The sequence below is a fragment of the Vicia villosa genome, linkage group LG1 (genome assembly GCF_029867415.1).
Source record: "Vicia villosa cultivar HV-30 ecotype Madison, WI linkage group LG1, Vvil1.0, whole genome shotgun sequence".
NCBI classification, from domain to species: domain Eukaryota; kingdom Viridiplantae; phylum Streptophyta; class Magnoliopsida; order Fabales; family Fabaceae; genus Vicia; species Vicia villosa.
In genome coordinates, this window is record NC_081180.1 from 98,469,282 (window position 1) to 98,528,198 (window position 58,917).

Here is a 58,917-nt window from a genome sequence, read left to right on the forward strand (position 1 = left end):
CAAATGCAGGTGCAAGATTAAAAGGATCACCTATGTGAGCATGAAGTTTTGCCGCTTCAAGAAGCTTGGACTTGGCTTCCTATATGCTTATTAATGGATAAGGACACATGGCTTGTAAAGTGTCAAGTATGAATAGTAGAGTATTGTAAGAAACATATGTGTACTATATCTTTAAATATTCAAATGGATTGACGGGTTCAATCATTATGACACCCCGATTTTCGAATATTTGGAATGTGTATTTGTACTAAGATGAAAATTCAATCGTAAGACATTTTCTTCTATGCATTTGTTTGATCGTTATACCTGTAAAGTAAATCAAGGATTATACTAAAATGGGGGGAGTTTGTTGGTGATTTTAGTATCATCAATGCATTTTGGTAGTAATGTGATTTACTATAGGCCAATGCAATTATGCGTTAAGTTTGAAACGAGTTAGGGTAGTGCGGAGTGCACGCTCGTCGAACCAAACGCGTAATTGAATATGAATAATAGAAACGGGCATAACGTTTCGTTTGAATAGTTGCACCCGTTCCCAACGGACATAACGATTCGTTTGAATAGTTGCACTCGTTCCCAACGGACATAACGATTCGTTTGAATAGTTGCACCCGTTCCAACAGACATAACTGTTTCCGAAGAGGTGTGTCTGTTCGCTTCTATTATTGGTCTCCTATATAAGGAGTCTTTTGGTCTCGATTTGGCATACGAAATTACATACTTCCTCTCTACATTCTGATCTGTTCTCCATTGTCAGAAACAGATCGTTCTTCAAGAATTATCCCCGCAAAGATTTCGTGAACCCAGACAAGAATAGGGTCGAAATACTTTGTTCGGAAAGTGAACGAACACGATTCTTGAAGATATCCAGGATTATCATACCATATATCTAACACCTTAATTGTTTGGAATGCAGAGATCCCACCCACAAAGTCCCTTGTTGTTTGGCGTTTGATGCAGAACAAAATATTTACTTATTAATGACTCTAGTGTAGGGATTATGCAATGACATCTCTTTGTTCTATTTGCAAAAAACATTCAGAAACCACACATCATCTTTTCTTCAAATGTTCCTTTGCTAAGATTCAATATAATTTTTGCTAATGAGTTATCTCCTCAATGCTCCTTAACTATAAAGGTATCTTTTATTTTTGTCATTATTGTTATTTGGAGCAGAAGGAGTTCAATCTATTTCAAGGATAAGAGGTGAAATTTGCTTCGATTTTCTCTATAATCATGAAACAGGTCCACCTTACAAGGTCCAAGACAAAACTAACCTTCAAGTCTTTTTGGGATGATTTTTCTATTTCAAAAGCTTTCAATGTTCCTATTAACCCATCTAGAACTCCCACCATTAAAGAAATTATATGGTGCCATCCTTTTTTTTACTGGCTAACGTGTAATGTTGATGGTACTTTCTCATCTAATATGACTTATGCAAGTTGTAGTGGTGTCTTTAGAGATAACACAAGTGCTTTTGTTTTGCCTTTTGTTGAACCTCTTTGTTGGGAAAGTTCTCTCTTGGACGAATTCTCTAGTACGCTTGGGTGCAGTGAGATTGCTAGAGAGAAATGTTGGAAGAAATTATGGGTGGAATCTGATTCCATTATTGTTGTCAAAGTTTTCTCTTCAATCAACCATGTGAAGGTTCCTTGGCAATTAAAGTAAAGATGGCATGCTTGCACCAAAGATTTTTTGACATGTCTTTTTTATCATTTCACACATATTTAGAGAATAAAATAGTGCAATTTTTTTTAATATAGGCCGCACACCTACAACTTTCACTTACTTAGAGAATAAAATAGTTTTGACATGTTTGATTTCTCTACTGTAAAATTAATTTTGGCTTAAAAATTGATTCTATTTAAACTAATAATTTGTAACTATTAAATATGAACCTGAGTTTTACATTAAATTTAATTATCAATCTACTTTGCATAAAAACTTTTAAGGCTTAATTATATTTTTGATCCCTCTATTTTTTCTTATTTACAAAATTAGTCCCTCTATTTTAAATTTAAATAGTTTTAGTCCCCCTATTTTATATTTAAACAGTTTTGGTTCCCCTTTCATAATTTTGCACTTAAAATTAACGATATTTTCATTTTTAAATAACAAATTACTTATAAAACATGATAAATCATTGTATATAAACCTATTATTGAACTTTGTATATAAAAATATAAGTTGAAAAATAAAAAATCCCATCAATTTACTTTAAAAAAATATGAGGGTGACTAAAATTGTTTAAATTTAAAATAGAGAAATCAAAACTATTTGAATTTAAAATAAAGGAATCAATTTCATGAATTAGACAAAATAGGGGATAGCCTATTTTCAAATATATCTTCTTATCTTACACTTACTTTTAATTATAACCAATTTTTTAAAAAAATTAGAGAATTTCTCTCTCAACCCCATGGCCCTGTTACGCACCACCGAACTGTCTGTTTTGCCCTCGTGCTTCCGTATATGCATCTCCGGAAGCACCCTTTTTTTTGTTTTGACGTTGTTCTGTTCCGTAGATGCATCTACGGAAGTCTTCTATAAGTAGATCTACGGAAAGGTTTGGTGTTATAACTCGCATCAGACCTTTCCCCTCTCTCATTCTCTTCATTTCAAACTCAAACACAAACACAAACTCTCCTCATACTCTCTCAACTTCAAATCTCTCTCCAGTTCAACCTCAAATCTCTTTCAAGTTCTACTACAAATTTCTCGTCAACATCAATTTCAAACAAGGTTTAGCAACATCAACGTCAACTTTAATCGGTAAGTTTTTCGAATTTTTAATTTATCTAGAGTAGTTTTGAAATTGAATTGGAATGTGATATTTAGGTGTATAAATGAACCTATAGGTTTAGCAATAGTATTTAGAGACAATGTAGGGTTTGTTTGACGTTTTAAACGGATGATCAAGCTACCAAAAATAGGTTTTGTAGTGGCTGGACTGACTTAGACGCCATTGTTGTGTTTCTGAGTTTCAATTGTTTCTATAGATCCATCTACGGAAGAGATGAATGTTGGGGCATTCCGTATATGCATCTACGGAAGCACCCAATGTTTTGAAACAAAGGTACTTCTGTAGATGCATCTACGAAAGAGTAATTTTCTGTTTTTATTTTGATGTTTATTTATAAATACGCAGTATCTAAATCGAGCTTTTTTGTATCATAATGTAGACATCACGACCCATGGCCCGGATAGAGACATTCATGGGAGGACCGCACAACACGCATCTGTCCGATGAGAACGGTCGCGTATAGTATCTCAGGTCACTGATGGAGCATCTGTTTCACCTGATTCACCTACAACATCTCATACACCCGCCTAAGCCATACCTTATCCATCACTTGCTTCACCTGGGCTTCTCCTTCACCTGCCAGAGCTTCACCATCTCCTTCCCCCTCTACTACTGCACCACGGAGGCCTCAGGATGATCCTGAGGGTTCCTCACAGATGCCACCACCCCGCAGACGTCGTGACACTACTTCTACTTCTACTCCGGATGCAGGATCTGATGTGCCACCTAAGCAGGGCCACGAGGATGAGTCGATGCCGGAGCTCACTGTGGCACTATAGGCTGAGGGGGATGAGTTGGAGTAGGCTACACACAGAGAGCGAGCGCTGAGATGCTACTTCCTATATTTGATATGCACTCATCTCTTTGTGGACACGAGCTCGACGTACACAAATGTCGTCTACCTGACGTACTTATCGGATATAGCATGTATCCACGAGTACAACTGGGGAGCGGCTGTACTGGTGTACAGTTATCATAGACTTGGAGAGGGATGTCTGTGGAAGGCAAGGACAGTTGCAGGCAGCTGTACTCTTTTGCTGGTTACAATCTTACACTTTTCTACTATTTTTTATAGTTTATTTATTGTACTTGAAAATAACCGTATTTTTTTTTGGGTTGGATACTACAACACTTCACAGACATTATTGGCTGGAGAGAGGTAGAGGAGTACACAGAGGTCATGCCACGTGCCAGTGCTTTCACCCCCTTAGAGGGAACCAAGTGTCGGATCCCTATAGACGCTCTCTTGACCACATGGCCACTGAGAACATTAGGTACTGCTGCTATGATGAGCACCGGGAGGCGGTTCCGTTTGACGAGATATGTGTGTATTCTGGATGGTTGACCGTCAGCTCGACCATTGTTGTACGCTATCTTCCGGAGCGCGTCATGCGTCAGTTTGGATATGAGCAAACGATACATCGCGATCCTCATGTTTCAGCTCCCATCGCCATGACCCGCAGACATTTAGATGAGATATTTGCAGACTTGGAGCATCACATGGTCCCTGAGGAGGCACGAGCGGCGCTAGTAGAGCACGACTGAAGCTTTGTCGAGGGGTACATCACATGGTACTATAGAGTCTCACATTCATACATGCTTCCAGCTGCAGAGGGAGGTCCTCCTAGACCAGCACACAAGGAGATACTCCGTGCGCATCAGGCTTAGTTGGACCACACTGAGGATCTTCTTCCTCTGTGTCGTCAGATAGCTGACAGGGTTTTCAGAGCCATTACAGAGGATTTATTCCCTAAGGGTACTGCTTCTAGGCGTGTGCTGGATGATATGATCAAGATGGCAGAGAGTGTATTTTTGTATCGTCGACATCGTGCCAGGACCCGTGGGACGCTTGATGCTAGGGGTAGAGTCAGTAGATCCCTTCGTGGATTCGGAGGGGATGCGCATGATGGTACGCATAAGGACGCCCAACATACTCAGTAGTTTTATTTATGAAAATGTCTTTAAATTACATTACTGGATCTGAAAATGTGTGTCTTTGAACATGAATTTTCGTCATGAAAATGACATGAATTAAAAAAAACAGACTGTTCTGTAGATGCACTTACAAAACACTATATTTCACCTACTTCCGTAGATGCATCTACAGAAGTATTATAAAAATGAAAATAAAATGGAGTTAACTGTGTTTTCTTTTATTTTATACGCTTTCGTAGATGAATCTACGGGAGAAATCTAATTTTTTTTTTAAATGTGGTTGATAGAGGGGTATAATAGAATTTATAGTATTAGTTATCAATATCGTTATTGGGCTTTTACTGGTATTTGGGTCTTTAAGTTTATTACCCTCTAGAAGTATTATATACTGTAGTCTCATTGAGACATTAGAAAATCAATCAAAGAAATCAACAAAGTTATTTTTTATCCCTATTTTCTTAGCTTTAATTTTAATGTCTTTACCTTTTATTGTTGAAACCCTAGTTCTATAGTCTTGGTAGGAATTTCTTCCTATCAATTGGTGCTTTCATCATGTACTCAAATCCTCCTATGGATTACCCTTATCTTACACCTTCATCTCATCAATGGAGCATTCCTCCTACCTATCCCACAAACCCCTCTTTCACAACTCCTACCACACCTTCATTTCCATCCTTTCCATGGGAACTTTTCTCACCCTATTACACAAACCCATATGTTCCAACACCATCACCATATTTGTATTTTAATCATGGGTATACACCTCCTCCACCTAATCCATATTCATCCTATCCTACATCTCATTATTCACCCTACTACAATAATTCCTATCAATTTCAAATTCATTCTAGCAATAGAAGAGATTGTAAGAAGCCTTTGCAAGTTTCTCTTCCTTGTTTTAAGAAAAGATCTAAGAAAAATTCTCAAAAACCTTCTGATTCACAAAAAAAAGAAAAAACAAAAGTCTCAAAAAGTGTCTCATCCTGGTTGTAAGAAACGATCTTTCCAAAACAATGGTAAAACCCTTTCTCGGTTGTTTTCTCAAAACCAAGAAAAAATGGCGTCTGATTCAAGTCTTCGCAACAAGTCGAGAAATTTCTTGAGGACTTTTGCTTCTGCGGGTCAATTGATCAGAAAAACCCAACCAGGTCATCGCGCCGCTCTCTCTGCCGCCGTCAACAGGTTCGACGATTCCTTTGTTCCTAGGTCCAACTTTTCTTCCGTAGCTGTCAAAATCAAACCCTCCTCCAATGAGAATCTTCTCCCTGTCATCGAATCAGAAATCACATGTGCTCAAGATTCTTCACCATTTGGAGCACCTTCTTCGACTTCTTCAACGCTGTTTGAGGCACTGTCGTCGTCCTCGACTTCTTCGAATCCATTTGGATTGTCGTCTTCCACGAAACCGTTTGGAGGAACTTCATCTGCTTCGACGACATCAACTCTGTTTGGTGGAACAGCATCCGTGACTGCAACAACAACATCTTTTTTCAACTCGTATGAGACCGACGCGACGGTATTGTTGTTTAATGATGTTTTAGAAAATAATGCATATAAGGTGTTTGATAAAATACCTCCCTTTGTTTCTGATGAGCCTGCGTTGGAAGATACTGGTTCCATTGTTTCTATTGAAGGAGAGATTCGTCATAACGGTTCGGTATTTGGTGTGAATAATGTTCATGTTACTGATACGGTTGCGGAGGTGGGTAACGATAGCGGTTTCGGAAGTGTTAAAACAATGTCGTAGTAGAGGAGGAAGAATTGAAGGTTAAGGATCGTGAATTAGAAAATGTTCAAAACGGTGTTGTTGTGGAGGTGACATATCAGGCAGATATTTTGGAACAAATTATTCTTGAGTTAGAGAATTCTTCTAGGATAACTGGTCAATACCCTGGGAGAGTAGAAAAAGAGCCCCCATCAACTTTCATGTGGACTTTGTTCTTGTTGGCTCAGCATTATGACAGGTGGGATCAATATGTAATCACACTTTCTAAAATTAATGAGGCTATAGAACATACACCTACTGTCATTGATTTATACTCTGCCGAGAGTCGGATACTGAAGCATGCTGGTGATTTGGCTGTTGCTGCTGCATTGGCAGATGAAGTTAGGTGTATTGCTCTCGGCGATCGTTATGATTATGTGAAGCGCATGCTTCAGGATGATCAGATGGTTTTGGCCAATAAAACTGCTGTGTTAGTCACAAAAGATGGGGTTGGCAGAGGAGTAACGAGGAGGGATTTTACTTGCCATCATAGTGGATTTCCTCAAAATAAACATTCTGAAGATGTGGGAAAGGTGCAAAGGAACCGTAAATCATCTCGCTGTGGTTTCCAAGCGTATCTGCGTATTTTGAAAAGGGCGAATTTTGATGTACCTGAATGGCGTGTTACTGGTTTTAGAAACATCCCTAATCATGAGTTGTTGAAATCTAATGAGGTGCGTTTTCTTCCATCATATTGTCCGATATCGCCTGATGATAAGAGCCACATATGTATGTTTGCCAAAGTTGGAATGTCGGTAAGACAAATGTTGAGATTAATGGAGCTAGAGAAGGGCCTCAAACTTGACTGTCTTCCTTTTATAGAGATAGATGTGAGAAACTTGTTGCAGTCTTTTAGAAATGTGGATAAAGATAATGATCCTATTGATCTGATTGCAATGTGTAAGAGATTAAAAGATGAAAATCACAACTTTAAGTATGACTTCAAGATTGATAATAATAACAGGCTTGAGTATATTGCGTGGTCCTACGGCTTATCAATTCAATCATATGAAGTTTTTGGAGATGTTGTGGTTTTTGATGGGAAACCACAATCTCAACCAGAACGCAATTTAGAGCAAGTGGCTGATATTGTTGATTTTAATGACCGAGCCGGAACAAAGCAAAAGATGCAAAGGAAAACACAGAAAGTGTGCCTCAAAACCGGTTCACCTATAGAATCCCATGCTGCCACTATACTCCCCGTTATTGTTAATTGCTCTTGGGATAAATTATGGCGTGTCCGTTACATGGTTGCGAATCAATTGTATGAGCTTTGTGAAGCTGTAGGCCCTGAACCCAGTGCGTTTGACTTAGAAAACATTGTGGGAGCTGCAAGAATTGCTGGAACGATGGTGAATGTTTTACTTCGGATTAATCCGGATGTTGATCCACAGGTCCATCCTTATGTTGCCACTGGAAATAAGAACTATAAATTTGGCATTAGAAATGAGAAGCTGCAGTGTTTTTTAGATGCTGTCAAGGAGCATCCTGTTGAGTTAAAGCTTGTAGGAGCTCACTGTCACCTTGGATCAACCATTACCAAGGTAGATATTTGCAGGGATGCAACCATTATTATGGTCAACTACATTGACGAAATCCGAGCTCAGGGTTTTAAAGTTGATTATTTAAATGTTAGTGACAATTTGTTATTCAAGCAATGGGATCCAGGAACAATATCTCTACTCTCATATTGATTTTAAAACCTTGAGGACAAGGTTCAAGTGAACCCGACGGCAATGATAAAGGGGTATAATAGAATTTATAGTATTAGTTATCAATATCGTTATTGGGCTTTTACTAGTATTTGGGTCTTTAAGTTTATTACCCTCTAGAAGTATTATATATTGTAGTCTCATTGAGACATTAGAAAATCAATCAAAGAAATCAACAAAGTTATTTTCTATCCCTATTTTCTTAGCTTTAATTTTAATGTCTTTACCTTTTATTGTTGAAACCCTAGTTCTATAGTCTTGGACTCTTGGTAGGAATTTTTTCCTATCAGTGATACTTTCGAATGTGCATTTAGGGAAGCAGAGGGCAAAAATAAAAATTTATATGGTTTGTAAGATACCTCTAGGGTGGGTTGAGAAACTTTCAAAAATTAATCAAAATCATTTTCTCGATAACAATAACAAAGCAAATGCATGCATTCAAAATCATTTTGCATGTCAAAATATTGGTATCTCAATTTTGAGTTTCATTTATGTTAAAGAAAAAAAAAACACTATATTAAGAAAAACCGAGACTAACAAAGAAAGAGCTAAGCATGGAGGAAGAAAAGGAAGCGTTGGTGGCAAAAAGCGAAAAGCACCAATCAGACTCAGACTCTGAGGTGAAGCAGGTGGAGATTCACCTCTTCCGGCAAGGCCAAGGACCGATTGCAGTATTCAAATCGGAGCTTGCCGGATGTGAACAAAACCGGTTGGATGTCCGTCGGATCCTCCACCAACACTCCCTCAAATCCATCTTCGCTTTCAACCCTCGATCTGGCCGCGCCGCCCCTATCCGCTTCAACCCTAAAACCGGAAATTCCGCCTTGCCTTACCGAAACGGCGCCGTTCTCTACATCGACAGCGAACCTAAGGTAATCAACCTCTCTATCTTCATCTCCCTCTTTCATCAATTTCAATTTTTTACTTAACCTAATTATTGTTAATTTCCCTAATTTTGATTTTGTTTAGGAGTCGTTGCTTAAACCTTTGAGCAGGATTTTGATTGGGGTGGCACTGATAACTATTATGATAATGTTAGTTTCGGGTGAAATTGCTGTTAGTACTCCAGAATGGGTTCAGAAACTGAATGTTTCTGGTGTGAATTTCCCCCCTTTGATAGTGGCTTGTGTAGTTGTTGTTTTCTCTCGCATGAGGCACAGGACTAGACGATTTCTCAAGAGGCTTGGGATCTAATTCATCCATCAATTATTCATGAGGAAGATGGCCGTGGAATTGATTGCTTACTGGTATTGCTGTGTAGTTTTTGTTTTTAACTGTGTGCTTTAAAGTTCTCAAGAAATTGATTGGATGGGTTAATTGTAGGTAAAGATTGGTTGCATAAATAGATATAGATCATACATGGGTTATATGTTGAGTGATAGAATGTTCTTATATGGTGTGTTATTGCTACTAGTATTGGTGTCGAATCAATGTTCGCATAGATAGTTTTAAATGATATTGCAACAAAAAAGTCATATTCTGAATTTATGGTACATCTTGTGCTGGTTTATCACTTAATATGTTAAGTTTCACCCACCATGAACTGATAAGCAAGCAACTGCTACATGTCTCGGTGAATTTAATGCGAGCATGTTTTAGATGAAGCTCGACATGTGTGGGTGTTAAGGAAGAACAGCTCCAAGTTGTTTGATTTGAGCAATTGAGCTGCTTTTAAGTAAGAGAATGATGATTTGATCAGAATAGGTGGTACTGAGAACAGGGTTTGATGGCTGTTACACTGTTAAAAAATGGCTATATTGGAGTAGGACACTATCAGATGATTTGATCCAACACAAATGATGTGAAGAACAATTGATGAGTAAAAGAGGTTCCTTTCAAAGTTGGCAATGACTCCATAATAAAATACATTCTAAAGATAAGTTAATCAAGAGGAGAATTTTGGATAATCTGTTAGCCATGTGTGAGTGAAGTATTGCAGGAAGAAACTAAATTCCATACATGTAAGAAAATATTATTAGCAAATTGAGTAGGTTTAATTATTGCATTTTGCATAACTGTAATAAGCGGCTGAGTTTGCATGTGTTTGGTTGTGTAACACTACAGTTGTATGTTTTACGGCACACCTTAGGCTTGTTTACCAGTTTATCTATAAAAGATAGTTTTGCAGTTTTAAAAAAAATAAAGTTTGTTAACATAAAAAAACTTAAAATCTAAAGACATTCACATTTTTTTATAAATTTAACATGCAACCCCGCACTTGAACTTAATTAAGAATTAAATATTCTCCTAAAATCAATGTTTTAAAAACCGGACCGGTTGAACCGGGAACTGACCAGGTAACCGGTCTGGTTTGATTGTTGGATCGGATATGTCATTGAACCGGTGTAAACCGGTAATAAAACAACATTATTTTAATGAAAAATTAAAATTAAAAATTGAAAATAAAATAAAAATAAAAAGAAAAATAAAAATAAAGATTTTTGGATGCGGTTAATTTTGCTGCAGATGATTTTGATATTGAAGAAGGAGATACCAACATTAAAATAATTTTTTCTTCTTTAAAATTAAATTTAGTAGACAATGAAGTTACTTTATTATAATTTATTCAATTAGATTATTTTGCGATTAAATTTTGTTTGCAAATATATACTTTGTAATTTTGTACTATTTTATCATGTGTGATACTTATGTTTAAAATTTGAATTTAAATTATGAACTTGTGAATTTATTTAGGATATGATATTTAAAAAAAATTTAAGTGTCGGTTATATTTTGTAGAGACTGAATCATCATGTTCGACATGTTTTATACCTATATAATTTTGTTATAACGACCGGTCTATTCAACCGAGTTACCCGATTTAGTCACGCGGTTCGACCAGTGACACAGTGGTTCGACCAATAAATCATTGACCCAATACTCTCACCGATTTGATATCCGATCCAGTTTTTAAAACACTGCCTAAATATCCATTACAGGTTTAAATCATAATAAGCAAAATCATTTTTAACATGATTAGTTTCACAATGTACATGATATGCCTTAGAATTTTAGTAGGACTTAGGGCAGTTTGTTTTTGTTTTTTTTTTTAAAAAAATGATTTTTTTTTAGTGTTGCATAATTTTGTGAAAAAAAACTTTACAAAGAAATTTTTTATAAAAATTTTGAATAAAAATTTTGTTTGAATAGTTATTCTTCAAATAAATTTTCATAAAAATCATTTGTGAAATACAATTTTTTTTAAAAATTACGATTTTGACTAAATTTTGATCTTCAATAATGTATGTTTATGTTATAGGATGTCAAAATAAGTGTTTCATTTTAAAAAAAAACGAATATAAAAAAACTTATAATATTTTGAAAAACGATTTTGGAAAATCTATTTTTAAAAATACAAAGAAAAAATCCATTTTTTAAAACTGAAACAAATTAGCACTTAATGAATCTTTCAAAACCGACTAAAAATGTAAAGTTGCTCAGATTTTATTAATATTACGCATGTCATAACTATAGCCAATAAGCTTGAAGTGTGGGTAATGCATAATGCCTCACAACAAATTTATAATAGATTATAATATCATCTTAGAATTTAATTTGGCTTGAGTTTAACTCAGCCTTAAAAAATCAATTTGTAAGATGAATATTGTCAAAATTTTATCAACGCCGTATATGTTATATTTTTAGGTAATGTGAGATTAAATTTTCCCCTTCATAGCCAACACAAAAAAGATAGAAGAAGAGAGTGCAAATGCTACAATTAGACGGTTAAGGGCACACCAAGATGAAGACGAAATATCCAAAAGACGAAATATTCAATAACAAATGAAGCTACTATGAACTTCTTATGTGATGTATATGATTATCTTAATAAAAAGGGGGAGAATGTGGTTATATGTGTTATGTAGGTTAATATCTTCTAAAAGTTTTGATGATGAAAATTGAACAAGAATAAATAAATCATAAATATTATCCATTAAGAAGCAAACACAAGACCAAGTGTTCAAGTTTCACTTGAAATGGCTAATCAAAGTTAAATCAACTAATCAAAAGGTACTAAAGCAGTGAAGTTGTGAAATCTCGCCAAATCGTGCGCTTAGTTTTATATTGTAGTTTGATCAGTTAATCGTAAATGAAGCAGAAGTAAGTCCTGCAATACAAAGACAATGCACGTACACACCGAAATTATTCTGAACTTTTAATCTTTTTCTTAAAACTTCTTAAAACTATTACGAGCAAGTGATTAATCTATTAAAAAACCTTATGATCAATTAGGAAAGTAAAACTCAATTTTCTAATCGGCAAGGCTTTTTATCTAATTGATTTAAGCAAAAGAATAATGTCTTTTAATCGATTAGATAACATTGTTAATCAATTAAGTGACGTAGAAGATTAAGGAGTGTTTTTCTCACTTATAAACACGCCAATTCTGTAAATTATCCACTCTCTTATCTCACTCATTATCCTTCTTTTGGTTTTATTCACTATAAGTTGCATTAATACCGAGAGAGTGAAAATCTTCATCTTAGAGTTGTGTTCTTCACTGTTGTGCTCAATTTGTTTATCTAAGAGTCCAACTCTCTACTAATCTTATAATATAAATTTATAGGTTGCAAGTAGGGGTGAGAATAGGTCAGGCCGGCCTCTGGGGCCTATGCCCTAGCCTATATAAGGCCAGGCCAGGCCAGGTTTATTTAACAAAAAGGCCAGGTTTAGGCTTTTTTAAAAGCCTGTTTAATAAAATAGGCCAGACTTAGGCTATTAAAAAAATCTTATCAAGCCTTATAGGCTGACCTATATTTTCATGTATATTAAAAACTAGTGTCTTACCCGTGCGTTCGCACGGGTATCCGTCGTTTTCGCGCATTGTGATTGAGAAAAATAAAAGATATTAGTAAAAGATTAAGTTTTGGGTAAAATTGAAAAATTTATAAAAATAATAATATTTTATTTGACAAATTATAATGAAGGAAAAGTTTTAAAATCGCAAATTCACAAATTATAATAAAGGAAAAGTTTTAAAATCACAAATTATAATGAAGGAAAAGTTTTAAAATCACAAATTATAATAAAAAAATACTTTGACCAGTTACTTCATGTTCCCGTTAATATTCATTATTTTGATAAGTAACTTCGTATTCCCGTTAATATTTCAAATTTCTTTCCGTTAATTTTCAATATTTTGATCAGTAACTTCACGTTCTTGTTAATATTCATTATTTTGATCAATAACTTTTTGTTCCCGTTGATATTCATTATTTTGATCAATAAGTTCGTGTTCCCGTTAATATTCCAAATTCGTTTTCGTTAATATTCAAAAAATTTATCAGTAACTTAATGTTTATGTTAATATTCAAAAATTTATCAGTAACTTCGTATTCCTGTTAATATTCAATATTTTGTCAGTTACTCTGTGTTCCCGTCAACATTTATTATTTTGATCAGTAACTTCGTGTTCCTGTTAATATTCAAAATTTGTTTCCGTTAATTTTTAAAATTTGGATCAGTAACTTAATGTTTTCGATACTATTCAAAATTTTGATCATTAACTTTATGCTCCCGTTAATATTTAATATTTTAATCAATAACTTCGTGCTCCCGTTAATATTCAATATTTTGATCAGTAACTCTGTGTTCCCAGTAATATTCAATATTTTGATCAATAAACTTCATTTCCCGTTAATATTAAATATTTTGACGAGTAACTTCATGTTCCCCTTAATATTTAATATTTTGATCAGTAACTTCGTGTTCTCGTTGATATTCAATATTTTGTTCAGTAACTTCATGTTCCCATTAAAATCCAATATTTTGATCAATAACTTCATGTTCCCGATAATATTTATTATTTTGGATCACTAACTTCGTGTTTCCGTTAATATTCCAAATTTGTTCCGGTTAATATTCAATAGTTTTATTAATAACGCCATGTTTCCGTTATTATTTAATATTTTTAGCAGTAACTCCATGTTCCCGTTAATATTATATACTTTGCTCTGAAATTTAATACTCACGTTAATATTCAATATTTTGATTACTAACTTCATGTTCTCGTTAATATTGAATATTTTGATTAATAACTTCATGTTCCAGTTAATATTCAATATAGTTTGATCAATAACTTTGTTTTCCCATTAATATTCAATAGTTTGATCAATAACTTCGTGTTCTCGTTAATATTCAATATTTTAATCAGTAACTTAATGCTCTCGTTAACATGCCATTTTTTATCAGTAACTTCATGTTTTCGTTAATATTCAATACATTTAACATTTTGATCAGTAATTTAATATTGCCTTTAATATTCAATATTTTGATTAGTAACTTCATGTACCCATTAATATTAAAAAAAAATCTATTAATATTCAATATTTTGATTAATAACTACATGTTCCCGTTAATACTCAATTTTTTTATCAGTAACTTCATGTTTCTATTAATATTCAATATTTTGATGATATTTTTAAAATAAAAATAAATTAATTTTAACATTGTGTAAAAATATTTGATGATAATTAAAATATTTTATAATAACAAAAATCTTAAATTGACAAATTATAATGAAGAAATATTCTATCAAATTATATAATACAATTAATAATAAATATTTAATATAATTGATTAAACTCAATTTACAAATCAAATATATTATTCCATATATAAAAATATTTGAATCAATAGTTAATTATTCCTATATATAAATATTTTTATTTTGGAATTATTTATAAAACTATTTAAATCAATTGTAAACTCATTCTCGTTATTATTCAACATTTAATTAAATGTGTTAATATCAGTCAGGGACGGATGCACGCGTTGACTATTGGAGGCACCTGCCCCCACTTAATTATGCATTTGATTTTCACTTTTTAGATAAATTTATCTTTACTCTTATTAAAAAAGAAGAATTGACCCCATTGAAAAATCTACAAACCCAACAAATTTCTTATTTTGTCCTCATCAAAATATAGCACTTTTAAGTTACTACAGGATTACTCTACCTAAAATTTTAGTATTTATTATTAAATCCATTTATATTTTGTTTTGATGTATTTTGTTTAAAACTTTATCAGATTGTATTCATAAGAAATTAGTTTTTTAAGTACACACATTTACATTTATGTTGGGGTTTTTGATATTAAAATTTGTATATTAATAATTTTAATGATAATAAAATTCATATTGAATAACCTATAAAATTATTTTATTTTTAAAAAATAATAATCCAAAATCATTTAAAAAATATACATGTTTTATTTCAATTTTATTTTATGAGACTAAAGCTTTTTGCAAAATAATTTTGTAGAGATTTCAAAGTGTAATTTTTTTATTGTAACAAAAATTCAATCTTGATAATATTATTAGAGATTAAAATCATATTTAATTCTAAATTTTAAAGGTAAATGTCAATCTAATTTTATTTTATTTCATTCTCTTTCAAAATATATTTTTAATATAATAATTTATTTTTTATTCGTATTTATGATATATATTTTTGCCCCCATTAATCAAAATTTCTGGATCCGTCTCTGATATCAGTACCATATGCGCTTACCATATAATTATCCGTGACTCATTAAAGTTTTAATGGGAATATTTCAATAATATTATATTATATATAGATAAATATATATTGATTATTGATGAACTTATCCAGTTAAAATTTTAAATTTTATAAAAGACAAACAAATTGTATAATTAATAAAAAATATCATACAATTTTGATATTATTGTTAAGAAATGTGGTTGGGCCTAACTCAACCCTACAAAACCGGCTTGTAGGGTGAGGATTGTCCCCACTTATAACCGGCTTGTAGGGTGAGGATTGTCCCCACTTATAAGCACATGTTCAGGCCCCTCACGCTCAGGACTAGACAACTGGAGTAGGACTAGACAACTGGAGTGTGGAATTAAATGGTGGGTGGCCCGATAGCGGAAACCATAATAGGTGGTCCATTGGATCTTAAACGAGGCTCTGATACCATGTTAAGAAATGTGGTTGGGCCTAACTCAACCCTACAAAACCGGCTTGTAGGGTGAGGATTGTCCCACTTATAAGCACATGTTCAAGCCATATATTATCCGATGTGAGACTCTTAACAATTATTTATTCATATATTACTTATGTTTCATTCTATTACTATTTATTCATACATTACTTATGTTTTATTATATTACTATTTATTCATACACTACTTATGTTTCATTCAATTACTTATGCTTATTAACACCCATAGTTATTTTTAAATATGTTTAAAAAAAATAGTCAATAGATCTAATATATTTATTTTATTTAATAATCTCTAAAAAATTTCATTTATATATATATATATATATATATATATATATATATATATATAACTTTCAGATTTTATATTTTAAATGATTTAGTAGTATTAGTAAGAAATATTATTATATATTTTAAATAATTTAGTAGTATTAGTAAGAAATCTTATTAAAGTGAAAATAGAAAATAGTAGTTAGTTTTTCTATACAGAGAATGACGATGACACATGTTGTATTTTAAATATTTTAAAAATATACTTTATTTTTATAATAATGATTATGCATTTTTTATCAAAAAAGTCCGTACAATATATAAAAGCAATGATATGCCTAAAACACTTTATTAAAATATGTATCTAATAAATTTTATCCTTTTGTTAAATGAGAGGTTATAAATCTTCTAAACATATGAAATTTGGTTTCAAAATTATGTTGATAAATTTATTATTTTGGAAAGTTTCTATTAAATAATTTTGAAGAAAATCAAGTGAGATAAATTATTTTTATTAATTTTTAATGATAATTTGATTCACTCAATTTTTGGTGATACAACATCAATATAATTGGAGTACTAAATATATTGGTAACGTATTTATTTTATACCATTTAAGATATTGGTAATTAATTGATATGATTTTAATGTATTGATTCTATATCAATTAAATTATTCCCAACATAATGATTTGTAACGTATGGGTCGTTAAAAAAGGTTTTATATCTAATTTTAGGTAAATCATACAAAAGTACAATATTTTCTCAAAATTATTATTTTTTACTTACAAAATTGGATAATTTTAGGTAAATCATACAAAAGTACAATATTTTCTCAAAATTATATTTTTTTAGGTAAATCATACAATATTGTAAAAACAGTATAATTTTGTAAGATATAAAAGTACAATATTTTTTCAAATCTAATAATTTAAAAGTACATATTGTAAGTACTAAAAGAATAAGAAATTAAAAGTTGCAATCACATGCATTAAATCATAAATTAAAAGTTGCAATCAATCAATGATTATAAAGGTAATTATGATATTTAACTTTTTTTATAGGTAAATGATTTATGTCTTTTCATTCTAAACTCTTTATTTACCTAAAAAAATGTATTTTTTTTTATTCTTTATTTCTATTTTCTTATACATTTCAAAATTATGTATACATTTTTAATTTGTAATATTTTATTATATTCTATCTTTATTTTTTTTGTTTTGTTCGACCTTACAATAAATAAATATCAATAATATTTTATAAAACTAACTTTATAAATTATATATATATATATATATATATATATATATATATATATATATATATATATATATATATATTGACCTAACTAAAATATTCTTTAGTTCTATGAATTAATATACAATATTATGTTATTTATATATTATAATATCTATAATTTTTATAATTACTAAGATTTAATATAAATATCACTCAAACATAAAATCAATTAATCAATGAAATTTATTTATTAAAATTTGCAATAATATACCAATTATTTCTATATCAAGAAAATAGGTCTGCTGCTTCATTATTTCAACAAATCATTCTTTAAAATCATGTTCAAATCGACCATAATGCTTGGACTATTATGGTAAATCAAAAATCAAAATAATAAATCAAAAGTTGCAATGAGATTAAATCGAAAATTAAAGTTGCAATCAATTAAAGATGATTATGATATTTAATTTTTTTTATAGGTAAATGATTTATGTCTTTTCATTTCAAAACTCTTTATTTACCTAAAAAAATATACTGTTTTTTTCTTTATTCTTTGATTCTATTTTCTTATAGATTTCAAAATTATGTATACTTTTTAATTTGTAATATTTTATTATATTATATCTTTATTTTTTGTTTTGTTCGACCTTACAATAAATAAATATCAATAATATTTTATAAAACTAACTTTATATATATTGATAAACTTATTTTCTTAATTTGACTTAACTAAAATATTCTTTAGTTCTATGAATTAATATAAAATATTATCTTATTTACATATTATAACATCTACAATTTCGATAATTACTAAGATTTAATATAAATATCACTCAAACATAAAATCAATCAATCTATGAGATTTATTTATTAACATTTGCACTTAAAATATAAAAAAATTAAAGTTCATTATATGAATTAATATAAAATATCATGTTATTTACATATTATAATATCTACAATTTTGACAAAACTTGCGCAAGCATAACCCAGTAATTTCAAGCAGATTCTCCATTGTATATTGACACCAGACAACTTGATTTCTACTTCTACTGCTCAAACTTTCAGGGCAGTCAAAGAAGAATATTTATTTCAAACGAATCGTATAGACGATGTATGCTAGTGTTTGCACTACAAAAAAAATCCAAAACACATGGATTAGGACAATATTTATATTGTTACTAAAAGAATAGAAAATAGGGATTGGAAACCTCCCATGTAAAAAACAAATCATATACTATGGAGTGACGCCAATTGGTACTTCAGAATGATACACTACAAATTCAACCTGCAAATAACATGAAACGACAATTGGTACTTCAGAATGATACACTACAAATTCAACCTGCAAATAACATGAAACGACAATTGGTACTTCAGAATGATACACTACAAATTCAACCTGCAAATGACATGAAAGATATTTTCTATCAAGAAAAGAAAGGAACAAATGTTAAATACCGGTCTGTTCATGAATAGTCGTGGGAATGGCTGGAACTGCAAAAATAGTATAAACCAAAATTTCCACGATTAGGTTTGATGAACATGATAGAGAATGTGAAAGTATGATCGGTTATATATAGTAATGATAAAACCGTTTTGGAATGTGGAAGGTGGAGGGTTTGGAAGGGTTGGAAGTTATGGATAGAAGAATATAAGGTTGGGGCTGCTGATGTGGAATATTGTGGAGACAGCCGCTGATGTGGACAGTCCCAATGATCAAGAAAAGGGAGACTTTTCTTATATGATAGATAGACTAAATACATCGACCTATATTTACATGTTTATTAGAAAAAAATCTAAATATGCAAGCCTATATATGCACATATATTAGAACAAAGACTAAATAGGTCGGCCTATATATGCATATATAGGACGACTTATAAGATTTCTTAAATAATATGGATTAATTGAAAATCATAATGAAAAATAAGCTTTTAAATAGGCAAAATAAATAAATAAACAATACATATCATTCTAATCCTATTTAAAAACTAAAAACTAAAAGAACTCAATTAAGAATTTACACAAGACAAACAGTGATAACAATTACACAGCATAAAACACCACAATGCATAAAATATCAACACCTGACTTTTTCACTGTTTACATCATATAGACTCTTATATTGACCGATTCTTTAATAGTTAAATTCTAAATTTATCACACATTACTAATCAAATAATTCCTTTTCTTAAAATCAACATCTATTTCTAAAGAAAACATGTGAGCAAATGTAATGACAATTTAATAATTATGCATGTCATACAACTGTTCTTTTATTTCAAGCTTTCCAATCGACACATGTATTAGCAAGTTATAGAAAGAACGTTAAAATTATAATTCAATTTGTATGTATAATAATTTATAATATAATTAACATAATCTTAAGAGAAGAGTGTTATTTTAGTTAAAGTTATTTTAATTTTAAATAAAAAACGAAAAAACTTAACAAAAAGTCCGCTTGTAAAATTCGCTCTGCCCCACCTCGTTCCGCTTTTTTAAGCGGGGCGGGCCAACTTAAGATACCGAGCCGAAAACCTTAGTCTGACTCGTCTAAAATGGCAGGTTAAACGGGCTGATCCGGCGAGCCTGACCCATTTTGCCACCCCTAGGAAGTGAACAGTTTCAATCACATGAACACAAAAGTATACGCACTTACTCAGAAGATCAATAACTTGACCATTACCCCCCATCTATTGTAGTTGCATTGGCTCCTAACTATGAGATTCGTGGAGTCCAAGGACATATCACTACTGACAGTTAGTTATTTGCCGATCCCACCCCTGACCAGGCCAACTACGTGCAAGGGAATCCTTATTCCAACACGTATAACTCTAGATGGAGAAATCACACAAATGTCTCCTACAAAAATAATAATGCTCTATTCGTACCTAATCTTGCACCTACAGCTCCATTAGATTTCCAAAACCAAAAAGGAGCCCCTGCTGTTCCTGCTGTCCCTAAGAAGTCAAACTTGGAACTCATAATGGAAAACTTTATCTTATTCCAGATTAGCAAAATAAAGAGTTTATGAACCAAACATTTATAGTAATGAATTAATAAAGCAGTTGGTTAACAAAGTTGATGCCATGGCCACACACAATAAAATGTTAGAGATCCATATGTCTCAAGTGACCTAACACCATGCGGCTACTGCTGCCCCAACTGAAATATTTCCAGGCTAACCACAACCAAACCCCAAAGGGCAGGCTAATGTCATAATGCTGCGAAACGACATGGAATTAGAAGGTCCTGTTGATAAGAGTTAAAAATTAGGACATGGAAAGAAGTGTAGAGAAGGAGCCAGAGAGAGTAGCTGACAAAAACAATGTGAGAGAACCGATAGCGGTAGATGATGGATAGACCTCGAAGGCTAAAGAGGTGTAAAAAGAACAACCTTATGTGCCCCTGCCTCCTCATAAGCCTTCAATCCCGTACGCCTGAAGATTTGCGAAGTCTAAGACAGAGGGACAATTTAAGAAGTTCGTGGAGCTTTTAAAGAAACTTAATATTAATATTCCTTTCTCGAAGGCGATTACCCAAATGCCTTCGTATGCTAAATTCCTCCAGGAGATCTTAACCAACAAGAGGACACTCGATGACGACAATACAATGGCTCTCATTGAAGAGTACAATGCCATTATACAAAATAAGATGCCACCCAAGTTAAAGGATCCATGGAGTTTCTCCATTCCCCGTATAATCGACAACACCCTATGCGACTTAGGAGCTAGTGTTAGTATCATGCCCGTCCCTGTCTTCGAGAGACTCAATTTAGGGGAGCTAAAACCAACAAGGATGTCCCTTCAGCTGGTTGACCGATCAATAAAATACCTGGTGGGAACACTAGAGGATATTCTAGTACGATTTAACCAACCACCTCGCCACTTGTAACCCAACCAATACGACCCAACTACGATAACATGGGCACCGAACTCTTTGGTAGCGCTGTAAACTAGGGAGAAATGATCAACTATTTGTATGATAACACTAATATTCTAGGACCACCGCATCAAGTACCTCAGACTCAAACGAATACTAGGAGACCCCAAACATCTCAAGAAAATCAAGTGAGACCTTGAAGGCAAATACGAGGCCCAACTATAGAATTGGTAGGCGTTTAGGTCAAAGGGGTCTATAAAATTACCACCAATTATGTAATTTTTAAAATAGTTTCTATTTATTATTTTTTTTGTTAAAATAAATTTATAAAAAAAAAAAATCAAAACAACGCAGTAGCCTGCATGTGTGGCGCTTGCTTCTTAATTTTTAGTGCATGCACCATCCTTTTTGACATGACATAGGACCATACACCAACATGTGTGGCGCCTCAGTGTTATTTAGAGTGCATGCGTCCACGGCCGGTCCTACGAATTTGGGTGCCTTAGGCGAATCAAAATAGTGATGCCGCTATAATTTTTTTAACAATAAATGCACAAGGATAAAAGAAATAATTGGATAAAAAACACATTTTCATTTAACATTATGCAAAAAGAATACAAGTATGGATCTTTGAATCAATATTTATACTACATCAAAACATAAACCACTATAAAGAGACTTCTTCTTCTTCTTCTTCTCAATAATTTTTGAAATACTTAGATCAAACTTTTTACTAGTTCTATAGCCACATCAATACACATGTCTTTTTTTTGTTGCAAACTTTTGCTAACTTCATTAACAACAGTTAACAATTCAAACCAAATAATCATAGCAACTAAAAATTCAAAGTTTTCAATTCCATGAGTTGCTAAAGATTAGGCTTCACTCTTAATTTTGGGATCATTATCTTGTTCAGCTAGTTGAAGTAGTGCTTCTCTTACATCTGAAGTTTGAGATTTAATTTTATATACACTATTCACATGACTTTCTCAACGTGTTTGTGACAATGATTTAATAGTTAAACTTTTCACATTGTCTCTAAGAATTTTTCAACGTTTTGTCAAATGAGAAAATACATTATAAATACGTTGTAACACTCCAAATTTTTTTTTAGCTTTAGTACAAGAATTTGCAATATCACAAAGTGTCAAGCTGAGGCTATGACAACCACATGCTCTGTATAATGCTCTAAGGTTAACATGTAATAATTTTCTTTGTACACCTTGATATTTACCTTTCATGTTTGATCCATTATCATATCCTTGTCCTCTCACATTATTAGTATCTAGACCAAGAGTTTCTAATACATTTTGTAATTCTTCAAACAATCCTTGACCTGTTGTGTCATAGACTTTAAAAAATTCTTTAAAAAACTCTTCAATTTTTATTGGACTTGTAGAAACATTCACACAGCGTATAATGAGAGTAATTTGTTCTTGATGACTTACATCAAGAGTACAATAAAAAATCACATAAAAATATTTTGCTTCTTTGATTTTTTCGACTATTGCACTTTTGACTTCATTACCTAACATGTTAATCAATTCATTTTGAATCTTATAACTAAGATAATGATAATGAATTTCATTATTCTTAATACGTCCAAAAAAAATTGTATGACAGGATTCCATTCTGCAATCATTTCAACCAGAAAAAGAAAGTTTTCATTTTTATCCACATTAATCCTCTCTTTTTTTTTTCACGAAATGCTAAATTTTGCTTAGCAGGATATCTAGTAACTAAAACTATCCTAAGTAAGATTATTAATAATATAAAATATTCTCTATATCATTATTTTAATTTTAGTTCCTCAATTAAACTTTTTAGTTGTTGAAATTATGGATATATTAATTGATTTTATTTTAGGGGAATTAATTGATTTTATTCTACTCTATATTTTATTCTTGGGAAATTACATTCTTTTATTAATTTTGACTTTGTAGTGCCCCTATAATTTTGTTAGGCAGTATTTTTCAAAAAAAAAATTCTAGCAAGTATTTTTATAATAGAAAATTCTCTTTTAATACATATAGGGGTTAAAAAAAACTTTTTTTGGTGCCCCTAAAATTATGGGGCCCTGGGCTCCCGCCCCGCGAGCCCGTGCTCAGGGCCACCCCTGCATGCGTCCATTGTATGCGACATATCCTCTATGTTACGATTTTTTTTTATTTTAAAAAAAGTAATTATTTTACAAATTAATTTAAAAATGTGGTTATTTACATTAAAAAAATCACGATGAATATTATTTATTTAATTAATATTATTTATTTAATTATGGGTGTTTGACAGTGTTTTAAAAACCGGACCAGACTGGCCGGTCGGATCGTTCGAACCGGAAATCGGCCAAATAACCGGTCTGGTTCAATAGCTGGATCGAAAATATCGTTGAATCGGGTTGAACCGGTCAAAACCGTAAAAAACCAGGAAAAGCGGCGATTTTTCTGAACGGGCGATTTAACTGTTTTTTTAATTTAATTTTTTAATTTTAAAAAATCAAAACGACGCAGTTTTGATTATTTTAATGAAAAATTAAAATAAAAGAAATAAAATAAAACAAAAAAATAAAAAGAAATATTATAGATACGGTTGATTTTGTTACAGATTATTTTGATATTGAAGAAGGAGATCCTAACATTGAAAGAATTTTTTTTTTAAAATTAAATTTAATAGACAATGAAATTATTTTGTTATAAATTATTCAATTAGATTATGTTGGGATTAAACTTTATTTGCAATTATACATTGTAATTTTGTACAATTTTACTATGTGTGATACCTATGTTTGAAATTTGAATTTAAATTATCAACTTGTGAATTTATTTATAATATGATATTTTCAAAAAAATTAAGTGTTAGTTATTTAGAGACCGAATCATTCTGATCGACAAGTTTTATACCTATATAATTTTGTTATAACAATCAGTATATTTAACCGAGTTATCCGGTTTAATCTAGTTTAGTCATGGAATTCGACCAATGACCCAGTGATTCGATCAATAAACCAGTGACCCAACACCTTCACCGATTTGATGTCCGGTCCAATTTTTAAAACACTAATTTGACATCTTTTAGCTTTTTAAAAAAACATGAACACTTTTTCTTTCCTTTCTTTTTTTTTTAAACTCGTTGATACCGATGTGGTAGGTTTTTACCCGAATAATAGCCAACGCAATTGAAATATTGAACGACACTGAGTTTGCAAGCTGAAAATTACCGACGAAAGCTGCACCAAACTCGTCACTAGCACTCGCTCTACGAGCATGGGGACGCAGGTGAGCGATGCCGACTACGTGACCTGCTTGGAAGCCAGGGTCAAGGTAGACACTACTCTCTTTCTTCTCCTTTCCAATCAATTTTCTCATGCTAAGCTTTAAAATCTTTGAATTTTGCTTCATTCAAAAAACCCTATATTCAGTGGAACTATTACACTCATTTTATGCATGATAGCATATCAATGTAGGCATTAAAGATTATGCAATATGTTACCTACCGCTTGCAATTAATGTTTTATTGTTAATTGTTTGTTTATATCTGTAATTTAATTATTGAGGGTTTAGGGTTTAGAGTTTATATATCTAATTTAATTATTTGTTCAATTGTGCTGTTTTTGTGTGTTTTTTTAACAATTACAGAATTTAATAATGAATGGTTTTTCCTACTGATCTGTGTGATTCATACTGCCAGGAATTAGAAGCTGAGAATGCAAATCTTTTATCTCGACTTGCTCATTGTCACTGCTCTCAGGTTAACTACTTTATATACTTCTTTAGTTTTTTTCGCGTTATGTTTGATTTGTCTTCTTGGCTACTGAGTATTGTGATAGCTTTCAGCTAAGAATCACTAACCGATGTAAGGAAAATGGAAGGGGTGAAAAAGGGTTTTGTCTGCATTTTTCACTCAATAAATATATGTAACTCTGTGATGCAGGAAGATCAAATATTACGCGGTCCAGATTATAAAGATGCAAAAGTGACCGAACCGAAAAAATCCAACGGGGAATCACAAAGGAAGATAAGGAAAAAGCCAGGTTTATTTTTTTCAAAATTTTCTTTAGAGGTCTAGTAGTATTAGTGACACATGCGATATAGATGTTAAAAGAGAATTCTATTTTTATTTTGAACACATGATGCCATGATAGCTTTCTCTCTCTTTCTCTAAAAATTTAAAAATTAAGCTTCACTTTCTGCTCTTCAGTAGTAACTTCATGTTGTGTTTGTTGAATTTATTTCAGTGATTTCTCAATCTATATGATTACCATGTCCATTTTTTCTGTTACGTTGGTCCTTTTTTTTCTTCGTTTTTATGTGCCTACTCTTCTGTGTACATTAGCCTCCCATTTTATACCTTCTAATGAAATTCAAAAGAGGAGGGACCATAATTTATTTTTTAATCTCATGAGATATATCTGTTTAGCAGAACCAATCAACATATTTAAATTAGCTTCTACATTGTGATACAGGCTATAACACAGGGTTTCTGAGTCATCATAGCAAGAGATATGTAGCTTTAAAAGTAATGTACTTTGGAAAAAGGTATTTAATGTCACTATTTTATCTTGTTTTGTTTTCTGCCTTGACAAATTGCCTCCTAGGCTCTGAGTTGTACTGAGTTCGAATTTAAGTTTCTCACCCCAGCCCGAGTATGTATTTCCTTATCTAGTGGTAAAGGTCTTTTATCATCGTATCTTACCTTAGCAATATTGACAGAGGTGTTGATCTATGCTGAATTGTAATTATTTTCTTTCATAAACACCAAAAAATGGAGATGGGATTGTGATATTTCGAGATCATATTATAATCTATCAATCTTAGGTTCTAATTTAAGTTTAACAAGTGTGTATATAACTTCAGAGCTTGCTTTGGATGTTACATTTGATAGATCATTAATAATCTGAAAATTCCCATGACCATTTAATTTCTCTTTTAATTGAATTAGAAGTTTCTTGTGTTTTGTGTCTTTATTCTTTTGATATTTGTTGAGTTATATGAATTCAATGTGATAGTTAAGGTTTTCTGACTACTTGCTAAATACAGGTTCTATGGTTTTTCTGCCGAGGCACAGATGGAACCATCCGTTGAGGTTTGCTTTTTCCCAAAGTCAAACATGCTAATAATTCTCAAAACTCGCATGAATTGATCATGAATACCACTAAGCATATAATTTTGCATAATCATAAAAAAAAATCTGTGCTGGATGAAGTATTCTGGTTGCAAACTGTGTGGGAAATCACTGCAACCAGTCTATGTGGATGCCTCAGTTTTATTTATCATGTATCATTTTGTTGCAGTCTGAAATTTTTAAAGCTCTCAAGACAACAAGGCTATTGGTTGGTGATAAGAAGGAGTCGCAGTATTCAAGATGTGGTAGAACAGACAAAGGAGTTTCCTCTGTTGGACAAGTAAGTTGATGGGGAAAGGGTGAAAAGATAAGAAACATAATACTCCTTCCATTCTTTGTTATAAGCAAATGTTACTTTTTAGATTCATTAAATAATTGATGTATTTGGTCTATATATATACCAAATACAATGATTATTCAATGAATCTAAAAGTCGAAATTTGCTTTTAATAAAGAATAGAGGGAGTATTAGTTCATATTTTAGCAATTACTGATACATCACATGATTATAAATGCTGATATGACAAGTTGATCCTTTTTTAACATTTTAGTGTTAATATACCCCCTTTAATAATTATTGCACTGCTGAAGACTCATGGCAAATGGCAACGCCAGAGGAGGTACTTCTGCAGAGTGCCTCAATTTAACATGTTTAGTTTACTGTTGAAAAATTGCAAACATACATTTAAACTCAATATATCTAGAGTTCTTTTGAGACAGACACACGTCTGAACTCAAATATATGCTTGCATTAGAAATCCCAACATATTAACAATGGGGCTGTTTAGTCTTTACAATTTGTTCCCTCTGTATTTGGGATTTCCCTTCAAAGAGACTTTGTTCGTCTCTCATCCACTCTATCACATGCAAGGTTCCATCATTGCTTTGGACTTTCATTTTTCCGGAAACATGAATGAAAGGCAAGTAACTTAATAGGAATCTGTTATTTCCTCTAGACCTAGTTCACTTGTATTTTTTGAATGGTTTAAATTCTTGATTCTTCTGGGGTCTGTTCATGTATATCCTTCTTCCAAATTCCACAAAAAGCTACAATTTCTTCTGAAATCTTTCATCTAGATAGAAGTTCACAACAGGATTATTACTAATGCTATATTACAAATTATAGGCCAAACATGGTTTTATCAACACATAGGTATGTGATGTGGTACTTAATGTAGGTTAGAAATAGAAGTAGACTTATGCCTACACTGTAAAGGTAGATGATCCACTTGTATACGTTTGGTTCCCATCAGAGCTTGGAGCCTTTCATTTTGATAAAGCGCAAGCTTTGGTTAGAAAAAAGGGGAATGAGTGTTTTAGACTTTCAGCAGTGTTCCTTATATGCTATTCTTTTGTGCCTTTTCTGGAACAAGATGCACAGATCTTTGATGCACAGATTTTTGAAGATCTCAGTACATGTTTCTTGTAAGAAATTCCTTAGGAAGATATACAGACAATATTGGCAAACAATATTAACTGGATAGTTAATTTGTTTTGATATGTTTTTCTGTGTCTTATATCTTTTCATTGTAGTGTTGGTTTGGAGGATATGTATACTCCACGATGCATCCTTGCACTCTTTTCCTCTAATAGATTTTCCTTTCATCTAAAAAAGCAACGAAGCCCAAAAGACAATAATAGTTTGGCATGCAATCCTAAATAATTTATACTGTCTGGAATCTATTTGTGGGATTTTCTTTTGGAAAGTTATCTACTTGTATGAAGTGGTTAGGTTATTTATTAGCATCATATGATTTGTTATTTAACTAGTTCTGATGATGAAAACATTTGGAAGCAGGTGATAGCTCTTTTTCTAAGATCAAAGCTCAAAGTATCTGGAGTAAATAATGGAAGTTCTGAAGAATTTGTTTTTGAAGAGAGACTTGGTTAGCAAAAAATTAACTTAAGCTTTTATTTGTTGCTTCTTTTTTTCGCTGTGTTCTTTGATTTAATATTATTTGCCAATATCCTGGTTTTTTTATTAGTCATATATTGGTCAGTATTTATTAAGAGGCTTTGAGAGAGAATTAAGAGATTTGTGAAATGCTCGAGTGATTTGCAGATTTTGCTCTCAGCTCATCCATCATTTATATATACTATGAAATAAATGCAATTTACATGTACAAGGAGATTAATAATAATGCTACTTCCTAGGTGCATGAATGATATTTCCTAGATACATGATTAGCTAGATTGCTACACTTCAAATATTTATAATTGCTACTAATTTCAACATTCTAATACTAATAATTGCTATTAATTCCAACACTCTCTCTTAAGCCGGAGCACATCAGTCAAATGCTCCAAGCTTGGAACACATCTACTGAGTTCTCAGTCCCCTTAGGGATTTTGTGAAGACTCTGCTAGTTGATCATTTAAGGTAACAAATACAGTGGTGACTTATGTAGAAAAAACTTTCTCATGGACAAAGTGACTATCAATTTCAATATGCTTAGTTCTCTCATGGAATATCGGATTGGAGGCAATATGTAGAGCTGCATGATTATCACAATATAGTTTTCATCAATTGAGTATCTCCAAACTTCAACTCTTGAAGAAAATGTTTAAGCCAGATAAGTTCACAAGTGGTTGTAGCCATAACTCTATATTCAACCTATGCGCTGGACCTTGCAACCACATTTTGCTTCTTGCTCTTCCAAAGGACACAATTTCCACCAATAGAAACACAATATCTTGAAGGGGGACGCCTATCAATAGGAGAACCTGTCCCAATCTGCATCATGAAATCCAACTATTTGAGTGTCTCTTGTCTTCATAAAGTAGCCCCCGTCCTAGTGCCCATTTAATTTACTTCAGAATTCGAGTCACTGCATCTCAATGATCATTATGCAGACACTGCATGAATTGACTTACTACTCCAACCGCAAAAGAAATATATGTTCTTGTTAAAGAGATAAATGAGTTTTCCGACCAATTCCAATCTCCGGTATCTTTCTAGATTAGAACAAGGCCTCCCCTCGACTACGAAGTAATTTTACATTCGGATCCATGGGACTTCAACTAGTCTACAGTGCAACATACCAGTCTCTTTAAGTATGTCTAAGACATACTTCCTCTATGAGATGATAATTCCGTTCTTTGTCTTAGCAACTTTAATTCCAAGAAAATATATAAGCTTTCCCAAGTCTCTGGTTTGAAAATGGCTACATAAGTGTGCCTTTAGCTGCGAAATTTTCTCCGGGTCATTCCATGTGATGACTATATCTTATACACAGGCCATCAAGTAAACACATTTATTTGGTGGGGTATGGGAATAGAAGACTGAATGATCTGCTTCACCGCGTTTCATTCCAAAAGCTTGAATAACTTAACATATATTTAGAAGTAATAAATTGTAGTAATAACAAAATCACTCAATAAGTAGGAATGATTTAGTTGGAAGATTCCTTATTGACACCCTCTCAAATTGAAGTGAACAGTACAATCTGAGTGAAGATATTTGCAAGTTGAGGTTGAAGTTGTGATGTGACATGAGATGAGGACGAGATATAACATGGTTGCCCAATGCTTCCAGAATTGAATGACAATCCACCTCAACATGCTCCGTCCATTCATAAAAAACTGGATTAGTAGCAATTTGAATAGCACTGGTTTTAGCAAAAGAGTGATGTCCATTCATGAAAAGCTGGATTAGTAGCAATTTGAATAGCACTGGTTTTAGCAAAAGAGTGATGTAGTTGTATGTATGTTAAGGAAAACAATGGTCGGTCAAAAGTCGCCGAAGCCGTGTAATTTCAGAACATGTCGTAGCCATAGCTTGATACTCAGATTCTGTTGAAGACTTCAAGACACGAGATTGGTTTTCACTCTTCCACAAAAAATCAACGAAGAACCAAGAAACACGCACCAAGCAGTAACTGCTCTCCGTGTGTCGGGACAACCGGTAGGGAAAAATGGGCCACGGGTAAATGTGTCTTTCAAGTAGTGAATGATGCGACATACTGCAACCAAGTGAAGATGGCAAGGAGTGTGCATAGATTAACTCACTTGTTGCCGGTATGATAGAGGAATAGACAACAAATCACCCTCATCACAATAATATTTAGGGTTAATAGTAGTTTACCCCCTGTAATATGAGCGTGTTTCGGTTTACCCCCCACCGCTGCCAAAGACAGGTTTTGACAACGTTTTTTTTGAAAGAACCGTTGCCAAAAGGTAGGGAGGGGGGAAAAGCAAAAATCGCTAACATTACAGGGGGTGAACTACTATTAACCCTAATATTTAATATTAACCTCAGGAGAAGTATCCACTAGAGTGACTGAAGTTAGACCCACCAAAGAAATCAAGTATTCAATATATAATTATGTTGATGGAGAAAAATTCCTATAAAAAATACACTTTGTATTTGATACATTTGTAAAATAGTACACGAGGTATTCCTACATCAGATCTGTACCATGTTCCTATATAATAAACGAACTAGCATAAAAGGTTACCGAAGAGTTTTGAGGGCGAGCAAGTTGGCTAAGGGAGATCAAATTAAAAAGGCAACCATGCATAAACAAAACAAATTTTAAGTTTATAGGAGTGATTGAAACATGACAGATTCCTTTGGCGGTGAATTTAGAAGTTAGAACCATCTGCAAGAGTTATGAAGTGAGGAAGTTTGGGAAAGGATATGAAAGAAAATAAGGGAACGATTATTAGCAATATGATCAAAGACACTTGAATCAATTATCCAAAAAGATTTATTGTTACCAGATTGAGATATGATGGCCGTGGAAGCATGAACATCAATGGCAGTTGATCTATGAGATGATTTTTCCGGAAACCATGAAGAGAGTAGCATGTCTTTTGAGTGTAACCTATTCTCGCAGTATGTGCTTTGAGGATGACCCAATTTCATCAAAAACTGAGTAACCAGCTAGCAACAGCCAGAGATGAAGACCAGAAAATGAAGGTAACAATGACTTTTGGACCAGAGAAGTACTATTTGGGATCTTCTTTCTTCTTTATTTACAAACAAGGACTATTAATGAGTTTTGCTGGACCAGAGGTAGAAACCCTTAATAGACAAATAAACTTGCTCTGAACCATCATTTCCTAATTTTCTCCCCAAAATTTACATAATCCAAGTCATATTTGTATTACTTTAAAAGCATCATGCTTGAGGTATACTTAAAATTTTATGTTTTGACTTTTGAGGCTGTAAAAGTGGTTTCTCAGTGATAAATATTCATCCTTTTTGGGTTAACAAATTCTACCTTCATTTATAAGGTATGTTGTAATATCAGTTGTGGAATACTACGATAACGACATCGACTACCTCATGTAGATATCAAAAGGATTACTTGCTAGGTAGATTTATTTCCATTAGTTTGGGGCCTAAGCAGGTAATAGGGCATTGATTTCTCTGACATGGCCATTGAGTTGTATATTGCTGTTGCAAAATGATGGTGGCATCAAATGGTTTTTGCTAATTATTAATTTAAATGGAATTTTTTATAGTGTTTGTTTTGCAATTTTATCATCATAAAAAAGCCAAGCTCGTGACTTTTACTATGTCCTTAATATCATTTACATTTATTTGGGTGGAACATGATGCATATTTTATTTCTTCCTTTTCTTAAATCCTGCCATGTTTTGCATAGAAGGGGAGCTTGATTATGTGAGGGTAATAAATCGAGAGCTTCCAAATGACATTCGAGTTCTGGGCTGGTGTCCTGTTCCTGTTGATTTCCATGCAAGGTCTGTATCCATTCTTTAAAGCTTTACTTTCTAATATGTCGATCAAATTATATAGAGAAGACTGATGGTAACGGGCAACACTAGATAAGGGAAATACTTAATACTTTCCCAGTTTCCTACACAGTGGTAGGGAAGCACGGGGCAACACTGGATCTTGACAAGGATATGTAAAAAATGCTTTTGGCTGCAATGGGTCACTGCTCAAGATCTAAGCTTTTTCCCTCATAAATTTTAAACAACCTAACCAGAACATATATGCTCAAGTATATTAATGTGTATATATGCTGACTGATATGGTTTTTCAAGTGGGATCACAATATTACATGTATTCTTACAGTGAGAGTAGCCAACTGTTGCTTGTGGTATCACAATTAGTTTTGGATGTTTTATCAAGTATAGACGAAGGTCCTTTTAGTGATTGAGAACTATCATATTAGAAAAAGATTGTGCGTGTGGATGGAAAGAGAGGGAGGGAGAGTCATTTGACACCAAGTGTCAATAATGAAATAATCATACTTTCAATAATTTTGTGTGGAATGTGAAGCTAACTAATTCAACTATTCAATCATATTATATTGTCTTTAGAATTTGTGTTGGGCCTAACTCAACCTTACAAAACAAACTTGTTGGGAAGAATTTCTCCCCCATTTATAAACATATGTTCATGCCATATATTATCCGATGTGAGACTCTTAACACCTTCCTTATGCCCAGCACCATTGGGCATGGTGCGTAGATATAAATGATGGGTGGTCCGATAGCTGAAACCTGATAGGAGGTGGTCCAATGAATTTTTAGGTTTAACTCAACCTTATTGTTAGGAAGATACTAAAGCCCCACATTAGCTAGACTAGACATAGAACTTGAAAATAGTTTATATAGAATGGCACCCCTCACTTTACAAGCCGGTTTTGTAAGGATGAGTTAGGTCAAAATTCTAATATGGTATCAGAGCCTATCAATCGGACCATGGGTCCCCCACCGTTAATATCCACGCACCAAGCCCAAAAGAATGTTGGGCGTAAGGGAGTGTGTTAGGAAGATCCTAAAGTCTCACATTAGTTAGACGTAGAGTTTGAAAATAGTTTATATAGAGTGACAACCTTCACCTTACAAGCTGATTTTATAAAGATGAGTTAGGCTAAATTTTAATACTTACAAAATCGACTTGTAAGGTGAGGGGTCCCTACTTATAAATATATCTTCAGGGCATATGATACTATTAACATATTATCGTAAACATATCTTCAGGGCATATGATACTATTAACATATTATCTTAATGATCATGAAAACAAAATTAATTTAGACATTCATAGAAATGTAATTTAATGATTAATATTTACAGGCACTAACATAAAGTGAGGAGATGACTTTAGATACAATAATATCCTAATGGATACTGCTAATAAAAACAATAGATACTAATAATAAAAACAATATCTCAACATCTTGTAATAAATTAAATTAATTTTTTAATTAATGAAATGAAGTTGGATATCGTAAATTATTCTATTTTGTTTACTTGTTTCTCATTTGCTTTACCAACACAGGTTCAGCTGTTTAAGCAGGGAGTATAAATATTTTTTTTGGAACGAAAACTTGAATATCCTGGTAGGAAAATCATTTTCCGTTACAGTTTCTATGAATTCTTGAACCTTGATTTGTCTTTCTTCTCTTCTCTATTTCAAATGTTGTCAAAGATTTAAGATGCCTGTGGATTGTAATACTTCTCATTGGTTGGTGTCCCACTAGGCTATGAAGACTGCTGGAACAAAACTTTTAGGAGAACACGACTTTAGAAACTTCTGTAAAATGGATGCAGCAAATGTGCACACCTACATGCGGTGCATCTCAATGTTTGAGATTTCTCCAACAGATGTGAGGTTAAGATTGGTAGACAATTTTTCTTACCCATATATGCGTGTTTTGCTGAGTGCATAGTTGGTAGCAAAATCATGTTGGAAGCCAACACTTGAAATTAGTCTGCAGTAGCTTATAACAATGTTCTAGACACCTTGTACTCTCTGAGGTTAAGATTGATTGATTTCTGTATATGCCCTAGGCGCGTGATACTTGATATTTTTTAGTTTTACAATGCTTGGGTATGATTTCTGATTCTACTTCATCCTCATGGGGCTCAAAGGAACCAAATGCTGTTGGCCTGAACTCAGGTCCAGTTGTTATAGCTAACAAATGGTGATCTTTCTTTGGTGCTTGAAATATTTGGATGATCTTTTTCCATTGTTTCTGCACAACAAGTAAAAACTAAACAAAAAACAAATAAAAATTCCTGCAGAAGAGAGACAAATGTAATGAGTCAATGACAATATAAAGGTGGAAGACATACACAAGATTTCTTTTGACAAAACAGCTAAAAAATGAGGTTATTAAGTTTGAATGAAAAATAATTCTCAATAGGTTAGGATGAATATACTCATTGTCTGTACTTCATATGTTTCAGGTAATAGCTGCATGCATGCTTAACATTTGAGTCTTCAATCTAAGATGCCTAGAAAAATGAAACTCTCCCCACTTGTTTCATTTCAGAATTTAGATTTGTTTGTTAAATTATTTGAATAACTGAATCTGCCTGATGAAAAAAATTCAATTTGCTGTTTGGTAGCTTTTAGGCTTAAAATCTGAACATGCTATCCATTTTCCTGCAGTTATGATGGTAATCAACTCTGGGTAATTAAATTCAGAGGCAGGGCTTTTCTATGGCATCAGGTTCGCTGCATGGTTGCTGTTCTTTTCTTGGTTGGCCAAGGTTTTGAATCTCCAGATGTGCGTATCTTTCTAACACCATCATATAATCATTTTAAAAATTTGTTTATCTGCTGTGTTGCCTTGTAAATTCATTCTTCCACGGTAAGAGTGTGCCATAGATACTGTCTTCTGGACTGTGAAAACGGGGTGCATTATTCGGAAACTGATGTTAAGATTATTCAAGATAAATAATAGGTGTTTTGGTCCCGTTATGCCAACTCAGTTGGCATCCAACTGCAGGGGCGCGAGTTCGAATCCGCGACATCTCACATATTCACCTTTTAAGAGGTGAAATTTCAGCCACTAGGCTATTATACCTAAAAAGTAAATAATAATAACAATAATAGGTGTTTTGCTGGCCTTATAGTGGTAACTCTCACTGAGTGGCTGTGTTTCCTGTTTGCTGCAACATGTTAATTATTGTTACTATTGTAGAACATATTACATTTTATCGTCTTGAATCTTACTGTTGTAATTGATGTGTTGTTACTCGTTTTAATTAACTGCAGTCAGACACTTCAGTTTTTTCAGATAACCATAGGAAGAGTCCTTTTCTGTTGAAAGTATTTCCAACTTGCATTCATATTTCTCTGTTTGTGTGTTTTAACAAATCCCACACTTAGGGAAAGATCCTTTTAAATGTTGAAAGATTGTATTTTCTTCTTGCCTATGAGTATGTTGCATAGCCTCTTATTTATTTTCCTTTTATTTTCTATTTCATTTTAGCACCATGCTGTGAGATTAAATCCTAAATCAGTTCATCTCTATATATTGATTTGTTATTCTGTAGGTCGAGTTAATCCATTAATGCGTTTTATACTAAAATTTCTAGGTGATTGACATACTTCTGGACACTAACAGGATTCCCAGGAAACCTCAATACGTCATGGCTTCAGAAGCTCCTTTGGTTCTTCAATCCTGTGAATTTGAAAATCTCAAGTTTATGTGTTCACCAGGTATGTCTGATTTGTAAAATTTCAAAGATGCTGTCTAATTTTCTTTCTATGCCTATTGTGGTATTTACATGGAGAAGTTTGATAACTTGAATTTATTTATGTGATTGCATACCTAGACTCAGGAAAGGCACTACGTGCACACCTGATTAATGAATGCCAAACTTACCAGCTTGAAACTGCAATCTTTCGCGAAGCTATTCTAAATTGCGTGCCTCAACTGCACAGTGCTGCAAAACACGGTTAACTCAATTAATTTCCAATCATATTGCTTAATTTAGTTTTAGTGATCTATTGTATTGATAGCAGTTCCTTGCTCAGATCAAAGCTTTCCACCAAGTCCAGGATCCAAGAAGAAAGGCTCCCATATACCTCTCTTGTCGCGACCAACTGAGCGTGAGTTCTGACACCTGAAACATTTTAAAACCTGATATTATGCTTCCTGGTCCTAGTATCCTTCATTATTTTACTGACCGGCTTCTTATTCTTGTTAAATTGAATCCAGCATCTTACGAAGAACGGCGCGCCAAACTCAGCTCATGCACATGATGGTTTGTTTCACTGGTTATCTCCATTATTTAGTCCTTTTATGGAGGTTGTATTATTCAAGGGTAGCTTTTTATTTTAATATTTTCTAGAGTTCAATTTTGATGGAGTCACTATTTTAAAACAGACAAAAGCAATTGCTCAATACAGTACTCTGTTTGTCCATGCCTCCAACATGGGGTGTCCCTTTAAACTAACTCCTCCTAACCAAGCAATCAGCATGTGGAAAAAAGTAGAATCACATAAACAACTCAAACCTTTTTCTCTGTGATGGTGGGTTAATAATGGTTGGTTCTATGCTTGTTATCATGTCTGTGGATAGGCAGGGTTACCTAACTATTCTTCTTCATGCCAAAAATATAATCAATTAGTATGAAGAATGATTGGTTAGTGGAACCCATGTCCACCCAAAAGTTTAAGTTTGGTATTCGAAGAACAATAATTATATAATACATCTATTTTTTGGTGAATGATAATTATATATTTTGGCTAACACTATTGAAATACATAAGTTTGATGATACAACACTTTGAGGAAAGTTAACAACGCTGAATAAGTGGTCACATAAGATGATAACTTCATTCCAGCTGGAGAAGTTGAAGAACAACTTTTGCGGTGAAAAAGTGATTGTTGAAGAGGAGAGAGACGAACACAATTATGTTAAGAACACTCAAGACAAGAACATGTTTTATTCAGGATCATGTGGCAGATAATCTAACCAAAGAAAATCATTACTATGTTTACGAACCATGAAAAGTATATGCATTGCAGATGTTTAAGTTTCTTATTTTAGCATTTATTAGTTTTAAAAAGTGAAATCTATCTTTTGAAAAAGACTCGAGTCATCATTTAATCATGTAATTTTAAATTTGGTTATATAAAAAATCTGTTTAGTCTTCGTTGATTTAGGAATCCAATGTTCTACAGAGTAAATACTTAGATGGACACAGCTATAACATCTGAATTTACACACAACCAATCATATTTTTTTATTAATTAAATAATAAAACTAAAATTATCTCTCTCCTCCATTATCACAACCACCCTCCATGTTGGCAATTAAAAACGAAATTAAATTTTAAATAAATTTAAATTCTCTCTTTTTATTGGTTGGGCCTAAATATATAAATTTAGGTCCGTGTCCATGCAAGAATTGCTCACTATGTGAGTCATGTTCATAGTTTCCATTTTTAATACCCAATCATATTTTTAGCAAATTAACATCACTTTTATCAAACAAAGTTTTCCACTTGTCAAGCGAAAAGATAACGGAAAAAATGTTTGGGCAGAATTTAGTCATAAAATGTCATATTATAAATACTGGACAAATGTGTGAATTCAAAATAAAATGATGAATTCAAAATAAAATAATAAGCCGATAAATGTATTATTATTGAAAAATTTCAATTCATCCTGTATATTCATTAGAGACTTTAAAAAAAATATTTTTTAGGCATTTAACTTTATTTTACAACGTATTCTTAAAGCATCCTTTTGGAATGGATCAATATAGTTACGACTCACTCTTTCTCTTTTAAATTTTCATTTCATATTTAAAAAATCACAAAAAATTTAAAATCTAAAGACTCTAATTTGTTATCTAAATCAAGTTCTAAAGGTGTGTTTGTTTAAAGAATGCAAATTATGTTCCTTTAGAATAGTATTCCCGTGATTATTATTCTTAGGATTATTATTTTTTCTTTATGTGTTTGGTATAAATTAAGGGTTTTTATGAATAATTATAAATTTGTTTAATTTAAAATTACAAAAAAAATAAAAATAAACATAAATGTGATTAGTAGTGGGAAGTTATAGTTGGTTGGTGTTATTCTCATGGGAATGTTATATTCTCACCCTTTAAGTCTTGGAATAAAAATAAAAGAATCATGTGTAAATAAGATTCCTTGAAATAAAAAGTTCTTTGGAATAATTCTTTTAAACTTGAATCAAACATGGGAATATTGAATTTTCATTGTCACATTCCTGAAAATATTTTTTCTAAGACTTACAACTTCTTACAAGTCATCAAATAAACTATTAATATGTCTAAATTGTATAATGTATTTGTCAATAACATAGTTTAATATGATCTTGAAAACTTCATATTAAAGGTCATTGTCAACATGCATCTAGAAAGTACCTTTCTGGACGACCCTTTGGATTGATCCTTCAAGAGCTACGAAGATTGCACTCTAAAATAGGGATGCCAACATGTCGGGTTCGGGTTTCACACTACCCAAATTCGTACTGGAAATCACCACCAAAATTCGAACCCAAACCTAAAGGTTCTCCGAGTGGCAAAATAACACTCACGCTCACACCTGCTGGGTTTGAGTTTTTCCACCCAAACCCGCAGCAAAAATACAAAAAATACAACAACAACATTGAAGAGTTAACATGAACCCATTTGGTCTAACTCGAATGATTTAACACTTTGAGGGAAGAGTTTTGCTGGGAGGCCATGGTTGTGAAGAATCTTAAGAAGGGAAGATTCTTGAGTTGTCGTTACTGTGTGAGGAAGAATGAAAACAAGGAGGAGAAGGAAAATAGAAAAGTGAGATATAGGTGTCAGTAGAGACGACATAGTATTATGGGTATTTATGTAATTTAATGTTTAAGCGGGTGAAATTTCGGATCCGGTTTTGAGTAATCCTAACCTGGCACCCGAATCCAGTCAACTCGAGTTTTCATCCGTTTGATTCTGTTCAAGTGCGGGTGGGCCCCGTAGATTTGGGTCTGCCTGTCATCCCTAATCTAAAAGCTTTTTTCATTTGACATGTTAATTTGTGGAACTTACTAATGAGGCACTTACTCATTTTGTATGTTTCTCATTTTGCATGTTTATTTTGACACTTACTATCGGTCCCTTAATTTTAAATATGAATTAGTTATCTTAGTTTAAACAATTTTTCTAATTCTTAACCAATTAGTTTTACATTGTTTAAAATGATAAAAAAACGGTGGATGGACAAGAACTATTAAGGCACAATATAGTATCCAAACATACATCCGTGCATAGAGAGAAATTTCACTCGTCTCGGGCCTAGCTTACACGGTTTGAGGAAGAACAAACGTCTGGCACTGAAGGATCCGAACATGATCCGGGACCTTTATCTTAGATTCATGTTTCTCGATCTCAGGGAACATCTTGTGCTCTTAGTCAACCATATGTACTTGCTCCTGCTTTGTCTCCCACACCAGAAGGATATGTTAGAGCCCATCAAACACATCATTATTTCTACTTTATATAGTTCTTGTTGCTCCTCGCATATGAGACATAGAGGTAAATATTTAATTTAATTATAATTTATTAACTTTATATATAGACTTTGTTACACATGTATAGACCGTAAATTGTTGTTAGTGTTTACTGAGAGATGACATTCAGGGACATTGTTCTTTTATCTTCCATTAGTGAGATGAACCTCGCCCTCGATAATGTTTCTTGTCTACTTGATTTGCGTATCAAAGACCAACTACAGGATCACTCTATGATTCAAATGTTTGAAGCATTCGACTTAATGGTTGGACACTTAAGAGTTTATCTTAACAAGGCCTAATCTGAGATTACTCAGACACGATGATGACATTTATGATTCAGATGGTTGGAGAGGATGTACACCAACCATTTGAGTGGAGATGTTACTTATCATGATGATGAATCACTTTGAGAGTATCATATATTGTATGCCATAAATTTTTATACTTGGCTGGGACATTAATTTTTGTGGGTAAGAGTGCAACGTACATTGATGTTGTATATATGAAATACTTCTTAGATATACAAAGTATTCATTAGTACAAATAGAGAGTTGCATCTCTAGTTTACTTGTACGCATGACTAGACGAAGCGTGTAATTTCAAAACTAAATAGTTAGTAGGAAACAAGTGTCTCCTTCAGGTAATATTCAAGTAAATTAACATTTTTATGTGATCACATGTACTATTTGGGTCCTTTGACAAATTGTACACATCTTTAGAGTTAAAGAACATTATCCTCCTTTGCCCATCCCATAAAAATAAAGGCAATTGAATATGTCATCTCTGTAGAAGTAACACCAACAAATTCAAGTAAAGGTAGTTTGTATTTGTTGGTCGTATACGTCGAATTCATTAACAATACCATATAAAATATGTTAATCAAGTTAATAGATTCTAGAAGCGCCTAAAATATATCTTGAACATATTTTCCATCACCATACATTGTATACCTAAAAACATAATGATGTTCACCTAACATATTTTATAGTGGAATAGATAATTGAAGACAAGTTAATAACGACCCTCGTGGAGAGGTCTTTGGTATGGTGGTGACTGTTCGACCCCCGTGGAAAGGTCTTTGGTGTGGTGGTGACTGTTCTTTGATGATCAAAGAAGGTACCGGTAAAAAGATTAGCAATCAAACGCTCAATTTAATATGAGGTTGATGTGGAATTTTCATGTATGTGTTGAATCATATTTGGGTGTGACTTTGACTTATACTTATATAAAAGGGATGATTATAACAGTCTTTGATTAGAATATTTTTTTCAGCTACCTGCAATTTTTTTTAATTTTTTGTCTATTCGCAAGTAACATCAAATCTGCAAAAGAAATTTGCATATAATTGAAAAAAAATTAAAAAATATAGGAGACGTTAATCCAGTTGGTGTCTTCTCTTTAATCTTTTTTTTTATTCATGGATATATTAAAATTTTTGACTTTATCCCTTTGCCCGAGAGTTTTGATATATTCATCTCACTCCTTTTTATGCTATTTCTTTCTCTCATACATGATCCATTTTATAATTATAATTCATACGGGCACGTGCCCGTCTATCCGCTTTTTATTGCGCATCCGTGAAAATATAAGCAATAATTTTTATTTAAATTTAATTTTAGAAAAACACAACATGTGAAAGTTAATAGCAAAAAGTTATGTAGGAAGTTACATGGAAGTTAAAAGTGATTTTAATGAAAGTTATCATATAAATTACACAATACACAATATTTATTAAGATAAAAATGATAGAAAAATAGCTTACACCGAAACAAAGATTTTATTTATACATTAAACGTATCTTTTATTTTAGAAAAATACTAACGAATATCTCTAAGACACTCGTTAAGAAATTAAAACAATCTTATAAAGTGATATCTAGTAAATAAGTACACGGACATTATTAAAGAGTTACAATAAAGAAATCTCTTAAAAAAAGAGAGTTATAATAAAGACATCACTAAAGAAGTCAAAAATAAATATTTTGCATCAAAAAATAAATAAATTTTGTATTTTATTGTTTGACCAATAATAAATAAAGAAATAAATTATCAAGATGATTATTTATGAGAGATAGAAGGTGGAGGGAAATTCGGATAAAAGGCCAATAGAAGAAAGCCAAACAAAAATCTCTTCAAACAGTTTCTCTCTCTGAATTGTTTGAATTGGAAGAAAAAATAGAGAGAGAAAGAAAGAAAGAAAGAAATGGAAGCTGCGATGGGACTGATGCGGAGGATTCCACCCAAACACACCGAAACTGCTCTCTCTGCGCTTCTCAGTCTCATGCCCAACCACTCTTCCGATCTCCTCTCTCAAGTCGATCAACCACTCCAGGTCTTTCAATCTCTACATTTTTCCTTTACATCGTTTCAATTGCTCTTTTTCGCTGCTCAGAAATTGGTGTATAAAAATGTAGAAATTAGGGTTGAATGGGGTTAATTTAAAAAAAAAATTTATCAATTTTTTTTTTATTTATTTGTGAGAAATTGTTGGTGACAAAACAGGTTTTGTGCGATGTGGACTGTGGGAAGGAGTTCATATTGTGTGAATATAACAGAGATGCTGACTCTTACAGGTTAGTCATGTTTCTCTATCTAACTATGATTGGTACAGTTTTAAACTTTATAATACTGATGTGTGTTAAATAAATTGCTAGTTATACTAGGAAGTTTTTGGATTTAGCATGTTTTAAGGGGAGAGATTTTTATTACATGAAATTGATTTGATTTTTATTGGGGTGGTCAGTTGATGGAATTTGTATGTATGCTTTAAAGACTAATAGATCAAAGTAATGAAAAAAGACATCTGGGTTATGTAGTAAGGAGAGTAGATCAGGTGAAGGGTAGGTAGACAAACTGTTAGAGATAAAGGGAGACTTAGAAAAACTATAAGAGAAACTATTAAGAAAGATCTCGAGATTAATGAGTTGGATAGAAATATGATATTTGATAGAACATTATGGCGTCATTTGATTTGATCCATGTAGCCAACCCATCTTAGTGGGACAAGACTTGGTTGTTGTTGTCTTATAAGAACTGCAAGCTACCTTGTTGTATGAAACAAAATATTGGGTAGTAAAAGCCAAGAAAGTAGACTCGGTGTTGTAGAGGCAAAAATAAGAATATCACGAAAGATGAGTAATTACACAAGATAAGATTGGAAATATCATTCTTTGTGAATTGAGTTAGCTCTTTATAGTAGAAATTATGGTTGATTCTTATCTTAGGGATCGAATCTTGGACTTATATGTAATACTCTTTCGATGTCCTAACCCATACCACTGGGCCTCTCCTTCGAGTACCTTACGGAAAAATCCATTATTTATTTCTTACGACTGTCCCATTTATTTCCATATTGTAATTTATTTTAGTATTAAAGGAAATACAACGTTAACTTATTATATTATTGTATCTTTCTGCAGATCACCATGGTCGAATAAATACCACCCTTCATTAGAAGATGGATCGCTTCCTTCTTCAGAGTTGAGAAAGCTTGAAATTGAAGCAAATGAGATATTTGCTATATATCGTGACCAGTGAGGTTCTTTACTTACTTTATCTTTTGAGCTTTGCTTATGTGCTGTTTTAGATGTCTAGCAAGGGCACCTTTCTACCTAGTACCTTATTGTCGAATTTGTTTTCTTTCAAAGAAAATTACTTGATGAATGACCATCCTTTGTTTTCTTCTAGCTATCTAAATGAATGTAGTTATTAGCTATCTAATTAAGATCATATGTAACCATTAATGAATAATGTCATAGGTATTATGAAGGCGGCATTTCATCAGTTTATATGTGGGAAGATGAAAATGAAGGTTTTGTAGCTTGCTTTTTGATAAAGAAAGGTAAACTTGCTTTTTCAGTATGTATACTATAATTGATACTACTTCTCATATTTTTTACTTTTTCTCTAATCATGGGATTGTTTCAAATTTCATGATTAAAGATGGCTCAAAGGCAGGGCAAGGTCGTAGGGGATATTTAGAGGAAGGAGCATGGGATGCCATACATGTTATAGAGGTAAAACGCCTTTGTTATTAAGACCAAACATTGATTAAAGTAGCAGCATAATGATCTTTAATCAACTGGAAAACCATAACACACTTTAGTTCTAGTTTTTTAGCTTCTTTTCTTGCATTGATTTCAAAAGTTCTTATCCTGCTCCTTAATCTTAAATTAGGTTGGACCAGAAGAAGAAGAAAACACCAATTATCGGTTAACCAGTACAGTTATGTTGACTTTGACTACAAGCAACGAGTCATCGGGAACCTTCAGTTTGTCTGGATCAATTAGACGCCAGGTGCTTTCTTTGAGAATTCTCGAATCTTGAAACTTAGATTAGCAATTTTATGCTAAGTTTGATTTTCTTTCTCAAGACGGTGCATCTTGAACAATGCAACTTCATTGAATAAATCATATGGTGGTTGTTTGACGAATCCACATTTATTATTATACTATTAGAAGAAAGACTCAACTAACTTTACTTAGTTGAAGTCCGTCTGTATCTAACTCTAGGCTAACTTTACTCCTTACAATAACAAGTGAAGTCTAGGCCTATATTAGAACCCTTCCCCCTCATAATTGCAATTGAATTCTAGAATCAATAGTATTCAGTAAGAATCTTTCTGTTTCTCAATCTACGTTCTCATAGCTGAGAATTACATAAATCTAACATGGTACCAGAGTCAGGTTCTGAGCCATTCACCATTTATATTTACGCTCCGGGTCCAGGCATGAGGGGATGTATTAGAAAAAAATCTCAAGTCACAGAGAATAAAGACAGACTAAAATGAGTTTATAAAGAATGACACTTCATCTTACAAACCATTTTTGTAAGACTCTTCAATAGTGCTGTTGTGTAAGCCCCATAAGCGTGTAACTGGAAATTTTGGTATAAGTTGGTCATTCAAGTAATAAGTGCCTCTAAACACTGGTCAGCCTTAAAACTTCAATTTGCTTTGAATTTTGTTCAACCAAATAAAAATGTTTATTAAATCCTAAATAATAGGCTATCCAGAGGCTTTCTAACTATTGATATATACACTCCTTATTCCTTAATACTCATAATTATGCGCTAACTTCCAAGCATTAATCAAGTTTCTGTGCATTTGAGATTTTCCGACAGGTTTTCGACTTTGTCAAAGTGTGTATAATTTTATTTGACCAGTTTAAGTATGGTTAGTTTTTTTTTTTGAAAAAATTCTAAATAATATTTCCGTGATATATTAGATGAGTATGAAGCTATCAGTTGCTGATGGACATCTTTGTAACATGGGAAGGATGATTGAAGAAATGGAGAGTAAGCTGAGGAACTCACTTGATCAGGTACTTCTTGATTATAGGATTCACATTTCTATAGGAGAGTTGTCAAATTTAGTAATTAGTTCCTTCATAACTATGACATTTCAAACTAGAAGGAAATGCACTTGATCTTTAACAATCTGTATATTATTGTGTATTACAGGTATACTTTGGAAAAACAAGAGAAATGGTTTGCACACTAAGACCACCATCTGAAGTGGTGCAGTTGAGAATCCCAGACAGCTGATTGCGTTACACCGAGTGCCGGAGACAATTTTACCTCGTTTTCTTCATATGTTTTAGCATATTGGCTGGTAATTTGTGTTACAGTATTTGAAGTAGGCAATTTCACATGGATTGGTGGTTCTGATGGTCTTTGTCTTGCTGAGGTAGTTCTGCTTGTTGTTTGAATGTAAACTGCTGTGTTCTGTAGTGGATAGCAATATAGCACCATGTTTGTTGTTTTCTTGTTGATACTGAAATGATGATTCAACAGAACAGTGTACCTCAAAAATAGCTTATGGGAATTCCTGAACCTAAGCATTTATGGTGGTTTATTATTTTTCTTTTGTTTCATGTCTGATCAAACAATTTAGAATGATTGTATTCTTGATTTTTCAACTCTCAAAGGATCGTTTTGAGGAACATCACACTGTTGTAACTTCTTTATTATAATCTACTACTATTATTATTTTTTAAATCTGAAACATGGTGCTGCTATCAGTGGGTTTGAATTATTGAAATATTCTCCTCTCATAACTTTTGAATTCACCATTTTTATTAATTGTTTTCCTTCACTATCATAACTTCTTAATTTTTGCTTAGTAATTAAACAAATATTACCTGTTTAAACTTGTCTTTTGATAAGCTTCAAATTTTATGTTTTCATTTAACATCCCATTTGCCTCACTTTTAAAAGCCACATTAACTTTTTAAGTTGTCATATAGAAAATAGAAATTGCTTTATAGTATTCACTATAACTAGAAAATCTCACATTTCAATAAGGAATAATTTGATTGTGATCTTCATCTAATGAAATCTGAACAAAAATGAATTGTTAACTCAAGATTAGCCGTATCTACTAAACCCACCTTTAGAAGTAAGAAATTTCTATCTCCAAATGGATGTAGTCATTTCCCTTTGAATTTTATTTAGAATTTTAGAATGTTTTTTTTAATAGAGGTAAATTAAAAAGGTTGAGGATATCCTGTTTGTTTCAGCTTTAAAAAAATGGATTTTTTTCTTTGTATTTTTTAAAATAGATTTTTCAAAACCGTTTTTGAAAATATTATAAATTTTTTTATATTCGTTTTTTCTAAAATGAAACAATAATTTTGACTTCCTATAACATAATATACATTATTGAAGATCAAAACTTAGTCAAAATCGCTATTTTTTCAAAAAGTTGTATTTTAAAAATGATTTTTATGAAAATCTATTTGAAATAGCATCAAAATTAAGTGATTTTTTTGAAATTTTGATATCCAAAATTTTCCCTCATAAATAGATGAAATACCTAAAATCACATTTTAAGAATAACTATCCAAACAAAATTTTCATTTGAAGCTTTTAACCAAATTTAATCCATCAGAAAATCAACATATCCAATCTATTTAAAAAAAAATCAAAGACACAAATAAAAAGTGTCAAAATAAAAAAAAAAGTATTCTTTAATCTATCCAAAGATGCATTTTTCTTTTTGAAAACGTGAAATATTTTGAATCTAAAGGAATGTATAATGTGTAAAGTACTTTTTCATTTAATTAAAAGAGGTCAAAGGACAATGTTCCCGTTAAGAAATACACAAATGATCAACATTGAGTTAGTTTCAAGACAAAAATTTCTCCAATTCTTCCTATTAGCATATTCGATAGCAAACATGATTTCACGCAATTCAACTTGAAAGGAGGTGCAAACTTCAATCTTAATTGAGAAAGCTCCCAAGAATGATCATAAATTAACCTTAAATATGTCACCACAAGTTGATATTTCATAATTTCATCTTGAAACTCCATCTATATTGCATTTAATCTAACTATAATTAGGAAAACACCAATTAACTAGTATGATTCTAGGTGCATAAGGAGGTCAACATTTGATGTCAAAGTATTTAATAATTATAAACTCGTGAATTAAAGAATACATGTTCCCCTTGAAAGAAGTAGATGCCATAAATACCAATTGCTTAACATGAAAAATGTATCAATCAAAGTCAATTTTACTATTTTGAAACATGATATCATTTTTGTATCTAAAGTTTTCCAAAGAAATATTATGATAAGAGTCATGATCAGATTCTGAATTTGAGAGCTCAAACTTCTACTAGCAAGTTTGAATAATCTTTTGTAACTAGTTTTATGAATGTTCATGTCAAACAATCGCTTCATCTAATGCTAGAAAAGTAAGGTGTGTCTGCATATAAGAAATAAGTGGTCTACAGTTTTCACATTTTGATTGCACATAGAACACTTTAAAACCATATGCATTACCCTTCGAATTAGGTTGTAACACTGTAACTACACGTCAAGAATAATAATTATAGCATGAACTTTGGTACATGATACATCAATGTATATTGCACCAAATAATTTTTTTACAAATTCAACAAGTCTAGCTGATACATCATCCATTATGCATAAATCTTCAGTGCAACGGAAGTATGCTTCATTTCATTGGGTCTTAAGTGCGAAGTCCTAGGTTGTCAATTCCAATCCAAGTGTCGACCTATCGGGAAAAATTTGGGGGTGAGATACTAATTTCACTGGGTTCCTAATTTAAACCACAAAATCATTCACTACCCCTCTATCCGGTTCAAGGTATATCTTGTATAATTCATCAGGGTAACTCGCATACTCAACCTTGATTACTAGAATAAAGTAGATATCTAAGGTATATATAGATGTTGTGGCACTACATAAGTCCTAAAACACCCTCACAAGAGTCCAACTTTTAGGTCGTGTTATCCAAGTGAACCATCCAACATTATGTATCGTGACTCACCCATCCTCTATAGAATCTAAAGAAAGGCCATTCACCCATATAACTCATAGGTAACCCTCATGGGTCACAACCCCCCAGGGTCCCTACCATAAGCATAGTGTCTGGATTGTCTATCCTACTACAACTTATACGGTCTAAACCATACATTGTCCCCTATAATTGAGTATAGAATTGGAAGTGCAATTATCCCCTTTAACTCGTAGGCCATAGAATGTGACTAAGTATCATGGAATAAAATCATATCAACATGATCACACCATTGGGATAAGATCCATATCCTCCCATGAATAGTTTAATATCCATCATTTAGGAATATCAGAATAATCACATATTCCTCTATCGGGGATCATCGGAATACATCACATATCCTTTAGTTAAGTTACTCAGATAAATCTCATATCATTTAGTAAGTTTCCATGATAATCACATACCCTTAAATTGGATCAATGGAATACAATACATGCCAGAGATTGTAATCCACATTCGCACGAGACATCTTCTTGCATTCACCTCGATATACCGGATGTCATCTTACGAATGTTACTCCATTTTCATCTCCATCCAATACTATGTCAACTATAGTGTAGGTAAAACTCTCATATCAACTATACTTAAAATATTTATCTTACTAGGCAAGTCAAGGCAATTACCTAAGTATACTTAGTGCTTAAGGGTTTTCTTAACCTACGCACCTCAAACTTGTATGACATTTTCTACCTTCATTTGTAATAGGAATCATGTATACAATCATCCCATGTTAAGGATCATTAACTACCTTAAAGAGGGCGCTTAGAACAAAGAAAATTCAATGAACATATGGAATTACACCATTTCCTCAACTCATAAAGTCAAAATATCTAGAATTCTATCATGTTATCATCAACAATTTAAGAAGGCTACAAACACATACAAATTTCACCTAGAGCCATAAATTGTGATCATAGCTTAAAAGAGAGGAAATCCACCTTGTAAATGGAGATGATGACGATGATGTTGATCTTTGCTCCTCTTCTAGCATACAGAAGGTTGTCTTCAAGCTCCACATAACTGTTCCATTTTCATATCCCCTTTTAAGCCAAGAAAACGCCTTCTTCATCTTCCATTCCCCTTGATCATACATGTTTGGCTTCTAATATTTTTGCTAGCTCAACCAATAATCATCAATTACCCAAAGAATTTGTGTTTAGTGATAACTTTACCTTAATCAAGCAATACTAACTTGTATGCAAGACTATTCCATCCTTTACTCTCCATTTCGAGTGTGGAAGAAGGATAATGAGGAAAAGACCTGGAGAAGATATGAGAAGCAAGGGAAATGGGCTGGGGGAGAAGGAGATAAAATGAAGTTTATGAATGAAGTGTGATTTCTCTTCCACATAGACTTATATGATTAGGAGCATTAGATCCATTATACCCCTTACTAACTTATGTGAATTTCCAATACTACCTTTGACCACAAATCCCTTGGTTTAGAGACTTACTAAGTTACTTAGATCCTTACATCATCTAAAATTTCATATTATCCTTTTTGTCCATCATTCTTTTAGCTTAATACTTAAATATCTCCTTAAACAAATATTAGACTTAATTAGGCACGAATGTCATTTAACTGTTGCAAAGTAACTGAAATGCCCTTAGTGGTTAAAATGACTATTTATGACTCTTTCTCCAAATTCTATTAATATATGAATGATTGACCTTTTAATCAACAACTTAGGATGGGATATCTCGCAGGTTGTCTTCTGTTGCAATCACATTATGAATTAGCTTTCAAGTCACTAATGACTTAGCAGGTAGTATATAGGGATGCCAATTAGGCTTAATGTGTTTTCTTTTGACACAGTTTTATGCATCTTTAAAAAATAGATCATCATTTGCAGATCTCGTCCAAATGAGTCTATCAATAGTAGTATTATTAAATGATAAGTTAATCTTTAAAATATCTTTAACAATTTGAGTAGCCAAAATTGATAAGCCATGAGGAATGTTTTAATTAATATTTTGGACAATTGAATTTACCTTAAGAGTTTGCATAAATTGAATATCCACATGCAATACTAGGTGTAAATCTTTAATTTTGTATCCGACCAATTATCAATCCATAAATTGATGTTCTTCCCATTACCAGCCTTCCATCTACTATGTTCTTCAAAAAATAAAAATGAATGCTTATTGTCAGACTATATTGAAGAAGAAGTATGATACATGATTGATTTTTTTGTGTCTGAAGTATCTACAACTAAGCATATAAGACAATTGATTATTCGGTAGTCAACAACTTTCAACAAACAGACAAACAACCAACTTTATCTATTGTCTTAATATCTCCCAAATCAATACCTCTTTCAGGAGTTAAGATAGACAACCTGTCTTCTATGATCTTGGTGATGATTTTGAATTGAAAATTTGCAAGTGCATATCTAATATATTTTGTTTAGGTATTAAAGTCATATTGACTGACTTGAGATTAGAAATGATTCAACCTTATTCAAAGAATTGATTCATTGAATTGATCACATTCGTTCCTACTATATCCCAATAGATTTGAAATAAACGTTCCACATAATCATTAGAATCTGAAGCAAAATTATCATCCATATTGTACAATACATTTTTAGTTTCATCTGATTGAGAGATTCTAATGAAATATTCATTATCCGCGTGAATTATAACTTTTGTTACTTTAGGCCATGAAGATGTAATTTCCCTTTGTATGTGTGAATACCACAACTACATATTAATCCTTCATTTAATGGTTTAAAATTAGGGGATAAAAGTTTATGATACACAGTAACTAAAATCCACCTTCAAACATATCCAACAAGGGTAAACAGCTCATTTCATTATCAATAATAAGATCAATACATTGTGGTGTGTCAATAAAAAGATAGACATTGTCCTAATAAACTGAAAACTAGAATTTGGTTTAAAATCTACAATCATATTTGGTAGTGCCTAGTTCAGAGACATCCTCCAATGAAGCTTAAAATTTATCAACCACACGCTTAAAATTAAAATCAAGCTCGGAATAATACAAAGTAGAAGTAACAAATATGGTAGCTAAAACACCTTATACTCTTTAGGAACTTACACCTTAAAAAATGTTTTTGTAAGTACATCATAAAAATGAAAATCTCATTAACCACCACATCATTGTTATGCTACACAAGGTGGTTTGACAAACCTACTGTAATAAGATGATCATCTGAAAACATTGTCAAGCCACCATACAAAAACCAGTAAGCTCTAATCAACTCGCGAAATGTTTGCAGCTATGCCTCCGGTTCCATGGAAAAATCGCAAATTACAATGTAACATTCGGTGTAACTAGTCCTTTGCTGGCCTTGCTTCAAAACCCCCTTCGGCTCGCTTTACAAGATTGAAAGGCATGTATGTCCCAAGAAGTTTATCCCATATGGGAAAGAACGGTTGCGAATAATTGTATTTCAGTCCCTGTAGTTGATGATGAATGTCATGATACGCCGTGTTATTCTGGAAAAATAAATGGAAGATATTCCCGGGCAACCATAGTCCACAGTGATCGTCGACGGTTTTCACAACTGCAAAGCAGAAGAATATAACGGCCGTTCTCGCAGTCATGCCTGAGACAAGAAATGAGATGGCTCCACCAACGGTGTCGAGTAGAAGACCCTCGATAGGGTGATTGTAAAGGGCTCCTATTGCGTATGGAACAACCAGTCTATGATGCTGGGAGTGAATATGGCGGTACAGAAACTTGTTCTGATGCATGTACCGGTGCACAAAGTACTGCCATGTATCCATCACAAACATGGCAATAACAATCTGAATAATTTGCTTGGTGATAGAAGGCTGCACCATAATCCCTGATGCATTTGATGTTGTCGTCAGCTACAGAATTATACCAAACATATTAGTCATTCGGCTACACAAATTATTTGGTTTAGTTTACAAAACGATAACTGTTGTTTCTCTAATCGTACATTCATAATGATATATATAACAGCAGTAATTTTATTGTAGCGCATCGTTAAACTATACAGTGTTCACGTCGTTAAACTACACAGTGTTTAATCCAGTATTAGAAGCAGTAACCAGGTCTATTAATATAACTGCTCTTATGCATACAAATTTTCAATTCACTAGGTTGTACATTTTAGGTGAATAGAAGCCAGAAATATAATTAACTTTTGTTGAATGTTCATCAGTTTGCCAAACCAGACAAAAAAAGTCTCGTGTTTTAGATACAGTGAAATGCTATCACCTCAACTGACACAAATATTTATATCTACAACTGCTTAGCACAAGGACGAAAAAGTTCAGGATTCTAATTATGGCTCGAGCAAAATTCGGGGTCCATTTAAAAAGAGAGCTTATTGCCCAACAGACAAAAAGAGAAGTTATGAAGATCTCGAGATTAACGATTTGGATAGAAACATGGTCCTGAATAGAACATTATGGCGGGAGTTGATCCATGTAATCAACCCCACTTAGTGGGATATGACGTTGTTGTTGTATTGGTCAACAGACCATGTAAAACGCGTTCGATTTTAAATGAAAATACATTTCATTTCCCATAGAGTTCAAGGATAACCAAAGAAATCAGCAGGAACAACACATAAAAGATGAATATGATAGCTCAAAGGCTCAACAAACCGTGCCTAGTTTATCACGGGACGGGACATCTGAGTATCAGGTTAAAAAACAACTTGAAAGCCCATCTTTTATGACAAAGTCCATTTTTTGAAGTTCTATGGTGAATATGGTCAAAATGTTTACCCCCTACATCTGTTATGTGATTATTATACTAAAATGGCTTCTCTATAGAGCTATACTCATGGTTGTTTCAAGGGAATTTCTAATTGAAAAGAGATTGAACAACTTTGTAACACAATACACAGAAAAGCAATCAAGTAACACAGAATGCTCTTAGCTAAAATTGTTTTTAACTACAAACCAGAATAAGATTTTCAACTATGATAAACTCCATCGACTACAAATTTGAACAAATATTATAACTAGAGAATAATTAACTCAAATGTAGAAACGACTAACCAAGATGAGTGCAACAATCGCCTGAACAAGCTGCTGAAGCAAAACCCCTTTCACAACAGCTTTAAAAGGCACCAAATTCTTCTCTCCCTCATCTCTCATAGTATGCAACCGATAATTATCTAAAGGCGGAAGCAAGTGATAAAATCCAGCATATATCCAATAAACAACAATAGGAGCAAACGTTCCCATCACTTCATCACTCACATACCCTTCCCAGAAAACCATTATATAAATTCAAACAGCTCAATTTTAAGTTAAAAAACAACCCAACCCAACCCAGAAAAACAAAAAAGCAGCAAGTCAAAGCTGCATTATACACCTAAAGATCTCAACTTGAACAAGCTCCTTCAAACCCTGAAAAGTAAAATAAACATATAAATAAAAAATTAAGGTTGTTTTGTTTATGTTTATCACACAGAATAAGAAAGAAAAACAAAAACAACTAAAAAGAGTAAAAGACAGACATAGCCTCCATCTTATGTTTGCAACAGCTACATAATAATTCTTAAACTTTGGAAACACCAAAAGACATGAAAACCAAAAACAACATACTACCCATAACCTAAAAACTTCAAATTTTGATACTTTCACAACAAGAAAAACTAAAAGAATGGAACTTTAGAAGAATGTAGAAGAAACCCAGAAGAGAATCTGGTAAAATTCCTTACCGAAGATTATGAAAAGGGTTTCAAAAATGAAACTTTTTGAGCTGGAAAAAGCAGAAACCTCGATCAGATCTAGGAGTATATAATGGTGATGGATAAAGAGTGGTGACAGTTGTGAGATTCCAATTCCAAAAGTTTGAATTTTAATTTGGAACTTGAATTATTGGTTTTGTTACCCTAATATTCTATCTCACTTGTCGTGCGCCTTGTTTTCTCCCCCCAAACGTGTTTGGGAGATGAGAAAATGATTGAACCATTTTGTTTTTGGCCCCCCATTTCGTGTTTTTTGTTTGCTCGTTTTTTAAATTAAATGCAATTTTAGTTCCTTTATATTCATTTTTCTAAATTTTTAGTGCCTTTTAAAAATAATCAATTGTTTGATCATCTTATGTGTTTTTTTCTTCATATTTCACTTTTGTTCGTACAGCTGTCAAAATGGTCCAGGGCCAACCCATAAACAGAGTAATTTAGTGCAGGTCAGGTCGTAAAATAACTTAAAAAATACGATCATATCTTTTTGGTTTACTCCATTGGACCTATGTTTTTCATGGGGGAGCTCCGGGTTGACCCATTATAAAAAGATTTTGATAAATTTTAGAAAAAAAATTGAGATAAGATATGATTGCATAAATGTGTTTTCAAGTAATAAAGAAAAGTTAAAGATAATGAAGATATCTTTTCAAGATGATGTGATCAAGAAAATGGTTGTGAGACGAAGAGAAAAATTGATAAATATTGGTGATAATATTAAGTTACTTTGTGTTTTAACATTAATGTTTTTGTGATATATATAAACATCACTTAACTAAGTTTATAATGACTATCTACTTACGTTATGTAGCTTCTATCCTTTACAACCCTTTTATAAAATTAAAACTATAATATTGAAATACAGGTCAGGTTGGCCCATCGGGCTACACTGGCTTTTGAAAAATGGGTCGGACTTTCTGTAGCCAATTAAGCAATTGTGTCGGCCATGGCCAACGTATTTAAACATTTTGGCCCATCAGACCGAAGCGGGTTGGGTCGGGTCGGCCTATTTGACATCTTTACTTGTTCGTCATTCCTATTACATGGCACATTAAAATTGACTCCACTTACTAAACAACTTTGTTGTGTCATTAAATGTATATTATTAAACTTTTTTTATGATTAATCTGATTTCAAAATGAAATGATACAAATAGAATCATAAAGCTTCAGGTATCCTCATCGTGTTCATCCCATTTCCTATAAAGAAAACCTTAGATTTCATTTTCATCCTCATTCCTTGTTGGCATTTTGTTTCCATCTAATTAAGCAAGTAATTGTGTCTCAATGCTCGAAGTCTAACAATCAATCACTTGGTCGTTCATTTCGAAATGAATGCAGACGTAGACTCGAATCTCCATTGATGACATCATGGACTGATTCCAACCCAAGTCGCCATTTTTTTTGTGAGATGTATAAGGTACTATTCATCCTTAATTTTACAAAACTCTGGATCTTTTTAATGTTTGTTAAATTCCTTCATCTTTGTTCTTTAATTCCAGCTGCATGGGGTATAAAAGGTGTAGCCATTTTATCTGGTATAATGAAGAAATGTCTGCAAGAGCCAAAGAACTAATCACTTCATTGCCCCAAAAATTGGATCAAGAATAGACAAAAGTGAATGAAGTCAAAATCAAAGTTGAATAAATGAAGATGAAGTTGAAGTTTATGAATATTATGATGAAATTTATTGTGTCCATAACATTTGTATTGTTAAATCCGATTAGTTTTACCAAATGTAATGAAGTAGTTGAGTTGGTTTAGTTGAATGTGAAGTTTTGTAACCTATGTTAACTTTGAATGTAACATTTTAATGTTAAATGATGTTTAGTTTATCAATATGACACTTTGATGTAATAGATCATTTTAATGTGATATTCATAACAAAGCCTTTTAATGAAGTTGTTGGTTTGATTTAGTTGAATGTGATATTCATAACAGAGCATTTTAATGTAACATTTGAATAGAGTTTGGTTTAACAATGTATCATTTTGACAAATATTGGTTTATCAATATGGCATTTCACAAATAACAGAAATATTTCCAAGAACATAAACTTTTTCATAAACATTGCACGAAATATCAGTAACAACTTATTCTTAAATATTGCACAAAAGATCAGAAATATCAGCCACATACAACTTGTTCGTGACAACAGCTTATTCATGACAGAAAACAGACATTACAAAATAACAAATATATCATCCTAAAACTATTCTTGATTTGGTTGTGGAGGAGGTAGTCCCTGTGACGAACTTCCTATTGCAATTATAGTGGTTGACTTTGTCTTCTTGGTCTTGTACCATGTCTTTGTCTTGGTCTAGTCCTTGGTTTTGGTATTGGTTGTCTTTGCATTCTTGGCCTTGTTTCTACCCTTTAGTACAACTCTATCTCTAGGTCTCTTTCCCTTGTAACTCTTCATGTTGTGGCCAAGTTCTCCGTAATCATGGCATGTAACAATGGTAAAAAAAAGTAGGCAGTACATGTGGATTTCTAGGCTCATCATTTGTATTGCTCCTCAATTTTTTGGGATGTCCAATTGAACTTCTCATCAATGGGGGATTGACTGCCAGTTATCCATCTAAAGGCCATAGTTGTGGTCCATTAGTTAGGTAGATGATATTTGAATAAGAGTCTTGAAACATAGCTTTCCTACACACAATTACATCACATAAGCACATTGTGGGCGGCATTGGCCGCCTCCTTATCCTTGTATTGAATATATGTTTGGAATTTGAGGAGGAGGGCGTCCAGGGAAGAAGGAGTCTCTATGCCGACAGACTTTGCAAAATTACTGCACGGGTGTAGGTCACATTCGAGCAAATACTTTTTCATATAGTCCATCATGGAGACTTGGACGACCTCTTTATTGAATCTTTCAATGAACGCCCGAAGGGATTCATCTTTTCCTTGCATGATGGCTTCGAGGGACGCTTCAGATTTGTGGTGGCGCCGAGAAGCTGTGAATTTTTGGGAGAAGGTCCTCCCCAGTTGCCTCTAGGACATGATGGATCCGTCAGGGAGACTTTTATACCAGGCCATTTCAGCATTAATTTAAAAAATTCATTAATTTAGCGGGGGTTATAAACCTCCGCAATCAGCATTTAGTTAAAAAGACTATACAAAATTCACGACGGTTTGTAACCGTCGCTACTTGCAATTTACGGCTGTTTCCTAACTGTCGCAATTAATTAAAACGGTTGGAGTGGTAATTTTAGCAACCGTCGCAATACACCATGGCGACACACGTTTCTACGACAGGTACACAACCATCGCGCCTAACCTTTTGTGACGGTTCAGAACGACGTAACTTGCCAAAACTAACCTTCGCAATTTGACAATTTTCTTATAGTGGGGGGTGTACCTGCAAGGCTCTCAGACGAGCAAGTCAGTAGGAGTAGAGATACGTGTGAGTGTTTCAAGGGTTAAAAATTTGTCACCTGGACCTCTCAATTGAGAGGGTTTTTATATTGTCCCCCAACGCATGGCCAATGGTCCACGGTTTGGGCTGGAATCGTAAACCTAGGCCCAAAACGCGCGACTGTCGGGTTTTTAGGAGTAGACCTAGGGATCCTGGGAAGTTGCTTGGAACTATATGGTAGTCGAGCGGAAGTGATCTCTTAGTCGACAAGAACGTCCAACCGGTAGTAGTCGGGAACTGGACATCCGATCACGGGTATGGATGCTGGCTTAGTCGCACATGATCACAGTCAACAATCCTCGACGTAGAAGGACGAGAGAGCTCGACGTCTGGCAGAAGAGGTGCTGTACTTTTTAGCCTTAAGTGACTGGGCCATAGTCTTTGGGTCATTTTGGAGTGGATGTGGACTGGGCCGTTCATAGCCGTAGGGCTAGTCCATAATAATCTACTTTCTCAATGACATTGTCAAACTAACCTTTTATGATTTTTGTGTATGTTTTAATTTTTAAAAATGATTGAAATACATATAACTAGTGGTGAGATTAACAATGATGGAGTGACAACTTGATATAAATGAAGCAATTTAAGGTTGAATTAATTTGATCTATTCATATTAAAAATAAATCAAGGTTATATATTCTAGAGTCATACTAACGAGTGCCTCAGGGGCACTAGTTAAAGATTCTAAATATAGAAAATATTATATAAATAAATCAAATATTTTAATTTACAATGCATTGAATACAAATAGTTTTAAAGAAACGTACCTTTTATTTCTTATAAAAGTAAATTATTTCCATTTTCATTACATTGAATACAAGTCTTTAATAGACGAAACATACATTTTTAAACTCTTAACGAGCCCCGGGAGCACTCGTTAGCATTTCCCTATATTCTAACTATGTGTTTATTTCAATTTATATTAGGATGGTTAATTGACGATACAGGTAGAAAAAAATTAAAAATTTATTTGATTGTATTTTGTTATTTGACGGTGATCTAATAAATTTATTGTATTTTGTATTTGATATGATAATGAATTTATTTATGTTGTTCTAGCCATTGTAAGTGTCAACTTTTATATTTGATGATGAACTTATTTTAGCTATATTAATTACTTTCATTTCTAAAAACATTTAAAACAAAACAAAATCAAATTGATAGAGATATCATTATTATTTTTAAATAAAAATCGATTGAAACAAAATTAGGGGTGGCAACGGTCATACCCGCCTCATTTAGATCCGCCTCACAAAAATTCACAAAAACGAGGCGAGACGAACATTGTTGAGGGCTCAGAGCTAAAACTTTGACCGCCCTATAAAAATGAGTGGGGGTAGAGCGAGCCTGCATGAATTGTATATTTTCAGTTTAAAAATCACAAAAAATTATGTTGATATTCACACCTGCAAAAATCCGTAAAAAAAAATAGTGCAGAATAACACAAACATATTAGAGATGCGGAACTAAAACCTTATCCTAATTAATAAAAAGTGTGGACAAAACATTCTTATCTAATCAGTCCACCGATCAGACCCGTTT

At 32.8% G+C, this 58,917-nt stretch overlaps 4 protein-coding genes across 6 annotated transcripts; 3 read left to right on the forward strand and 1 right to left on the reverse strand.

Moving 5' to 3' along the window:
• The first annotated feature begins 8,690 nt into the window (after positions 1 to 8,690).
• Positions 8,691 to 9,701, forward strand: LOC131613237 (uncharacterized). Its single transcript, XM_058884926.1, has 2 exons — positions 8,691 to 9,087; positions 9,185 to 9,701. Exons 1-2 carry the CDS (start codon positions 8,770 to 8,772, stop codon positions 9,407 to 9,409), a joined length of 543 nt encoding a protein of 180 aa, XP_058740909.1. The 5' UTR covers positions 8,691 to 8,769; the 3' UTR covers positions 9,410 to 9,701.
• A 14,992-nt stretch (positions 9,702 to 24,693) lies between these two features.
• Positions 24,694 to 36,934, forward strand: LOC131643668 (uncharacterized). 3 transcript variants are annotated; one of them, XM_058913960.1, is made up of 15 exons: positions 24,694 to 24,891; positions 25,259 to 25,318; positions 25,502 to 25,601; positions 26,034 to 26,106; positions 26,608 to 26,653; positions 26,862 to 26,972; positions 28,491 to 28,578; positions 32,308 to 32,401; positions 33,954 to 34,014; positions 34,156 to 34,286; positions 35,070 to 35,187; positions 36,002 to 36,125; positions 36,242 to 36,364; positions 36,444 to 36,518; positions 36,628 to 36,934. In XM_058913960.1, exons 1-15 carry the CDS (start codon positions 24,835 to 24,837, stop codon positions 36,669 to 36,671), a joined length of 1,305 nt encoding a protein of 434 aa, XP_058769943.1. In that variant the 5' UTR covers positions 24,694 to 24,834; the 3' UTR covers positions 36,672 to 36,934. The 3 variants fall into 3 exon arrangements, with proteins under 3 accessions (XP_058769943.1, XP_058769944.1, XP_058769942.1); XM_058913959.1 differs by having other exon boundaries at positions 24,697 to 24,891; positions 32,305 to 32,401; XM_058913961.1 differs by lacking the exons at positions 36,444 to 36,518; positions 36,628 to 36,934 and having other exon boundaries at positions 24,696 to 24,891; positions 32,305 to 32,401; positions 36,031 to 36,125.
• A 5,082-nt stretch (positions 36,935 to 42,016) lies between these two features.
• On the forward strand, positions 42,017 to 45,782 carry LOC131643669 (probable F-actin-capping protein subunit beta). Its single transcript, XM_058913962.1, has 8 exons — positions 42,017 to 42,260; positions 42,431 to 42,501; positions 43,348 to 43,461; positions 43,687 to 43,769; positions 43,871 to 43,944; positions 44,105 to 44,224; positions 45,154 to 45,249; positions 45,389 to 45,782. Exons 1-8 carry the CDS (start codon positions 42,132 to 42,134, stop codon positions 45,470 to 45,472), a joined length of 771 nt encoding a protein of 256 aa, XP_058769945.1. The 5' UTR covers positions 42,017 to 42,131; the 3' UTR covers positions 45,473 to 45,782.
• Positions 45,783 to 51,215: 5,433 nt separating this feature from the next.
• LOC131643671 (very-long-chain aldehyde decarbonylase GL1-9-like) lies at positions 51,216 to 54,206 on the reverse strand. Its single transcript, XM_058913963.1, has 3 exons — positions 53,929 to 54,206; positions 53,261 to 53,614; positions 51,216 to 52,096 (listed from the first exon to the last, which is right to left on the reverse strand). Exons 2-3 carry the CDS (start codon positions 53,483 to 53,485, stop codon positions 51,554 to 51,556), a joined length of 768 nt encoding a protein of 255 aa, XP_058769946.1. The 5' UTR covers positions 53,486 to 53,614; positions 53,929 to 54,206; the 3' UTR covers positions 51,216 to 51,553.
• Positions 54,207 to 58,917: the final 4,711 nt, after the last annotated feature.

Excerpts from the sequence above, each read along its gene's own strand:
- LOC131643671 (XM_058913963.1), bottom strand. The coding sequence starts at position 53,485 with ATGGTTTTCTGGGAAGGGTATGTGAGTGATGAAGTGATGGGAACGTTT. Across the intron at positions 52,097-53,260 it reads CGATTGTTGCACTCATCTTG|CTGACGACAACATCAAATGC; the intron begins GTTAGTCGTTTC and ends ATAATTCTGTAG.
- LOC131613237 (XM_058884926.1), top strand. The coding sequence starts at position 8,770 with ATGGAGGAAGAAAAGGAAGCGTTGGTGGCAAAAAGCGAAAAGCACCAA. Across the intron at positions 9,088-9,184 it reads ACATCGACAGCGAACCTAAG|GAGTCGTTGCTTAAACCTTT; the intron begins GTAATCAACCTC and ends GATTTTGTTTAG.
- LOC131643669 (XM_058913962.1), top strand. The coding sequence starts at position 42,132 with ATGGAAGCTGCGATGGGACTGATGCGGAGGATTCCACCCAAACACACC. Across the intron at positions 43,945-44,104 it reads ATGCCATACATGTTATAGAG|GTTGGACCAGAAGAAGAAGA; the intron begins GTAAAACGCCTT and ends ATCTTAAATTAG. Across the intron at positions 45,250-45,388 it reads TGAGGAACTCACTTGATCAG|GTATACTTTGGAAAAACAAG; the intron begins GTACTTCTTGAT and ends TGTGTATTACAG.
- LOC131643668 (XM_058913959.1), top strand. The coding sequence starts at position 24,835 with ATGGGGACGCAGGTGAGCGATGCCGACTACGTGACCTGCTTGGAAGCC. Across the intron at positions 35,188-36,001 it reads AAGGTTTTGAATCTCCAGAT|GTGATTGACATACTTCTGGA; the intron begins GTGCGTATCTTT and ends TAAAATTTCTAG. Across the intron at positions 36,365-36,443 it reads GCACAGTGCTGCAAAACACG|ATCAAAGCTTTCCACCAAGT; the intron begins GTTAACTCAATT and ends TTCCTTGCTCAG.